Raw genomic sequence first — 72,089 nt, 5'->3', positions numbered from 1 at the left:
GTAAAGATATGTGGATGAGATGTCTTCCTCTTTAACTGATTTATATAGTTTGTTGATTTTTTTAAAAAGATTTTATTTATTTATTTGAGAGAGAGATAGAGCATGAGCAGGGAGAGGAGCACTAGGAGAGAGAGAAGCAGGCTCCCCACTGAGCAGAGAGCCCCATTCAGGGCTCCATCCCAGGACTCTGGGATCATGACCTGAGCCAAGGCAGATGCTTAACTGACTGAGCCGCCCAGGTGCCCCTATAGTTTGCTGATTTCTAACTAGTTTGAAATATTGTATGTGTATTGTGGATTTGATCATTTTCATTTTAAGAGTTATATATTGTTCATTTTCCCTGTAATGCTTTTTCCTATGATGGTTTATATAATACCCTATTACCATGCATTCTAGCATCAATATGGTACCAGAAAGCATATTCCTTACAAAGAATACAAGTTGAATATATTCATTTTTTTATTGTTAGGCTGATACATTTTTCTGTTTTCTTAACCATTAAAATTGGCTCTTATTTAAAATGACAACAATGAATTCATTTGGCCAAAAAACCTAATAAACATAAATAAGAGTTATAGTCAACAATACTGATTTCAATTTTGCATTTGAAACATCAATTTTATATTAGTGATAGGAGCCCATTATTTGAGAGCTGTTCTTTACACATAACATTTTTTCATCCTTAAATCTATTTACCCTATCTGACAGTTAGTTGCTTCTAATTATGTAAAAGCCAGATAGATAGATAGATGATAGATAGATAGATAGATGATGGATATACACATACATATGTAATGATGTTTACATTAAAACAATTTGTATTAATTAGAATTGAAAGTGAGTAAGAATAGAGCTTGAATGACTTAAAAATATTTTCTTCTTCTTTGAGATGCTCTAAAAGTAAAACAGAACCCGAAATGGCATAACGTGACAGGTCTTCGATGCTGTAAACTTACATTGTTAACCTTAAAAAGAGTATTTTTTCATTTTTTTTTTGTGTGTGTGTGTGTGTGTGGCTGTAAGTGAGAATATTTGTTGTATGGTAGATTTTCTCTGTGTCTACCCACAACATAATCCCAGTCTCTTTATTTTCTGACCCAATTATTTAGGACCTAAGGCATGATCATACATTTTAGTAGTTTTTAATGACAGGATGTTTTTCAAGTAAATTAATAAAATATTAATACATAATTTAGAAAGAATAGAATTATTCCAATACTTGTCTGCTTCTAATCAGTATCATTTTGCTAGTGTGTAAATAAAGATTTAAAGGCAAAGAAGACATAGGAAAATATACTTTGACCTTAATTAAACATAAGAAATGGACTGCTATCCTTGAGAAAATCTATTCGTGAATAATTATAATTATGTCCACATTTTGTGTGCATTTCTATAAATGGCATAAGTTTTGAGTGTGTTGTTGAAAGGCTGAGAGTGTCTCTTTAGGGTTGATACACACTCGAAGAAAGTAGAAGGAATACTGGTAGAGATCCTTTAAGACTAATATGGACATTACTAGAGATTATAGTCTTACATACAACATTGAATGAAGCCTCTTTCCACCCAGCCCACTCTCAGCAAAATTAAAGCAATAGGCATTTGTCCACATGTGTTTTAAGGTGGAAAAGAGTTTAAGGACATGGTCTTATCAGTATAAGAACTCAAAGAAGATAAAAACAAAATTAAATGTAAAGACTAACATAAATGATAAATCAGTAGAAATCAGAAAGAAATAGTATCTGCCTTCAGCTCAGGTCATGATCCTGGGGTCCTGGGATTGTTAGGTTGTTCTTTTAATGTTTATGATTGTTAATTCTGAGCAGATGATTGTTAATTCTGAGTAAAACGATTTATTTTTCTTTTCTTTGTGGTTTTATGCATTGCTTAACTTATTTATAGTAAACGTGTTTTATGCACAAACTATACAATATTTTATATCTCAAGTATAGATATAAATAATGACAACTTGAACTAACTGATAATAAGACAATACAAATAACGGTCACATGAGAAGCATTTTATGGTGTATCAAACAAAAAATAGATGACCATAAGTCAATTAGCAAAGACCGACCAGACGGTGATATTTTAAGAATGTGAAAGATGGTTAAGAATTTTACAAATAGGAATGTGAGGGAGAACAGTTGAGTGAAGAGACTCATAATATTTGTGAATTCTTTAACAAAATAAAAATAGGTTTTGGGCACATACCATGCTCAAAACTCTGTGATGAGCAAACAAATATAAAATGATTTCTGCCCTGAAACTACTTATAATATAGTTAATAAAGACTTGGATATTTGGCCTAGAGATGAGAAGAACTAAGGGAAGTTATTGAATTCCTTTTAAAACTTTAAAAAGTACCTCCATGTGCAAAAGGGAGCATAGTGGTGGGCTGCCCAGACACCCCTTTATTTTCTCAGCTGCTTGGAGTGTGAGCTGCTGACAGCTTGCAGGTGAATTGCTCTTGCAGGCAGCCTGTATCCAGCGATTAGAGCCCAGCCCTCTTGCTTCAATCACAATAACCCTCAACCATGTAGTTTCGGGGAATGTCACCCAATAAACCCCTGCCTGCAAATATCTTCCCTGCAGTATGTGTTCTGAGGACCCTGAGTTATGACAGTAGATACCATGAGTCATCTGAGATGCCACCTCTAAAATGTAATCTTACAGCTGTATAATTGATTAGAATTCTGCTTGTCTGTGTGGGCCTTATAATGGCCATTGGTGTACTTAACAGCATCTGGAATGCTGTCCTGGTTCAACTGTTAAAACTTTTACAAGAAAAATAATGAAAGTCTAAGGATGACTAATCACAAACCGAAAGTGATAGGGAAAGCCAGAGAGCCTCCATGACAATATAGTAATTTTCTGAAACCAGAGGGCAAAAACATTGAGAATCAGTCAGGACTTAATAAGGTTAGGTGAACTCCAAAAAAGGTTGTTTTTGTTTTTGTTTTTTTTTAACTCCAGCAAGTCTGCAACACCAGGGTAAGTGGCATGATTGAGAAAGAGTGGAACCCTGAGATTTGGGATGAGGCATTTAGAAAATGTAACTCCTGATGCTTCCTCTGGATTTGCAGCAATGTCTACTCCTTTGTATCAGAATTTAGAAACCACCCTTCCCTTTATGCTTGAAAACAATGTAGAGGTCTTTACTTTCCAAGGCAGTACTCAACCTCAGCCTCCCCTGGAACTGCTTTATCATTCCTGCTGGATAATAGATTATATCACAACATAATCCTGTTTTGGAAGTACTTGGCCTGGTAAAAGAAGTAACTACATTCGATGGTGCGGCATGACTGAGGAAACACATGAACTTGCAGAGAGCCAATATATAATGGGGCTGGATGTTAAGGATTTAGAATCAAGGAGAACAGATGATAAAATTGACTAAGACAGTTTGTCCATATGGGAGTGCTCTCCTTTGATACAATATTTAAAAGCTGGCAGGATCCTGAGAGGTAGGGCTGAAACTGAGTGGCTTTTGGAAGATTGGAAAAGGTCACAAACTGAAGTATAAAAACTAGAATTTCCATGGAAAAGATGGAAGGAAGTGATTGATCATAAGGCTTAGAGAAATGGACATGCTAGAGTGATATACTACATTAATAAAATCCATCTGCTGACTATATTCTGCGGGAAGATACATTTACCAAAACAATATGGGATGTGCCAATGAAAGAATTACCAGCATCTCTGAGAAGTTCAGAGATGGCTGTCTTTTGTAGGTTAAGGACCGATGCAAGAGATGCTGTGGTAGTACTGGGTACTCTTATAGTATTGCGGCTAATAGAATTACAAAACATAGAAGCTAGGTAGCATTTAAAAATTAGAATTAAGGCTGTCTGCAATTATCCTAATGTGCAGCAAGTTTGCCCTAGCATGTAGGAGGAGTCTGAACTATCAAAACACAAAAATTCCTCAATTTATACAATCAAAACAAAATCAACACTCATTGAGGAGGAGACTGAGGGAAGCCACTACAAGAAAAATTGGCAATTTATTGTCAAATTTTTAGATGAGGCCTAGTTCTTAGACCTGGATTCCATATACTGAAGGAGTCCTGGTTTTTCAAGAAGGTATTAATAATAAAAATCGTTACTCTCAAAAAGCATTAAAAATGCTGAATAAACTGTATCTTAGTTCATTTAGATGGCTATAAAAAAACACCACAGGCTGAGTAGCTTATTATCAACAGAAATTTATTTCTCACAGTTCTAGAGGCTGCCATCCTTGCCATCCTGGTTAGATGAGGACCTTCTGCAGGGTGTCCTACTTCCTGTAGTATACCTGAGCTGACAAGGGAGCTCTCTTTAACCTCTTTTGTAAGGGCATTGGTCCATTTCTTGAAGGTTCTGCTCTCATGACTTAATCACCTCCCAAAAGAGCCCTACTTCCTAATACCATCATGTTGGGCACTAGGATTTCAACATAAGAAATTTGGAGGGAAATAAACATTCAGTCCATAGCAATGTGACTTTGTAGGTTTTGCTCTAGGTGAACAGGAGATCTATGTTTGCTTTACTGATGAAAGTAATAAAATATTACAGAGAATCTTGTTAGAAATTGCTAAAGAGATGGTACAAAGGAAATACCACAGGGAACTGAACATGGCATGTTATTATACTGGGAACAAGGAAACTAAGAGGCAAGTTGAGGTTCTGTCATGGTCTGAGAAGAGCAGCCGTGGCACAAACCTTTTCATAGTAAGAATTCTAAGTTTCTGTTTAAGATACAGTGTTTTCAGATAACTGCAGATATTTGGAGACACTGAATTCTAGGGATAAGCCAGAGACAAAAAGAAATTACAAAGAATAAAACTTCAACATTAGTCCTCCGATAGATGTAAGATTTCATTAACCCTTCTATGGGGAAAGACTGGTGATTAGAAAATACTATGCATTCATATGAAGAGAAAGTTTTAGTGTGAACAGACTGGGTTTGAAAACTGAGTCCCAGTAATTAAGGAAAAGACCTTAAACAAGATAGTAAGACTCATTTGTAAAATGCCATAATAACAAAACATCCCTACAGAGGGTAGTTTTAAATGATAACACTGCATCCAGTGACTCTTACCACTTTTCTAACCAAATTTCAGTTTGGGTGCTCAGTACCATGGCTAGTCAGGGGAATGTGCTCACTCCCATCCCAGAGGGGATAGACAATTGGTTTGGTTTAAGGAGAGAATCTCATCTCCCTCACTGACAGAGTTTGGACCAACTTGTCCTGATGAGATTGCTGGATGTTCCACAGTAAGAAAGTCCCTCCTGGTACTTGGAAAGCTCTCCAAGAAAATTTCTCTGTCCTCCTTTTGATTTTGTCAAGAGGTTGATGCTCTGGTCAACTGCACGTATTTTCATCTCAAGCTAACAAATAGAAAAAAAGGACAAAATACATTTACCTGTAAATAGAGCTGAGAACCTGGATTAAGCCAATTCTGAAATCTCTGGGTTTTCATGTTTGTGAGGAAATAATTTTTCTTGTTTAAGCCAGTTTGAAGGTTGTTTTATACTTCCTTTTTCCTGTTGCCAACAGCTAAAAATATTGTAAGGTAGCTTATGAGTACCAAATGTAATAATGAAGGTAAAACAATTATAATAGTGCCAGACACATAATTAGCATTCACTAATGGAGAAAATGTAACTCGAATTAAATGGGCTACATTTTTATTAAACATTCAGGATTATTTCAATTCATGTTGACTGTACTTTTTAAAAATTTTCCTATTGGTTAGTTTTGTATTGATGTGTAGATTAATGTAATTACAATGTAGCTCACAGGGTTATGAAGATCAAATGGAGATTAAATATAGTAATGAATTTGAAAGACTTTAACAGTACTTGGCACTTAATAAGCCCACAAAAATTGAACATTATGTATATATATATATAACATATATATATTGATTTCCTCTTTTAACAAAATTTATTTATAACTTTATTTTTTATTTTAAAACTATTATTTTCATGGGCATTTTCATGGTTTTGACTTCAAATTAGTTTATTTATAATTAGGAAAAAAACATGTTTAGTAATAGAATTATTTTTGTTGTTTTTGGAAATATGGGAATTGCCTGTGGCTGGGTAAAAGGTCTCTTTTCATAACTGTTCCATTGGTTTTTGAAAAGAACGTTTGCTAACCTTGACCAAAAGGTATTACACACACTCATTAAATGAATGTAGGACAATGTATTAATTATTTTTTCACAATTTATTCATTACTGAGAATGGTGTAGTTCTAATATGGGTATGAGTTTGTCAATATCTCTCTTTAGTTCTGTTGTGTTTTTCCTTTAATTTCTGGACAAAAACAATATAACATAACAACAAATGTGTTGTTATGTTATACAAGTTTGTAATAGTTCTAGCCTACTAGGGAGTAACTCATTTTGTCTGTGTGGTAATTAACATTGTCCCTAATACTCCTTTTTAAAAAGATCTATTTGCTTAATGTTAATTTGACTACATCTATTTTTTAATGAAATTTTGCTTAATACAGGTTTTTCTCTCTTTTAAACTTTTATCATTTCTATTCCTTATTTTTTGGTATACTACTAGAAATAGTTTGTAGGTAGTTTTTGCTGTTGTTTGATCTACTCTGCAGCCTTTATAATTAGAAATTTTACTGTATTTATACATACAGGGACTATTAATATAGTTGGATTTATTTCTGCAGTAATATTTTATACTTTTAATATAACTATTATTATTCCTTCATCTCACTTCTGAGTTGTATATATTTTTATATTTCTGATGTTTAACCTTTTTTAATATGGATATTTGAAAAACTAAAAAATTGATTAACTTAAAGTAGAAAGTTGTTAAAACTTTACAGTTGGATAATACTTACCTGTCTGAAATGTTACTTATTTGTACTTACTTGCACCTTGATTTCTGTCTACAAAATTAGATAGTGTATAGTTCAGTAGTTTGTATTATATTAGCATAGCTGGGTAGTCGTCACCAATGTTAAATTTTAGAACATTTTCATCATTCCAAAAGGAAGCCTGTACCCATTAGCAGCAATTCTCAATTCCTCTCTATCTGAAGACCTTGGCCATCATTAATGTGCTCTCTGTCTCTATGAATTTGCTTAATCTGGAAATTTCATATAAATAGAATCATACAGTATGTATTTTGGTGACTGGATTCTTTAACTTACCGTAACATTTTCAAGGATCCTACAAATTCTAAAATTCGTTAGCTCGTCATATTTCTTTAAATTGCTGAATAATATCTCATTGTGTGGATTTACCACATTTTGTTTATTCATTCACCAGTTGATGGACATTTGGTTTTTGCTACTTTGGGGCAAATGATAAATAATGCCGCTATGAATATTTATGTACAAGCTTTTGTGTGGATATATGTTTTTGATTATCTTGGGTATATATTTTATAGTAGAATTTTTGGGTCATATGGTAACATCGCATTTAACCTGTTAGTGAATTGCTGAACTGTTTTCTAAAGCACTGCATTATTTTACATTTCCACCCATAGTGTACAAGTGCATCCTTTGACCATTTATTTATTTTTTTTCTTTTTGTTGTTGAAATTTAGGAGTTCTTTATATATTCTGGATACAATTCCCTTATCAGGCATAGGGCTTGTAAATATTTTCTCCCATTCTGTAATTTGTCCTTTTAATTTTTTGAGATGTCCTTTAAATACAAAATATTTTAATTTTGATGAAGTTCAATTGATCTATTTTATATATTTTCTCACTTATGCTTTTGGAGTTATGTTTTTAAAAAATCACGTAACCTAAGATCACAAAGATTCATTTCTATGTTTTCTAAGAGTTTTAAAGTTTTAGTTCTTACATTAAGGTCTGTGTTCCACTTTACAATAATTTTAGTGTATGTCATAAGGCAGGAATCAAATTTCATTCTTTTGCATGTAGATATCAGATTGTTCAAACATATTTGTTTACAGCACTATACAGTCACCTTCAAACAAAGCAGGAATAAAGGGTGTTGATCCCTATCGATACCCCAGCAGTTGAAAATCTGGCTATAACTTTTGACTCCTCCCAAATTTAACTACTAGTAGCCTTTGCATATAAGTGGACCCACATGGTTCAAACCTAGGTTGTTCAAGTGTCAACTGTACTGTCCTCAATGAGTTATGGTGTCATCTGCAGGGAATGGTCAGCAATCCCTGTACCAATGGATGAAAGATGACTCCAAACTTTGCTGTGAAAGAGAGGAGAAGGCAAGGGGGTCAACTCTCAGAGATGAAGACCCTTTGCTCTTCTTTGCTCCCACCTTTTTTTTTTTTTTTTTTAAAGATTTTATTTATGTATTTGACAGAGAGAGAGATAGCGAGAGCAGGAACACAGCAGGGAGAGTGGGAGAGGGAGAAGCAGGCTTCCTGCCAAGCAGGGAGCCCGATGTGGGGCTCCATCCCAGGACCCTGGGATCATGACCTGAACCAAAGGCAGATGCTTAATGACTGAGCCACCCAGGCGCCCTTTGTTCCAGCTTTTATTAATCTTTCAGGATAATCACAAATCCATATCACTGTTTCTCAAGCACATGATGTGTGATAGGACGTCTTACTGAAACTAGGAGGATCTGTTTACTGGAGAAATACAATATGCTAATCTGCATGTTCTACGAGTTCTGCTAAACATAGCCTAAGGGACAATGCATACCTCTCTTAGGTCACAGGGCGGCTGTTTGGGCTAAGAAAGCTACGGGGAGGGGCGCCTGGGTGGCTCAGTCGTTAAACGTCTGCTTTCAGCACAGGTCATGATCCCAGGGTCCTGGGATCGCCCCGTGTCACGCTCCCTGCTCCGGGGGATGTCCACTTCTTCCTCTCCCACTACCCCTGCTTGTGTTCCTGCTCTCGCTATCTCTCTCTCTGTCAAATAAATAAAATCTTAAAAAAAAAAAGAAAAGAAAAGAAAAGAAAGCTGCACGGAAGGCAACTCCCCATGGCATTCCTATGGCAGAGTGGTCACGCAGGCCTCAGCATTCCAAAGGCCCAGGCCCTTCTCCAAAACCCTCCCTGCCCTCAGCGGCCTTGTGTTACATCTTGGCAAGCCAGGTATTATGGCTGATTTCATGCTCTACATTAACCCCAACAGTCATCCTTGATAAAATCAATTTACTATAAATGTAATAGTTTTCGGATTCTCCATTCTACTCCATTGATCTATATGTTGATTGGTAAGCTAGTACTATACTCCTTCTAATTACTGTAGCTTTGTAATATGTTTTAAAATGACAAAGTGTGGGACCTCCATCTTTGTTTTGTTTTGTTTTGTTTTAAGATTGTCTATTTTAGGTCTCTTACATTTACATACAGGTTTTAGAATCAGCTTGACAATTTCTGCAAAATAGGCTGCTGGGTTTTTAATAGTTATATCGGTTCTGTAAATTCATTTAAGAAATATTGCAATCTGAATAATACTAAGTCTTTGTGAACATGACTCTTAATTTATTTAGGTCTATAGTTTCTTACAACAATGATTTGGAGTTTGCAGAAATCATATACATCTTTTGTTAAATTTATTCTTTTGTTATATTTATTCTTAATATTTTAATATGTTTGCTGCTATTATAAGAGGAAATGTTTTCTTGATTTTATTTTCAAAATGTTCATTGCCAATATATAGGAAAAGAATTGATATTTATATTTTGATATTGTGACTAATGTTGGCAAACTTTTTTAGTAATTCTAAAAGTTTTTCTATGGATTCTTTAGAATATTCTATATACATGATTGTATCACTTTAAAACAGATAGATTTGCTTCCTCCTTTCCAATTTAGATGGGCTTTATTCCTTTATTTTGCCTAATTGCTCTGACAAGTACATTCAGTTACAATGTTAAATGGAAGGGGCAAGAGTAGACATTTTTGGCTTATTCTTAATACTAGGGGGAAAGCCTTCAGTATATCACCATTAAGTATGTTAACTGTGAATTTTGAGTAGCTATCTTTTATCAGGTTGATGGAAGTCCCTTACATTTCTAGTTTCTTAACTTTTTTTCATAAAAGTTTGTTTGATTTTGTTGGATATTTTTCTTGTATACATTGAGATGATCATATGGTTACTTTTAATTTATTTATATGGCATATTACATTGATTGATTTTCATGTGTTAAACCAATCTTAAAATCCTGGTATAGATACAAATTGGTCATGGTATGTAAACATGTTGCTGGATTTGCTTGCTGGTAATTTATTAAAGAATTTTTTTTTTCCATCTAGTTATAAGTGGTATTTTTTTTCTGTAGTTTTCTTGTAATGTCTTTGTCTGGCTTTAGTATCAGAGTAATGATAGCCTCATGGGATACATTAGGAAATATATTCTTCTGTTCTATTTTTTGGAAAAAATTTATGATGCATTGACAGTATTTCTTTTTAAAACATCTTGTCAAATTTACCAACAAAGCAATATAGCCCTAGGCTTTTCTTTTGGAAATTTAAAAATTATTAATTTAATATCTTTATTACTTATAAGTCTGTCCAAATATTATATTTCTTCTTGAGACAGATTCAGTGGTGTTTGTCTTTGTAGGGGTGTGTTTATTAAATCTAGATGATCTCATTTAGTGTCATAAAATTATTCTTCTCCATTTTAAAATTGAATTAGACCACTTTGGAAATCAGATTCCCCACAAGGCTTGTTGTTGTTTGTTATTGTTTCTGTTGTTATGGTTGTTCCTGCTGCTACTGCTCTTTGCTTTTTAGTGACTTTCCAAGATTAATTCAGTAAAGTTCATATTCTTTTTCATGTGTAGCTGGAAAAATCTCTCTTCAACTGGCTAGTCTGAGATTTCCCTTGAATGCTTTGAATCAATAAGTCTCCCACCTTTGCCAAGAGGCTCTGGGTGTTGAGGTACACTTCAGTGTTCTGGCAGTTTCCGTGTCCACGTTATGCCTTTTTTTTCTGCCTGTACACCTCAAGGACTGTCAGAAATGAGAGAGTAGTGCCTCTTCAAGTCTTTCTGAATATGCACACAACCCAGCACATGCATGTGACCTTCTATATTCCCAGAAATCTGTCAGAGGTTTTCAAAGCTCCATGTGGACATACCATTATCCAGATTTTCTTTTCTTTTCTTTTTTCTTTCCTTTCCTTTCACTTTCTTTCTTTCTTTCCTTCTTTCCTTTTTTTCTTTCCTTATTTCTTTCGTTCTTTCCTTCTTTTTCTTTCTTTCTTTCTTTCTTCTTTCTTCTTTTCTTCTATCTTCTTTTGAGTACCACAATTGATAATACTGCCTCAGTCACCTGTAGTGTTTATTGATAGCCGCTGATTATTTTATAAAAATGTTCTCAGATGTGGTTTTTACCACTGAACAGATTCTAAGTCAGATTTAGTAAAGAACTAGCTCTGTTAGCTAGATTAGTCCGGGAATTTTTAGGCAATTAGAGAAAACATTATTTGGACAATTCAGATAACTTCCAAACCCTTTTTGGCTTCTCCAGAGATCTAGGTTGCTGATTGTTAAGGATATCATGGAGCTCATGGTGAAAGTAAGATGGAAAGAGAACAGGTTAAAATATTACAAATCTTGTTGTAATTACTGAAGATTACTAAGATTGCTCTTATTATTCAAATTCAACCATTTTATTTTTTTAATTATTTTTTATTGTTAATTAATTAATTTTATTATTAACATATAATTTATTATTTGTTTCAGGGGTACAGGTCTGTGATTCATTAGTCTTACATAATACACAGCAGTCACCACAACACATACCCTCCCCAATGTCCATCACCCAGCCGCCCCATCCCTCCCACCCCCCACCACTCCAGCAACCCTGTTTGTTTCCTGAGATTAAGAGTCTCTTATGGTTTGTCTTCCTCTCTGTTTTCTTCTTGTTTCATTTTTCCCTCCCTTCCCCTATGATGCTCTGCCTTGTTTCTCAAATTCCACATATCAGTGAGATCATATGATAATTGTCTTTCTCAGATTGACTTATTTTGCTTAGCATAATACCCTCTAGTTCCATCCATGTCATTGCAACTGACAAGATTTCATTTTTTTGATGGCGCATAATATTCCATTGTCTATATATACCACATCTTCTTTATCCAGTCATCTGTCAAAGGACATCTGGGCTCTTTCCATAGTTTGGCTATTGTGGACATTGCTGCTATAAACATTGGGATGCATGTGCCCCTTTAGATCACTGCATTTGTATCTTTGGGGTAAATACCCAGTAGTGCAAATTCTGGGTCTTAAGGTAGCTCTATTTTTAATTTTTGAGGAACCTCCATACTGTTTTCCAGAGTGGCTGCACCAGCTTGCATTCCCACCAACAGCGTAGGAGGGTTCCCCTTTCTCGGCATCCTTGCCAACATCTGTCGTTTCCTAACTTGTTAATTTTAGCCATTCTGACTGGTGTGAGGTGGTATCTTATTGTGGTTTTGATTTGTATTTCCCTGATGCCAAGCGATGTTGGGCACTTTTTCATGTGTCTGTTGGCCATTTGGATGTCTTCTTTGGAGAAAGTCTGTTCATGTCTTCTGCCCATTTCTTGATTGGATCATTTGTTCTTTGGGTGTTGAGTTTGATAATTTCTTTATAGATTTTGGATACTAGCCCTTTATCTGATACGTCATTTGCAAATATCTTCTCCCATTCTGTCAGTTGTCTTTGGTTTTGTTGACTGTTTCCTTTGCTGTGCAAAAGCTTTTTATCTTGATGAAGTCCCAATAGTTCATTTTTGCCCTTGCTTCCCTTGCCTTTGGCGATGTGTCTAGGAAGAAGTTGCTGTGGCTGAGGTCAAAAAGGTTGCTGCCTGTGTTCTCCTCTAGGATTTTGATGGATTCCTGTCTCACATAGGTTTTTCATTCATTTTCAGTCTATTTTTGTGTACGGTGTAAGGAAATGGCCCAGTTTCATTCTTCTGAATGTGGCTGTCCAGTTTTCCCAACACCATTTGTTGAACAGACTGTCTTTTTTCCATTGGACATTCTTTCCTGCTTTGTCAAAGATTGTTGACTATAGAACTGAGAGTCCATTTCTGAGTTCTCTGTTTTGTTCCATTGGTCTATGTGTCTGTTTTTGTCCCAGTACCATACTGTCTTGATGATTACAGTTTTGTAATAGGTCTGGAATTATGATGCCACCAGCTTTGGTTTTCTTTTTCGACATTCCTCTGGCTATTCGGTGTCTTTTCTGGTTCCATACAAATTTTAGGATTATTTGTTCCATTTCTTTGAAAAAAGTGGATGGTATTTTGATAGGGATTACATTGAATGTGTAGATTGCTCTAGGTAACATAGACATTTTCACAATATTTGTTCTTCCAATCCATGAGCATGGAACATTTTTCCATTTCTTTGTGTCTTCCTCAGTTTCTTTCATGAGTGTTCTATAGTTTTGTGAGTACAGATTCTTTGCCTCTTTGGTTAGATTTATTCCTAGGTATCTTAGGGTTTTGGGTGCAATTGTAAATGGGATTGACTCTTTAATTTCTCTTTCTTCTGCCTTGTTGTTGGTGTATAGAAATGCCACTGATTTCTGTGCATTGATTTTATATCCTGCCACTTTACTGAATTCCTATATGAGTTCTAGCAGTTTTGGGGTGGAGTCTTTTGGGCTTTCCACATAAAGTATCATATCATCTGCAAAGAGTGAGAGTTCAGCCATTACTTGAATTAATGTTCTTCAGATTATTGTAAGCATTTGGTGATTCCTAGAATTCTGGAAGAATTGGTTTTGACAATATTTGCCAGTGTTCTTATTGCTTTTATGAAGGGCATAACTTTTGTAGGTCCTTCCTCTGACAATCCAGAAATACTCCCCTTTCTTGAATCTTCTGAATTTATAACAACAAATATATTATCTGCGACTTCCTAATTATCAATAGATAATTAAATTGTAATTGTGCTGGTTAAGCAAGAAATCATTTCACATGACTATTTAAGCATTTTATAGGTGCTATTAGGCTATACACTCACATTTATATCACTGCAATGACGATTATCCAAATTAATATTTATAAATTGAAATTACATGGCATAAGTGAAAATGAAGATCTAACAAACTTGTTGTTGTCTACTTGTCATTGGAATGTATCAATTTCCGGGTTTGGCCAACGGAGATTTAATTGTAAGTGAAAGAAACAAACTTGAAAATTATTTTCATATACTGCATTTGGTACATATTTTTCCCCAGTGACATTCAGAGTTTGAATGATCGGTAATCTAATTAAGCACATATTTAAGTCATCATAATGAAATATAAAGCAATACATTATTAATCATAATGAGAACTGATAGTTTTTTTGATATTTCATGCACCTGCTTTATTATTTTTTATTATTTTCTACTGCAGGTAGGGAGTTGGTGGAGTAATAACTTTTTCATTGTATAGGGCTTTGAATATCCTCTAGGCCTACTCAGATATTGATCATAGCTTAGGAGATATTTATAATTTAGAGCTTATTCCTAAAATAATGAGAAAGCCTTGATCCTGAATTCATGAGCAGTTTTCTATAAACTTAAACTCCCTATCAATGTCACCTGAAATAGTCTCTTTTCAGATTCATATAAAACTAATTTTGATCAGAGCATTTTTTAATTTTAAAAATATAAAATATATAAAATGTACATGTAAAAAAGAATTATGTATCTTTTTTCTCATAAAACTAGAGTTACTGTTGATTATGAAAGAAAGAAAGAAGGAGGGAAAGAAAGAACCAAAAGGAAAGAAAAAAAAGGACAATATATTTCAGAAAACAACCCATAACATAATTCTATCTTCAAAAGAAAGTTGCATTTATGTTTAAAATAGAAAATGCCTATAGTTAGTAGTTGCTCTGGAAATATAGGTCATAATAAATGTTTCCTGTTATATGAATAAAGGCTTGGAAGCAATATTAAATTTTCTAAAAAAATAAAATAAAAAAATAAAAACTAAAAAAGAAGCTATTTTGTTCTATAGCTCTACCAGATTCCCTAAAGCATGCACATACACAAAAATGTGTTTACAAACATAGGTTTCTTTTAAAACAATGAATGCTCAGGGTGCCTGGCTGGCTCAGTCAGTAGAGCATGTAACTGTTGACTTCAGGGTCTTGAGTTCAAGCCCCATATTGGGGATGGAGCCTATTTTAAAAAGAAAAAAAAGAAAATGAATGCTCATGAATTTTTTTTTTTTTTTTTAGAGAGAGAGAAGGGAAAGGTAGAGGGAGAAGTAGAGAAAATCTTAAGCCGTCTCTACGCCCAGCACAGAGCTGGATGCTGGTCTCGATCTTATAACCCTGAGATCATGACCTGAGCCGAAATCAAGAGTAGGACACTTAATGGACTGAGCCATTTAGGCACCCGCTCATGAAACATTTTAAACAGTTTAACAATTACCTTAGTAGGTCTTATCTTAATAGCAATGAAGAATTAGCAGTTTGTTATTCCATTAATAGTTTGTCACCTTCTTGATGTTTTAAAATAATTGTTCGCATACTGCATTTCAAAAATAAAAACATGCTAAGAAAGCAAATATAGGGGTGCCTAGGTAGCTCATTCAGTTGTTAAGCCTCCAACTCTTGGTTTCTGCTCAGGTCATGATCTCAGGGTTGTGGGATCAAGCCCTGCGTAGAGCCCCTCCTGGATCTCTGTGATGAGTGGAGTCTGCTTGAGATTCTCTCTCTCCTTCTGTCCTTCCACCACCCCTGCACTCTCTCTCACTCTCTCTCTCTCTGTCTCTCTAAAAAAAAAAAAAAGAAAGAAAGAAAAAGAAAAAAAAAGTAAGCAAATACATGAATTTGTTTTGAAAATTAGTTGAAAGTAATACTTACTTATGAGTGAGAAGCTATCTCCCTCTCTTGTCCATATTAAAATATTTTCTGATTTATCTTAGATTTATTTTTTCTTTCTATCAGTATATATCTGCATATATAATTTGTATTCTATGAATTGATGACACTGTTACTGAAAACAAAATTTCAAATCCTGTGATACACATAGGAAAATTGAATAAATCAGGGTAAAATCAAATTTGCATAAATTCAAGCATATAACTACTATTTCAACAACCCTAAATCAGTTAGTTGAAAACAAAATTTTAGTAAAAACTGCACAGTTTTTATCTGTCTTTATATGAGAGAAACCATCTGGGATATTGCCATAGTATGGATAATGGTTCACATTTTCAGTTTTCACCCAGATGTTGGCAATGGTAAATGCATAGCCTTTGGGTGTTTAGCAAATCATAGTTATTAAAATAGTGTTAGCCTTGTTATACTTTGCTGAACAAATTTACTCACCTTTTGTTCACTTACCTAGTATTTTAGAATTTGTAAAATTATATAAAAATTATTTTAAGGAAAACTATACACCAGACAAACTTAAGTTCATATCCTGCATAGCACATTAGATTTTTTACAGTTTTCAGTTCCTACCAATAGAGACCAACACTCTGAAGCTGTAGTTTTATTATGAACTCCTCATTCTCAATTAATTTTCAGCGTGACAAACTGAGACATAGCTAGTCAGATCCCACTGGGCTCATTATTCATTTTGTTCAGCAGCCCTGCAGGGCTGATCTGAACATAAAGATCACACTGGCTTTAAATAGAATTCCACAGAAGGCTAAATAAAGTGAAAGAATATAAAGAAAAGATCCTTGCACATTCTATGTACGGTGCTCAAAGGAGAAGAATTCCTTTTATTCTACTAAATTATTGTTTTTATTCCAATATCTTAAATAAAAATATCTTTTCCCAGGCTTAAATTTGATAGGTGAATTTCCAAAGTTGCAACTGCCCCAATTGTATGTAGTTTAACATCTCATTTGGTGTGTCTGGGGGGGGTGGGATTTGCACAAATAGATTAAAAAAATTTTTTAATTGATTGTTCTTAAAAGATTAACTATTATGGCATAATTTTAGAATATTAGAAAAGGCTTTAAAAATGAACCTATCCAATCCCTACATTTAGAAGAGAACTGTGATACCCATATTTTAAATAACTTACTTTTTTAATGGGAAATTTTTCACTAGACTTTTCTTCTCTCCAGACAATTAATTATCGAAATCAATGCAATAATGCAACATTTTTAGGGGGGAGGGGCAGAGGGAGAGGGAGAAAGAATCTTAAGCAGGCTCCATGCCCCACGCAGAGCTATAAGTGGCTAATCTCAGGACCCTGAGGTCATGATGACCTGAGCCAAAATCAAGAGGTAGACGCTTAACCCACTTAGCCACCCAGGTGCCCCAGCGCAATTTTTATCAAAACTACTACTGACACTTCCATTTTATTCTATGCTCACCACAAGTGTCGCTACCATCAGATTTCATACAACATTATTACAGTAACATTAACTGTATTCCCTTTGCTGTATCTTTTGTCCCTGTGACTTACTCATTCTATAACTGTACCTCCCACTCCCCTTCACCTATCATGCCCATACCCCCCCCACTCCCCTCTGGCAACCATCAGTTTGTTTTAAGCATTTATGTCAGACTCTGCTAAAAATCTAGCCTATTTAGAGTAAGTGACTTAGGGTATGGCTGAAGGCTTATTTGTTAAGCCAAAATGTATGCTAATTTATGAACTCTCGGAATAATCACCTTCCCACCCCAAAATATATTCCTTTTACTGAAAACATCACCTTACCCAAAACAAACAAACAAGCAAAAACCTGCCTTTTAATGTAGACAGATTTTTAAGAGTTCCACCAAAACATCAAATGGCCTATACAGCTATTGAGACATGAAAAGAAATCACTGATTCCACAATTAAAAGAAAACTGCAAAAGTGAAAATAATGATTGCAATTGAAAAAAAAAATTGGCATGCCCTCTAAATTATAACACTAAATATAGATTTAGTATCAGTAAAAATTATATGGATAATGTAGTATGGAGCAGTCCCCTTAAATAGCTGATGGGAAAAATATTAACCTTTATCAGCTATTCACAAATCAATGTGAATTAGTCTATCAATATCTATTAATGCTAAATAAAAGAGTTTGTAACTAAGAAAGAAATGGATCTGCATTAAGGATACTAATACCTCAGATGAAGAAAGGGTCAAATAATGACAAAACTACTGAAAAGGAAGCAGGGATGAGAAAAAAAAATCACAACTTTGCTGAAGTCTAGAGCCAAATGTTATGACCATGCATCCTTTCAAATATTAATTATATTAAATCTATGAAAGATGTGTCTTTTCTAAAAAGTTAACAAGGAAGGGGTAGTTAATTGTACTTTTCAAATGTTCTAAAATAAAATTTGGAGATGAGAAATGCCTTGATAACATAGAAATATTTTGTTATTATATATCTTGCCATTAGCCAGCTGACTTAGATCCTAGGCTTAGATAATGTTAACAGAACAAATAATATCTTACAAAATGGAAGTGATGAAAAGATTATGAAAAATTTCAAAATAATCCAAGTAATGTCATAAGAAACAAAATGCTATTTGGAATAAATGTATACTTTCTTGTATACTAAACACTGGTGTTCTTCAAGAAGGATAAACGGGGTCCTATTATCAGAACAAATAGCTCTATGGTGTTAGAAGTCTTTCCTATTGAACTATTTGAAGAACTCCAAAGTAAACTATTTAAAGAATTCCACAAACATGATATACACTTGAAATGACTTGCTATTAAATTACTTAATGAAGAGGTTATTTTAGTAGTTTATTTTGTAATCAGATGTGTGAGAAAAATAAATTATTGTAATGGTTATTTGAAGTCACTACTTTGTGTGATGGTTGTTGTGCACCAATGTGTAACCAAAAGAATGAGACCATTATTTTTTTTCCTATTTCTCTCCTATTTATCTTTGACCAAAATGATTATGAAGAAGTTAATTTAGTGAATCATGAAATATTATATATACTGATGCCCCAAATATTTAAAAAATATGATATTTACCATGGAAAAAACGTTGAAATGACTTAAATAATACCCACGATTTTTTTTATTTGCCTTATTTGTGTCTGCATTTACTTATAATCTTCTACTACCATGGGCCTACTTCTCAGTCTTAAATCTTTTATTTTAATGGGTTAGAATTAAAAAAAAATACAGAGATATAGAAAGGAGAAGGTATTGGAGGACTTCTTTGAACAGGTGGTCCTTGGAAGACCCAGTGTGAATAAGAAGTGGAAGCAGATTTTATGGGGAAAAAAATGTTTAAAATAAAGTGATTGCAAATAGAAAAAAAAAAAAAATGTCTTTTCTCAAAGTGACTCTCTCTGCCTATGTTCCTTGGATGGTTTCCCAGAAAGGAGGAGCTGAAAATATCCCATACTGCTCCAACAGTGTTGCATTTACTAATAAGTAGAAGGGCTAACTGTAATTTACTAGCCATGAAATAGAACGTTTTCCTAAATATTTATAAAGACCTAGTGAAGACAATGAAGTAAAAAAAAAAAAAGTTTCATAGTAAAATATCATTGAGGAATAAGGAAAATAAAATATCAGTGATTCCAAATGTGGTGAATTTGTTTTGCATATTGAAAAAATTAAGACTCTACAAGCGGAAGAACCTTTTTATATATGATTTGGATAATAAAATTATTATATAGAGGGGTTGAGTACATTGTCCAAGATTATACAAATAAGAGATTGCTAAAACAGGATTTGAACCCAGGAAGTTCATGTTCACAGTACAAACTCAATAATTTTTTATTGCTTCAATAATCAGACCCATTATTATAATTACTACACTTCAAAAAATGTGGAAAAATAAAATTATCAGACCATGGAACAGATGCACTGACTGCAGAGATTAGATAAGAAAGAAATATTGAATATTTTTTCTTTTATGAAGTATTAAGATAGAATTATCTCTATTCTTCAACTCTAAATTGAGCAAAAACATGCTGTAATGCTAGGTCATATCATCTTAGGAACATTACTAGAATTCCATCTCTCTCTTCCTCTAAGTTCTCCATTCTTTCATTTAAAAATGCACATGATAATAAAATATAGACCACCCAAAAGAAAACTCAATGATAGTTTTACAGTGATATCTAATAAGTTCCTTCTTTGCCAAATGTAACTAGGTCAAGTTTGGATATGTGATCTACCTTAGCATTAGAAATGAAGATTATCAACTACTAAAACCAGGTCAGTGTGCATTCCTAAGCAAGATTGACAGAAGCTAAAATAGTTGCAAAGATCAAGAGATTACAGATTTAGAATTTAGCTTTTCTATGGAAATGGAGGCATACATTGCAACTATAACTTCTCCGTATTGTTAGACATAATTTTCACATCATAAATCAGTTTGGCAACATTTTTCTTTTAATATTAATTGAGGGAGTCTCAGATCTTCAGCTGCATGTGCTAAATGAGATTAAATAATAAACACAGTAAATGCCTTGCTTACATACTAGCTGTCAATAAGAAAGTAACTCATTGGATCAGGAAAGAAATCATTTATTTAAAAAAGTAAAAATATTTGTAAAGAAATATTATTTAGTGTATTTACAATAACTGAAGGATATATTTTACTATAGGAAGCTTTAATATGTCATTTTTGAACTACCAAAACACTATTCTAAAGAAACCAAATTTATTCAGATGTTGTAAGTGTTAATCCTTATCCTTGCCTAATACCTTAAGCAAGGAAAGCTAATCTGGATTTATGTCATCTGAATAATGCCCTATATCCAAACATGATGTAATCTTTCATTTCTTCTACTTAAAATCTCTATTTCCTTTTCCCTTTGCTCCCAGCTGTCTTCTCTTGCCTTTCCATAAATTCCATTCACTGCAATTAAATAAGCAGAAAATCAGGAAAAGAGAGTAAATAACTAACACACAACAAATTAAATCACAGCGGTTTCATCACTGAACATTTATCGGAAAGGCCCTCCTTTGGATTTTTAAATACTGATTTCTGAATTTTGTTTAAGAAACTTCTGAAGCATAATGCAGTAAATACTTTTTCTTTTAAGCAGGACATATAAAAATTCAAAAACATAATTGTCTTGAATAATATTAAGCAATACTAAGTTCTTTAGTCACTATTTTGCATAAATTCTGAATTACACATATTCACCAGGTTTAGCTATTTAACCAGGGATGGGGAGTTACGTACTTTTTGAGAACTTGTTATTAACATTATTAATTTGGCTTAAACTGAATAGAACCATAAAGAGACATCACAGTATGATCCTTTAAGACTGCTTCTTTATTAAGCTTTCCCATATTTTCAGATCCTTATTTAATGCCAGAGAAGGGAGCACTTTCTACTTTCTCATAAACAGTATGCAATTCTTTCATCAAATTTCTGACATTTGAAAATTTATCAGCTTAACACTCTAAGTCACTCTTCTTTCTCACCTTCCTATAAACTCTAGTATAGAATAAAACAAATTTAGAACATTTAAAAAATGTGTATGAGGGGGCGCCTGGGTGGCTCAGTCGTTAAGCATCTGCCTTCGGCTCAGGTCATGATCCCGGGGTCCTGGGACTGAGCCCCGCATTGGGCTCCCTGCTCCGCGGGAAGCCTGTTTCTCCCTCTCCTGCTCCCTCTGCTTGTGTTCCCTCTCTCGCTGTGTCTCTCTCTCTCTCTGTCAAATAAATAAATAAAATCTTAAAAAAAACCCACACAAAAATGTGTATGAGGCATTCTTAAATACACATGATGGAAGTAATAATGTTACATAAGTGTTCAAATGTGATACTGGTATCTTAAGAATATTTTTCTTTCAATGCCATTTTATTAATTAAAATGTGTATATTTGCTTATTTTCTGAAAATAAACATTGATATATACATTATAAGATATAGTAAATCCAGAATTTTATAAAATTATGGCATCTAAATTTGGTGGATACAATAAAGGTTTTGTTGATATCATGAGACCAATAATACTACTTTATGATCAACGCTCCTATGCTATTTTCTCAAAAGATTCCATAGAAGGGTTGGTGTCTGGGTCACAGACTTTATTGGCCTATTACAAAATGTGCTATCAATTTAGATAAAGTCAAAGAGGTCTATGTTCTATGTGGTTAGTATGAATTATAATTCCTTTCTTTTGAATAAATATGTCTTATTTTGAATATTTTATTTATCCTAATTTTCTGGGTATGGAAAGAGTATATCACATTTGAAAATTATATAAACTCAAAAAATTTTCCTATAAGAATTGTCATCTAGTACTCATGCAATGGAAAAAGATCTCCATGATTTCATCACATAATTATTGTAATCTATATTTTTTTATGGAGGGGAAGTGTTAAAAGTCATGGTCTAGGAGTTTCCATTATGTGTGAGAGCTGATCATAATAGGACGTTAAGTATTAGACGCTACCAGTGAAGTGAAGGGAAACAATTAAATTAAAATAAAGCAGAACAAAATAAAGTTTCTGGCAAATTGCTTCAACCAACATATATTAAACACATCGAGTAGTAACTCATCAAGATGTATACATTAAATATATGTAATTATTTGTATATCAGTTATACCTCAAGATAAAAAATTGGTTTTCTGTAATGGAAATTAGATTATCTAAATAGGAACACATTATTATAGATGATTATGTAATTTTCCAGAATTCAATGGTTAAAAGCTATTCAGTACCAAAAACACGTTAGCTGAAAAACAAATGATGGAAAATCTAATACAATATTATCACACTTAAGGATCTTAAATTAATAATAATTCTGTCTATTATTATTTGGTAAAAAAGAGAGAGAGTAGTATTAAATGTTTCATTTTGAGTAAATAGTTTTGGTTTGAATGGTTAAGCTCATATCTAAAATGAAACAATGATAAGAAAGGACATTTATTTTACTAAACTTGATACTCCATCACTTAAATAATTTAAACATCATGACATATCGTATGAATAAATGATGTACACTGAAATTCCAATAACTAAGTTTTAAAAATTAATATATTGAATTTTAAAGCAATTATAATTATAATATAAATTAATATTGCAAAATGAGAATAGTTTATTATGTACAATAGTTACTTTACATAACCTTTAAAGCAATTATTTCTTTCAAATATTTCTGTTCTTACGACATTTGATCATGAACTGGGCAATGATTTTACGAAATAGTTTAGGACTTGAGGACACCATCTGGATTGTATTTATAATTATGTGATTGTGGGTCTTGCATAGATTGTTTAGACAGTAGAATAGCTGAAATCATAAACCAATATGGCATGTAGAGTATATCATTCAGGAAAAGCCAATTGTTATTCCTTGATATGCTTATTAACTCCTCCGGGCCACTTAATTTTGTTAAATATATTTTATTATATACATATATAAAGTGTTGCAGTTAAATAGAATTGTATTATGAAGTAAAGACAAATCAAAGATCTGGAGAAATGATGGGTCAATTTACATAGTGAGCCTGGGGATCCTTTTGGAGTGAGGGTACTTGTAGCATTTCTCTAAGTGGCTATGACCAAGATCCAAAAGCAAGAGAAAATAATAAAAATAGCCAAGGGGAAGCCACAGAAAAGGACTGAGTCAGAGGCAGTGACAGAAGCTGTAGAAAAAGACCGTGAGGAATCAGAAAGAGGTCTTATCTCTGCCGTATGTGGTGCAACATCTGAGTCCTCATTTTAGGCAACTTGGAGGAAATGAATCCATCTGGTCTGACTGGTCTCCCCTCTCCAGGAGTTTACACATCAGTGCAGGAGAACAGTGTGCCCATTATTCCTAGACCAGGTAGAATGACATATCCTAAGCAACATGTAGGTAGGAAGAGGCAGCACTGAAGGATGAGTAAGGTTTAAACTTGTCTAGATGCCGTATAAAATCATAATACTCAAGTTTCTGACAGAAAACAAGTTGTGAAGATAAAAGATAGAAAAATTCTAGATCTAATAAGATCTGATTACTTTTCAAGCATCCCTTTAAATCTGTTAGGACCCTCCTTCCCTATACCTATTTTCCCATCTAATCTTTTATTATATGCATTTTTTAATTTCCTTCTAACATCTGCTTTTAGAGCCACATTATAAATTTTTTCCTAGAATGTTTTCATCTCTCTAGGATTACTCTTTTGGATGTTTTTGTCCAGAAATTATGAATAGAATTTTCTTTATTGAGGTTTACTTTAATATAACTTTCTTATTATCTGACCAATAGAGTAAGATCAATGATGAAGAGTTATTTATCGGCCCCCCAGCCTGTCCCAAACACTTTATTAGATTCTTCACAATATCTAGAATTAAATTCCACAAAAAAGGAGAAGACAGGTCTGAATTTTTAACATCATGCAACAGATGAGATCAATGAGCTTCAAAAAGTTTAAGTACTCTCCAAAATGTTTGAGCCAAACAGGTCTCCCTAATACCAAAGTCCATGCATGCCTTCAGCAGATCCAGAGAAACTACACTTAGAGACTATTTCCTGGCCCTTACAAAGTATGTCTATTTGACGGCATTTTAATGCTGAAGGTACTTACAGTATAAATTGAATAAGTGGAGGAAGAAATGAATCTATTTTTTTTTTAGAAATGAATCTATTTTTACATATTACTCTATGAACATCAGAAGATCAATCTGCCAGAATATTGCTTCTAAAGATAAACAATGAGCTAAATTATTTGAATAAACACTTTGCTCTGGAGAGGTCAAAATACTGAAATTGATTACCCAGCAGGCAATCATTCTTTCTCTTTTTTTTCTTTTCCAAAGCATTTTGTCTTGTGATATATGTCCTTCAAGAAATGATGTGTTTAATATTTAGTCTATTTAATATTTTAACTCTGAGCTATTGTTCACTGAGGCAGAAATTTGGATATTGAAGTCGTGCAGCTAAATCCTATTAGAAGGCTAAAGAATCTACTTAAAATTTCAGAATGTTGATCTGGGCAGTGAATTTGCAGTGAATTGCAATGAAGCAGAAAATGCATTTTAGAGTTTGCTGTATTAGATATAATGGAACTACTTTGCTCAAGAATAAAGAGATAATTTAAATATAATTTTTTGTTTTATATACAATCTCATTATATGTTTTAAAGTGACTTGTATTATACAATGCTTATCTCTGAAGTTCTAATGTGACTATGACATTTCATTAGTTTCAAATGCCTTTTACCCAGATTTATTATCACACGGTACCCACTCCCCAACCCCCATTTCTGTAGCACTGCATTTCCCTCTTGTTGTTTTTCTGACTTGTGCCTGGAAGACAGTTCTTGACCTCTCACTGATCTGTCAGTGCAATGCTGTGACAGCTGTCATATAATTACAGCTCTCTTTTGAGTGCTTTGTACAGTATCTTTTTACTTCACTGTTTTCTATATATTTGTTGCCACTATATCAGATTACTCTATTGGTCATGTGAATTAGATTAGTTCTTCTACACATATGTAAAAAAGGAGAAGTGAAGGGAAAAGACAAGACAACCAAACCATGAGAGAGATTTGGGGAATTATTTGTTGTGGATTTTCAAGATAAAAATTAGGGATTTTCTCACAGCTGGGTTGATGGGATTTTTGCACACTAATTGTAGCTTCATTTAGCTCTGCCACACATCCAATGTTAAGGCATAAAAGTTTACATATGCTTTTGAAGAATTTATAAGCAATAATAAAAACATAATACCATATGGTAAAGGATTTGTTTTTATTTTATACATGATAAACCTGAGAAGAGTCCAAAATGTATTTTAAGACATTGTCTGAAAAGGCCATTTGAAGTTTGTCTCGCAGTTTTTATGTCATCTAGTCAATCGATAAGTTTTTATGGAGCTCCCCTTATGATAAATGGACAAGCCACAGTTAACCTCTGCATCTGCAGCTTATCTATCACCTCCATCCCCATGAGGTAAACTAAGCTTCATTTATTTAAATGTATTTATAATATATGTTTCTCTCTTTTTATCATGTGGACTGAAAGTAGGTACTCCACTAAGCCTATATCTACATTAACATGATTTACTCTAGCAGTCTTTACAAATACCATTCTACTGTCTTCATCAACATGACTTATGAGTCTGCTATTCTGGGAAACTCTCGTCCAGGTAGATAAAAGTTGCTCATTTTATTGCTCATCCCAGGAGCCTCCCCAAACTCTGTTTAAGTAAACATCAAAAGGCTCAGTTTTTCCATAAATGGTATTCACATGATTAACTTTGAGATTGTTCAAATCTTATCAAGTTGCGTAAGTATTATTTTTGGAAAGCCAGGATTTAACATCTTGCAGGCCCACAGAGCACCGGTCAAGCTCTCTTTGTCACTATGGCCCAAGATCTTTAATACAAAAACAATACTTTCCTTTGTAAGCCCATGGGCATCTGGCTTGAGCACCTGTCAGAACATTATGAGTATAGTTAATTTTGTTGGGTCCATGTTTTTATGTGTGTATGTATGTATGTATTGAAGTTCCTCAAATACTAAGTTAATTTTGTGTTCTTGAGTTTAAAAAGAAAAAGAAAAAATCCTTTATATAAAAGGATTGAGTTAAAAAAAAAAAAAAACCTCTATAAAAAAATCTTTTGATTATCAGATCAGATGTGAAAACTACTTTGTGTTAAAGACACTATTGGGGCGCCTGGGTGGCTCAGTTGTTGAGCGTCTGTCTTCGGCTCAGGTCATGACCCCAGGGTCCTGGGATCGAGCCCCGTATCGGGCTCCCCGCTCCGCGGGAAGCCTGCTTCTCCCTCTCCCACTCCCCCTGCTTGTGTTCCCTCTCTCGCTGTGTCTCTCTCTGTCAAATAAATAAATAAAATCTTTAAAAAAAAAAAAAAAAAAGACACTATTATTTGTTTCTCTCTGTCCTTGTCTTTTTTATTATAAGTCTATACAGAGAAAGCACATTGGGGAGAAGTAAGAAATAGACTCCAACAAGCCCACTCTTCAAACCTGGTAACTGAAAAATTTGAAGGTTTCTTATACCAGCATTCCTCAGTCAAACTTTACCTAAGTTCACTTAGCAAAATTTATAAAGACTTTGCTTGTTTTGTTCTGTTTGTGAATATCAGAATCTGAGACAGATCTCTTTAGTAATACTTTCTTTCTGAAAGAAAGCAAAAATTGGGTGAACAGTTGAAACTGGCCCAGCCATTAGGCCAAGTGTCCCGAGACATGAAGTCATAAGCAACTCTTTGAGCAACTCTTTGTTTAAATGTGTCTGTTTCAGTCTAAATTTAATCTGTGCCCCTTCCAGAACCAAGTACTAGTTCAATTACTAGTTCATAAATGTATTTATACTATAACCCATATTTGTATACTTACCTTTTAAATGTTTTAATTTCACCATTGGTAATTTAGTTAATTTGGGAAATACAATAGTCAGTTTGGGAAACTTCATAGATACAAACTTTATTGCTCGAGAGGTGACTTAGAATTTAGGGAGCAAAATTTTCAAATATTAAATACATGTGTTTATTTCATTTGATGGTCTGCATTATTTGAAGTAAAACTGTAAAATATAATATTTTTATTAGATTCAGAGAGTTATAAAATGGTCATCGCAAAATAAGTCTAGAATATTTTTATTACCACCCAAAATAACCCCACATATAGTAGCTGGCACTGCTCCTTCCCCCCAAAAACCCTGACTCCTAACCCTTAGGAAAGCACTAATTTAGTTGCCTATTTTGGATACTTCATAAAAGTGAATTCATACAATGTGCAGTCTCTCATTACTATTTGCTTTTGTGTAGCATATTTTCAAGATTCATCTGTGTTGTAGCATGCATCAGTACTTCATTTCTTTTTGCTGAATAATATTTCAGTGTATGGGTAACCATTCATCAGTTCACAGACATTTGTGTTGTTTCCATTTTGAGGCTATTAGTACAACCTTGCTATGAACATTTGTGTACAATTTTTTCTACAAATATGTGTTACATATGTTTTAATTTCTCTGGGGCTTATACTTAGGAGTGGATTTGCTGGTTCATATGGTAACTCTACCATTTTGAGGAACTGAAAACCTATTTCCCAAAGTGTTTGAGCCTTTTATATTCTCAAAGTAGTGCATGAGCATTCCCATTTCTCTACACCCTCAATAACATGTATTATGGTCTGCCTTTTTTATTATATCCATCCAATTATGTGTAAAATGTTATTTGATTGTGGTACAATTTGCATTCCCCTAATGTTTAATGATAATGAGCATCTTTTCATGTCTTTGCCCTTTGTATATAACTTTTTGGTAAAAATTTCTATTCTCATCATTGGCCCATTTTTCTAATAAGGTTATATGTCTTAAATTATGGAATAGGAAGAGTTCTTTATAAGGGACCACTTAAGAAAGCCATTTTATTTTATTTTAAGATTTATTTATTTATTTTTAGAGAGAGAGAGAGAGTGTGTGTACAAGGGAGGCAAGGGGCACAGGGAGATAGAATCTCAAGCAGACTCCTTGCTGAGCACGGAGCCTGACTGGGGGCTCTATCTCATGACCCTGAGACCATGACCTGAGCTGAAATCAAGAGTCAGATGCTTAACTGACTGAGCCAGCCAGGTGCCCCGTATTTTATTTTGTTTAAGTAAACTCTACCCCAACATGGGGCTTGAACTCAGGACCACAAGATCTAGAGTCACATGCTCTACCGACTGATCCAGCCGGGCAACTCACAAGAAAACAGTTTTAAGAATCTATACTTCTTCCTTATAGTTTTGTACTCAAACCTATGACTACATATTTTACAATTGCAGATTTGTTCTCCATAGTGTCTCTTCGGATCAAAATAACCATATTCATTTACTCTTTCCTGGAGAAATAATGAATTTATGTAGACTTTTATGGCCCGGGTAGTTTATTGAGATTCCCACTTATTTTCACAAGTTTTCAACTGTAGCTTCAAGACCTTAAGTTTCAATATGATTCTCCTCTTATCCAGAAGATAGATGATCTTTGTTATATTCTAATAATGAGGTGAGGTCTAAGACTGATTCCATCTATCTACTTAATGTTTTATCTATGTAGTTTCCAAAAGAAAACTGTTTTTTTGTCTAAGTAAAAGTGGGTTACCTACGATGACATTTATCCTAGGAAGTTAAACACTTACTCTGAAAGACCATAAGCTGTTTAAAACTTCCTGAGCCTGTAAATAAGAGACAATTAAGAGGATTCATGTATCTTTATGACTGTTGCTGGCAATTAATCCTAAATAATCTTAAATTACCACACCACTGTATGAATAAACCATGTTCTCAGCAGCTCCACCTCTTTTGAGAGAACACCAATAGAAATAGCCCTTTAAGGGTTAAAATCAGCTTTCTGTTTACTTTCCTCTTTCCTGACCATGATCATTATGTAATAACATCAGAAATACATCCACTTGACCCCAGATTTCACCTTATCCATTTTGCCTATCAAATTTATGTACAACAGTTATTTTTGTCACTCTCAATACCCTGACCTCACTTGCTCTTCTTTTCATTGTCTTCTATGATAAAAATTCAAACATGGGTGAAAAAATTCTGTTTTTCCCTGCTTGCATTTAAACAGCTGGATTCCGTTGGAGTAAATGATGATGTTTGACAAACAGGTACTACCATTACTTTATCATCACCAACACCAAATGGCAAAAGGGAAATCTATACTAAATGGTCTTCATGAATTTTTACTTTCATGCTCCACAGTAGAATCATGAATAACCATAAAATCCCTCATACATCTTTAAGTTGATGACTAAAATTTTCCAACATTTATAAATTATAAAGATGTAATGTCTGGCATATTGTATTTTAAATGATGCATTAAATAAAATTTTCTTAAAACTTTAGTGCAGCAGATTTATCTTGTTCAATGTTCAGAAAATGCCTACCATAAGAACTAATTGGCAAGACCAGTTTTCATAATCAAACCAATTAGCAAAATCAGACTTCCTTTCTGTCAGAAAACATCTTAGTTCATTTTTCAGTTCAAATAGAAACGTTAATATGTGCTTGCATGACAGACACATTAACTTCTGAATTCTGATTATAATATAGCTGTCTACTAGCTAAAGCATGGAGTCTTGCCATGATTTTGTCATTTTTATGAAATCAATTACTATCCCTTTCCATATTTCTCCCTTAGCTCTAATGGGAATCTTATTTAGAAGCAAATTGCTTCTTTGTGTCCTAGAAGGGTCCAGAAATGCATCATGTTAAGTTTGAAAATGGGTATGTGGTATTTCCTGTTTATTTTTGTTTTATGTTGTTTTTTGTATAAAGAGAAAGGTCATTGTGAATGAGGAATTGGGAATGCAGAACTGAAAAAGGCAACACTTCAGGTAGATCTCCTTTAGGAGAGAGTATTGAGATTCTGGAAATTGATTCACTTAAAATGATCTCTGCTAAACTATTGCCTTAAAAATCTTGGATTTACCTTGACATCTAGGCTTTAAGATCACAGTGTTCCTACTACATTCCTTTGTTAGTAGATTTTTTGATGCATCAACAATGATTGTTTTTGAACCTCTACAATCCTCAAACCTCTACCAGCAATGGTGACTCTTTTCTATGTAGATTTCATGTTATTTTATTTTTAATTTACATTTAAATATATAACTTAATAAATTTAATGGAATATTTTTGTATAGGAATTGTTGTCTTTTTAAATTATCTTTAAATATCTCTTCTCTTGTCAAACATTATTACATAATTCAGTATCCAAAATAAATATTTACTTCTATACTTTTAACTTTTGAGGAGTTACATATCTTCCTTCTTCCATTGTTTTATAAAGAAAAAAGATTGAGATAACCAGATATTAAGTGAGATATTAGACCATATTTTGAATGAAGGTGAAACTAAATCCACATAGGTCAGGCTGCTTCTCTACCTAGTACAGCACATCTGAGACTTTCATTATATATCAAAAGAGGAATTTTCATAGTATATCTTCTAAAGTTAATTAATACCACTAGAGAATGGGTGGAGTTTATTGGCCAGAACTGAAATTTTATAACCTACTGAATTGAATTGATGGATTAGAAAACCCCAAGACTATTAAAACATAAAATATTTAGAACACATAAAGAAAAAAAAATTCTGAGCAAATTTTATATCAGCAAAAGAACAAATTTAATACTCTAGTGATCAATCATAGGTTTACCAAAAACTAAGAAAATAAAGATTTTAGTAAAGCCAAGTTAGTAATGATCTTAATTACTTCAAGGGAAATATTTAATAAAATGTATATGTGCATTTTTATTGCTAACTTGCAAAATTCTTAATGGGGAGTGGGTTAAGATATGATCAACTGAGTATGATAGTGACCTAAGATAAGAGTGGCTTGATAAATAGAAGATAATTCATCTGCCACATAAAATTTTGAGCCAGTAAGGCAGTCAGCTTCATGAAGTCATCTGGCATCCAGCTCCCTCTCTATTTTAACTTCACAATCTCTACGGAATGTCTGTCATTCACATAGTAGAAGATGGCAGACCACCTGGTGCTTATAACAGCCGGTGGGAAGCAAAAGGGGAAATAAAAGGCAGAATTCTACCTACAAGGAAACAACCAGGAAATTACACACATCAATCCCACTTATATCTCTTGCCAGAATATAGTCACACCTTGCTGCAAAACAAACAAAAAACCTGAGGCATATGGTCTGTTTTCTGGATAGGATATGTGCCCAGTATAAATTCAGTACTATGGACAAGGAGGGGATCGGATTTTTAGGTACAGCTAGCAGATTCTACTATTTGAAGTGTCTGATATTACCATTTGTTGACAAATCTACCAAATTAGAGAAATCATTGTGTGTTGAATATTTTAAGTATTATCTCAAATGTTTATTTATGTATATATAGGTAAAGAGAGAGAGAAAAATCTCAAGCAGACTCCATGCTGAGTGCACAGCCAGATGCAAGATTCAATACAGGTCTCCACGGGGCTCCATCTCTTGGACCTGAGATCATGACCTGAGCATAAATCAAGAGTCAGACATTCAACCGACTGAGCCAACCAGGCACCCCAATGTACTTTTATATTTCTAAAGGATCAGTGTCCTTTACTAAAAGTTTTCTGAACATATATTCCAAATATTCAGAAGCAGGGATGTTTTAAATTTATTGAAAAAATTTACGGATCTCTTTTTCATTCTCTTTAACTATAGGTAAAATTCTAATTAATAATATAAGGCCTCTAATGTATGCCAGAAGAGAAATAACAAGGACATTTTAATAGAATTTCTTTATTGATATCAAAGGATTATATAAATGATCATAAACCCTTGAGAAAAAATTTAGATAGAGTTTGAACTTGCAACATTAACATAAGAAATCTGAAAAATGAAATCAGTGTATTTTCTTTTTATTGACTAAATTGTCATAGTATATTTGTACTCAAATATTTTCTATTAATAAATTGTGGTATATGGTGTCAAAATATGCAATGTTTTTTCACTATTATATACCTATTGAGTGCCTACAATGTGCCAAGTATATTGAGATATATGAATAGGCAAATAATTGTTACTTTCATAAAGACCGCATTCTGTTGAGAGGCCCTTCAATGTAATTATACATAATCATGTTAATAAACACATAACTGCAATTTAGATTTACACTATTAAGATAAGGAAATTATTCATATAAATGCATAAAAATATACCTTAATTAGAATGAGGATCAGAGCATTTCTTGAAAGGCTAGTTTTTGGAAATGATTTTTAATTTTTTATTTATTTTTTAAGATTTTATTTATTTATTTGACAGAGGGAGACACACAGCGAGAGAGGGAACACAAGCAGGGGGAGTGGGAGAGGGTTAAGCAGGCTTCCCGCAGAGCAGGGAGCCTGATGCGGGGCTGGATCCCAGGACCCTGGGATCATGACCTGAGCTGAAGGCAAGAGGCTTAACGACTGAGCCACCCAGGTGCCCCTGGAAGTGATTTTTTAATCCTAGATTGGAAAGACAGATGAATAGAAATAATTAAATTAAAAGGGCTTTGATAAGTCAGAGAAAGACAATTATCTTATGATTTCACTCATATGTGGAATTTAAGAAACTAAAAGAAGAGCATGGAGGAAGGGAGGGAAAAATAAAACAGTGTAATCAGAGAGGGGGACAAACCATAAGAGACTCTTAACCATAGGAAACAAACTGAGGGTTGCTGGAGGGAAGGAGGGTAGAGGATGGGATAACAGGTTAATGGGCATTAAGGAGACCATGTGTTGTAATGAGTGCTAGGTGTTATAGACAAATGATGAATCACTGAACTCTACCTCTGAAAATAATAATACACTCTATGCTAATTAACTGAATGTAAATTTTAAAAAGGGGGGGCTTTGAGAAGAATGCAATGGAAAGAAGGAAGAGCATATTCACTTCCTCGAGTTGGGAGGGAATATGAGAGATTATTATTATTATTATAAAGACCCACCAAATTGAGAATTAATGGAAGGTGCCATGTGAGATGAAGATAAGGTGGTTGGTTGACAGAAACAAGATCACTCTGGGCTGTGAAGCCATGTCATTTTGTTTTGTTTTTATTTTAAGAAAAATATGATTTAATCTGCAAGGCAGCACATATAGGGGTTAACATCATAGATTCTAGAATCCCAGCTCTGCTTATTTCATGTGACCTTCATAACTTTCTTATGATATAGCTTTATTTTCAGTAAAATGAGAATAAAATATTACCTACTTCAGAGATTTTTGCAGGAATAATGTAATATTCTTAAAATATTTAAACTCTTCCCAGACCATAATAAATACTATACTAGCATTTGATAAATGTATGTTTTGAAGAAGTAAAAGGAGAGAACAAAATGGAGAACTATTACTTAAATAAGTTAAATTTGCAGTCCAGGCAAGAGTAAGTGATAGCTCAGAACAGCTTTTTTTTTTTTTTTTTTTTAATTTTATTATGTTATGTTATTCACCATACAATACATCATTGGTTTTTGATGTGGTGATCCACGATCCATTGTTTTCGTGTAACAGCTTTTTACCTGACTGTAGAGACTCCTCTTTTCCAAGTGGTGGGGTCGCCTAAGAGGAATGATTCCCCTTTGCAGAGGGGATGACTCCCATTCACTTTGTGTCTATGCTCCACCCATAACTATGTGCTTGAGGTCATCTTTGGCTCAGCTTTACAACTGAATTGCACACAGTGTTGCCACCCTACACAACCACAGAGAATGTTTTCTTTAATGGTCTGGTTGTGGTTTTCAATTGTCTGCAAACGTATGTTTGTAAAGCAGAGTAAGAGCTGTATGCAGGAGTATATTTAATTAGGTAGTAATTGTGTGATTATCACTTTTAAACAGTAATAGTTTGGTTGTTAAAAAATTGTATGGCAGTATTTTTCTGTACAGGTAATAAAATCCTCCATATGATCCAAAATGCTGAAGTACTCAGAAGATGTTTAATTTTGTTAAAATGTATTCTATTTTTACACTCTTAATTTTGCTAGTCTGATGTCAATTTATATTTTCTTATATACATAAAATACAGATAAAATAGTATTTTTTTTCACCAGCTCAGCCTACTGAAAGATCAGGGGAAATCATACTGAATATGTTTTTGATGTTTTTTGAAAGTTAGGACAGTACAGATGATTAAAGATTCAGTTAACATTATAAATATTTTTATGCTATCTGTTCAGGGAAAATTATCCCAAGTTGATTAATCTGATTCAATCTAATATTATCCCACACTTGATTCTCATGTTGTGCAGGGAACATTTTTAGCTTAAATAAGCACCGCTACCTATTCAGATATTGGTCATGGCAGCGTAACTTGTGCTGGAATTTTTAAAAGTTATCCTAAAGAATAGCTTCTAAGATGTTATGGAAAAGGGCGAGGTGTGGCTTTTTTGTTTGTTTGTTTTGTCCATTACCATGAGATATATTTTATCTTTCACAAACTTGATTTTCTTAAAACAACCATAGGGAAATGGTGGTTGATTTTATCAAGAATTGAAAGTCATTACAGCTTCTGAAGTAAATGCATTAAAAGGTCATAAAGAATTTTCAAACAATAATTTAAAGAGACTTCATTATAAAGAAGACACTTTTTTTTTCTTTCCTCACAATTAACAACAATTTCTTACAAAATTGGAAATAGATTATAAATCGGTAAAACAGCGGGATGTTACTTTCTGCATTGGTGCATGACTGGCACTGGATTGTTAAAAATGAATAATTACTTTGAAGCCAAGATGTAGCATGTCTTGGCATCCTCTCAAGTCCCAGATGCCCTACTAGGATAAAAGTCAAATATTTTAGATCCTCTCCAAAACAGTCATGACTACTTTTGTGCTCAAACATTGTTAATTTGTGTAATATAGAGATGTATAATATTCAAGATACTTTAAAATCATGGGAAAAGTGTTATCTCATTTAAGAAAAAAATAAATTCAATAATTCTAGTAACATGTAAATCAAAACTGTTTGTTTTTCTAGAAATACACATTTTATTCATACCTGTGTTTATCCATGAAATTATCAGGCTAATTTTTATTTCACACACAAAGACACTAAAACAGTGGTTTTATTTTGGTTTTCAATGCAAATTAGTCAGCAGTTTACCATCTACTTAATTTTTTTTTCAATGTCTATGCCATGAGAACAAAATAAAATATATTAGCTGAGTTCTAGATGATTTAGGACACATTGCCTATTTTTGATAAGAAATAAATTATTGAGTATATACTTAGCCTTTTGGAATCTTGTCTGACCATTTTTTATTTTTTAAGATTTTATTTATTTATTTGAGAGAGCGCATGAGAGTGGAGTGAGGGGGAGAGGAAGAAGCAGACTCCCCACTGAGCAGGGAGCCCGATGTGGGGCTCGATCCTGGCACTTCGGGATCATGACCTGAGCTGAAGGCAAACAGTTACCTGACTGAGCAACCCAGGTGCCCTTGTCTGATCATTTTTACTTGGAACTGCTGACTTTAGAGTATTTGAAAATCATTCTTTTTTTTTTAGTATTTATTTATAATATAAAAAAAATTTCCATTTTGAGTGTATGAGTTGATTTTTTTTCCTGAGAAAATAGGGGAAAAAAGATTTTAGAACTAGCTTCATTGAAACATTATATTTTAACAAATAAAAAATTAAACTAATTGTATCTGGGTTAATTAGTGAGGATGAGCAACAGCTAGAACTTAAATTTGTCAGATTTGACTATAGTTATCTCTGGTGAAAATATTCATGAATGAAAGAAATCTCAAAAGGAATTTTACTTGACTAAAATTTAGAAAGTATCTCAGGAACAACTATTATATTGATAAATCAAAAGTAGGTTGATATTCACTAATTTTTCCAAGATGGGGCAGGTCATATTTCCAGTACCAATCCCAGCATTCTTCTAGTGGTGCCTTATCAGCACAGATGTTCATTTCTCTGTCAGTTCTCAAACTGTCCTCACTGGTCTAGTTATGAGTGGCTCTCTTTGTACTACCCGTGGCTGATCAACATCTTTTTATCAAGAGTGAAGTTGCTTAGTTTTTCCAACTTCTGCCAAAACAGTGTCTGCAAAATTCAGAACAGTTTGGAAAATGCACAAATGTGGGCAAAAAGGCAATTTAAAAATGGAAAAGGAAATTTAAAATAACCCATAGCAAAAGGAAATAGTATCTTATAGAATGATATATTTTTAAAAACTACCTTAATACACAACACATTGGAAATCTAAGTTAGCATTATTCTGCAGCTTGTTGGGAAATAAACTAATAATTATGGTTAATATAATCATAAATATATACATAATAGAAAAAATTATTTTTAAAATAACACATTCTGCACAAGGGTATATATAGAACTGATGCATTTCAGGAGAATAATACATAAACATAATTCAAAATAAATGTTAACATGTCCATAATATAATGTAATGATATGATTCCTATTAAAATAATAAGGTATCAGTACCTATTGACCCTGAAACCTTGACAGAAATGTCTGATTTCATAGCAGTGTATGTAAAAGGATCCCATGAATGAGAATGTGTATCATGAGAAACACAAATTATACTAGTGCTTAGGTTTAAGTATGGAATTTAGAATGATTGTTACTTTGTATGTTCAAAATATCTAAAGCAACCATGAATTACTTATTCAACTTTTACAAGTACTAAGATATACCAGAGGGGCATATAGAAACATAAGAAATCTCTCACTCAAACTCATGTCCCCTTCAAATATAATTTGATTTCTCTCATTTCCTTTTCAAACTTTAAGCATTGGCTCCTCAAATAAGAATTTATTTCTACATCCATCATTCGTAGTAAAATTATTCTTACTAATGTTGAACATTATATTCCTGGGACTGTCTGCACTAAATGATATTTCATAAACTGTTTTTTTTTAAACTATCCAATTTTCACTATCCCACAGTTCTCTTCTTCCCAATTTTGTTTGTGTGAAATCATTTTCCCTGTCTTTGCTTCCCTTCTAGTGTCTTCCAACTTTCTCCCTTTAACCATCCTTCTGATTCCTCCCTGTAGCCCCTTTTTAACTTTTTGATTTGTATATTCTCTTTGGGTAATTTTACATAAGTGAATGACATGGAGTACCAACTCCATTTAATTATTGGTTGATTTTCTCTCTCTGTGTCTCTCTCAAGTTTAAGGAAATATATCCAGTGGCCTCCTACAACTACTCCCCTCCTTGAAGCCCACAGGTACACCAGCTGGTAAGAAAGCCTAGCCAGGTCCTGCATCCTTTGGCACTGGTGGAAGATTCAAAACAGAAAACCCCCTGCCCTTGTCACGAAACTCTCACCCTCAGCCTTCCACCTCATCATAATAAAAAAAATCCTGAGGCCATCTCCTTTATGCGCTCTCTGAGAACATTTTTAGATCTGCTCGAGAGACCTGCCCTGCTCTCCCCCGAGACTTCAGTTACATATATTTTTCATACTCTCTTGGTGTATATGTAATGTCAACAGTCCGACATCTGAATGACATTTTTGGTGTGTGGGAGATCCATCCTACTGGCCAGAGTGCTTACATCAATATAATAACAGAATGACGTGCATTATTAGATAAGTTAAAATATGTGAAGCACTTAGGACAGTTTCTGGCCCCTGGTAAATATTCACTATGTTCGGTTTTAGTAAATATCATGCGTCACTTCTCCCAGTGTTGACATCTGAAATATTATGTTAAGGTACACATGGTTATTACCCAAAGATATAAGCATTTTAAAAATTATTTCTTGAACATAGAGGCAGTAAATAACTCCTGAGACGATATCAAGATATATGGTGGTAACTGTCGTAGCAGCGGTAAAATATATCTTTCATGTAGTGTCCTAGCACCCTTTGAGATGCGTTAACATGGATCATGCATATATGCAGACTTGTGCCTCATTCTGAAGAGTCACACCTCCTGCTTCCAGTTTGCCATATTTGTGACACCAGGTCTGATAACCAGATATAGTCTAGGAACAGGGTAATTATCTGTTTAGGACTAAGAAACTTAAAATATAGAACTCCTGCTTCTACCTACGGTGAGCATTTCCCTTCCCCCACATTCTTTTTTTTTTTTTTTAATTTTTTTATTGTTATGTTAATCCCCATACATTACATCATTAGTTTTAGATTTAGTGTTCCATGATTCATTGTTTGTGCATAACACCCAGTGCTCCATGCAGAACGTGCCCTCCTCAATACCCATCACCAGGCTAACCCATCCTCCCAACCCCCTCCCCTCTAGAACCCTCAGTTTGTTTTTCAGAGTCCATCGTCTCTCATGGTTCTTCTCCCCTCCCTTCCCCCACATTCTTAATTGCCAGTGCTGAGCAGGGCTACAATAGCAGAGACACTCACTTTAACATGGTGCTGACAAATCAGGCTGAACCATTTGGAAATCAGACTCAATTTGCTGTTTTCTTTTTGTTGTTGTTGTTCTTTTCTATTTTCTTTTTCCTTTATTAACTAGATGAAGCTGATCGTTTAGATTGGTTTGCTCAAAATTCCTTCAGACTTACATCCAACATGCTAGGAGTCTGTCTATGATTTGCATTCTACAAAGGAGTTTCACTAGTGTGTGATGTGAGTTTGTAGCTGAGTCATAGAGGGAGTGAGGGAAGGCTAAAGTCGTCAGTTCCACTAATGTGAATCAGATCGCAGAGAACATGATTCTGGGTCGAGCAGCTCTAGTGGCATCTTCTAATCTCAACAGATGGATTTATATTCTGCAGCTTCTTACTCGAAGCAGGTTCCTCTGACTCTTAGACCCATTCTGCTTGTGACAATGGAAGAATTTTCTGAATATTCAATTTAGGGTCTGTCCCCTCACCTAGATCTCTCAGTATTAGATTAATTATTTAAAACATAATAAAACTTACTCGCTCTTTACAATTAGCTAGAATGGGTTCGCTAATCAGTACCAAACCAGACCTGATTGAGTAATCGTACAGAGCTATTAAAAGTAACAGATGCTCTGGGCGCCTGGGTGGCTCAGTCGTTAAGCGTCTGCCTTCGGCTCAGGTCATGATCCCAGGGTCCTGGGATCGAGCCCCGCATAGGGCTCCCTGCTCCGCGGGAAGCCTCCTTCTCCCTCTCCCACTCCCCCTGCTTGTGTTCCCTCCCTCACTGTCTCTCTCTGTGTCAAATAAATAAAATCTTTAAAAAAAAAAAGAAAGTAGTAAGAGAGAGGCAAAAAGCTATAAGACATATAGAAAACAATTAATAAAATAGAATTAAATAAGTCTTTTCAAAACAATAATTATTTTCAATAACACTAGAATAGACTCTCCAATATAAAGATGTGGATTGGCTGGATATATAAAAGCAAACAAAACAACAACAGACCAGAATCCAATTAAGTCTTATCTACAAGAGACTGACTTATTTATTATTACAGAAAGATGCTTTTATGACAATTTTTGAGACTTCAGATTTAAGGGTACACATAGGCTGAAAGGGATAAGATGCAAAAAGATATTTCATTCAAAAAGTAACAAAAACAGAGTAGAGGTAGCTATATTGACATTAGTTGTAGTAGACCTTAAGTCAAAAACTGGTTAAGAGACAAGAAGGACATTATATAATGATTAAAGTGTCAATTAAGCAAGAAGATATAACAATTATAAAAATTCATGCACCAATTTTCAGCAGTCCTACATATATAACGCAACATTTTCCAGAATTGAAGAGAAATAGGCAGCAATAGAATAATAGTAGGAAACTGTAATACTTTGCTTTTAATAGTGGAAAGAAAATTGAACAAAAGATCAAGAAGAAAATAAGGGGCTTGAACAACACTATAGACAAGTTGTACCTGACAGACATATACAGAACATTCAGCCCCCAAACAGCAGAATATGCATTCTTCTCAAGTGCCCATAGACCATTCTTCATGATAGATCATGATAGACCACAAAAGAAGTCTTAAAAAATTCCAGATGATTGAAATTATACAATGTACTTTTTGTGATCACAATGGAATTAAATCAATCATGAGGAAAACTAAAAAATCCATAAATAAATTAAACATATATTTTAATTAAACATATATTTTAAAATAACTACAGGGTGAAAAAGAAGTCACAAGGGTAATTAAAAAATACTTTGAGAACAATGAAACCATATACCAAAATTTATTAGATGAAGTGAAATAGTGCTAAAAGGAAAGTTTATAGTTGCAAATAAATATAATAATAATAAAAAAATCTGAAACCAACAGCCTAACTTCACATCTTCAGAACTAGAAAAGGCAGAATAAACTAAACTCAAAGTTAGCAGGAAAGAAATAATAACAGTAAGAGCAGAGTTAAATAAAATTGAGAATAAAAAAGAATCAATAAAATTAAGAGTTAGATTTTAGAAAAGTTCAACAAGGAAAGAACAGTCTTGTCAACAAACGGTGTTGGGAAAACTGAATATACCCATGCAGAAGACTGAAGATAGATCTTTATCATGTCCCATACATAAAAATTAACACAAGATGGATTAAGGACGTAAACATATTGCCTGTGCTTTTGGTGTCATATACAACAAACAATTCCCCTGTCCCATGTCATGAAGCTTTTCCCTATGTTTTCTTCTAAAGCCAAAAATAAACAAATACGATTATATCAAATTTAAACACTTATGTACATCAAAGGACAAATCAACAGAGTGAAACTACAACTTACAGAATTGGAGAAAATATTATCAATCATATATCTTCTAAGAGGTTTACATCTAGAATATTTATTTAAAAAAAAACTACATCTCAACAACAAAAAATCCTATAACCCAATTAAAAAATGAGCAAAGGACTTAGACATTTTTCCAAAGATTATATACAAGTAGTCAGCAAGTATATGAAAAGATGCTTCACATAACTAATCATCAAAGAAATGCAAATCAAAACCACAGTAGGATAGTACCTTACACCCATGAGGATGGGTACAATGAAAAAAAAAACAAAAACAAAACAGAAAATAACAAATGTTGCCATGACTGTGGAGAAATTGGATCTTTTGCTCACTGTTGATGGGATTGTAAAATGTTGCAAACACTATGTAAAACAGTGTGGAATTTTCCCTTAAAAGTAAAAATAAAACTGTCATATGATACAATAATGCCACTTCTGGGTTTTATCCAAAAGAACTGAAAACAGAGTTTAGGGATATTTGCACACTAATTTTCATAGCAGCATTATTCATGGTAGCCAAAAGGTAGAAGCAATCCAAATGCCCATCGATGGATGGTTGGAATAAAAAAAAAAAAGTGGTATATTCCACTTTATAAAAGTGGAATATACCACTTTATATATATATATATATATATATATATATATATATATATATATATATATATACTTTATATATATATATATACTTTATATATATATACTTTATTTATATACTTTATATATATATATATATATATAAAGTGGAATATTATTCAGCCTTAAAAAGAAAGGAAATTTTGTCACATGCTACAGCATAGATGAACCTTGTGGACATTATGCTAAGTAAAATAAGCGAGTCACAAAAAGACAGATACTGCATAATTTTTCCACTTATCTGAGGTATCTAAAGTGTCAAATTCATAGAAACAAAGTAGAATGTGGTTGTCAACAACTAGGAAAAAAGGAAAAGGGGGTTGTTCATTTTGATTTGTAGTGGCCATGTTTAGAATAGTTTTTACTATGTTTTAATGTAGCTGGAAAATTAGTTATAAATAGAAAAAATAAGTCATTTTTCTAGTCAACACAAACGAAGATTTTTAAAAATATTTTTTGGTAGCATTTTTATAGAGTACCAAAAAAGAAAAAAAAATGAGAACTGAAGTAGACACCCTGAGCAACCAATATATGATGCACCACAATTTTCTGGGCCTTGACCAAATAAGACCAGAACACAATATGTCTATCCTTTTATGAACTCAGTGGAGAAATTTTTTTTTTTTCTTTTTAGTCACATTAGGACCAGCCCATATGCTAACTCCATAAACATCAACAGATATTAAGATTGGTAATGTTTGCCTATTTCCTTTTAAAATATTCCATCTACAGATTTTTGTTGTGGTTGTTATTGTCAGTAGGGCTTTTAAAAATAAATATATTTAGGGGTATATCCAAAAGTAGAGCAAAGTGATGGCAAGTTGAGAATTGTGTAAGAGAGAAAGAGAGACACTGAAAGGGAGAGAGAGAGAGAGAATCCTGATGGGCACTAAAGGCAGGAATTTAGAGTCATTATTTTCAGTTTGTTAGGGATTTGCCACAAAAATATAGCTGATACTAAATTCAACTGATTGTGAGACATCTCATATATTAGCTGCATAAAGGCTATTTTGAGACTCAATTCTCTTATGTTTTTTTCCCTTTCACAACTTTCTTGAGCTTATTTTAACAAGATGGATGGCATATTGTGATCTCTTTCCAATCCTTAAGCTTCAGCAGGAAGCTGGCTTGCAGCTGGAATTTCTAATGTGGTGATGCATCCCAGGACTTTCTTCAGCTACATGTGGCACTTCAAAGACTGTTCAAAGGGACCAATAGAGAGAATCCTGGGACAGCCTCAGAGTGGCAAAGAGATCAACATGTGAGGTGCTGTCTTTGAAGAACCACATGCAGCAGTGAACCTCAGAGATTTGGTACATGTGGTATATTTTACTTGAAGAGCCAACTCAATGTACAAAGAGGAACCTGGGAAGAATTAAAGCTGCAATGAGCCTGCTTCACTTAGATGGAAAATAACATTCTTTGTTATTTAAAAATATACAGAAGAAGTCATTATGACATTTAAATTTGGGAAATACAGTAAAGGAAAAAAAGAAACAAAAGGGAAATAAATTCCGAAAAATAGCTTTGAGCATATAATGCTTACTTACTGATTTTTTTTTTCGGTTACAATAAAATAGTGCCTATAATTTCAAGAGAAATTTATTATTATTATTTACATAAACATAAAATATCATAGTGTTTATTCTCTGCAGGGCCTACATTATTTCCTGGTAATTAATGGGGAAAAATGCATTCACCCTTTCAGGTCACTAATCAGCATCGCATCCCTGAAGTCTAAATATTCACACATTCACACCTCATTGCCTGATACATGGTATTATTCTATAACACCATTACAACCGGTAACAACAGAACACCATAATAACCAATCCGCTCTAGAAGAGATGCTATCAAACCAGTGGCTTGGCTTTGAGACAGTAAAAAAACCACTGAATGAGTGAATATGTTAATTTCTACCAGTAGCTTCATTTAGATTAAATATAGCTTAAAGCCTTATGAGGAATATTAGCTCAATCAGCATGTGAGTTCTTAAACTGTAAAGTTTATTTAAGGATGTATTTTATAGCAAACATTTGCAATCTATGCAGGAAATTCAATTAAAAAATCTTCATTTGTGTTGACTAGAAAAATGGCATTTTTTTCTATTTATAACTAGTTTTTCAGCTATATTAAAACATAGTCTAAACTGGGCGCCTGGGTGGCTCAGTTGGTTAAGCAACTGCCTTCGGCTCAGGTCATGATTCTGGAGTCCCGGGATCGAGTCCCACATCGGGCTCCCTGCTCAGCAGGGAGTCTGCTTCTCCCTCTGACCCTCCCCCTCTCATGCTCTCTGTCTCCCATTCTCTCTCTCAGATAAATAAATAAAATCTTTAAAAAAAAAAAAAAAAAAAAAAACATAGTCTAAACTGTTCTAAACGTAGCCATTACAAATCAAAATGAAATCACGTTGAGAAAATAAGCCATATTATTCAGCGATCCATGGACTAAATGTTAAATTGTGGCAAGTGCAATGAGCACTAGTTGAAGTGCCAAAATTTAATTTCTGTCATTGGTCTTTGGAAACATATTTAAAATTGTCAGAAAACCTATTCATCTAGATAAAAATAAAATACTTACAAAAATATGATTGTAAAGCTGCATAATAACTTGACAATAATCATAATGTCACAGATGAAATGCCAACAAAAAAGGGAAAGCCTCAAGACCAAAGATGTTCCTGGGCTCTCAGAGCCTTAAAAGCTTTGGGTATCATTGAAGAAAGGCCTGTGGCAGCAATTAACATTTGGTACACTGCTTAGTTCAGGCTCCACTCTTTGTAATTGCTGACCTCATCCCAAACCTTAATTTATTTTTTTTAAGTTTTTAAAGATATGAAATATATGACATAGGCATATTACTAACTTAATATATATTGTGTTTGAGCCCTTATACCTCTCCAAATTGAATGTATTCTCTGTTCTTCAAATCTGATTATTTTATTTTTTACATCCTCCATTTCTTTTTTCTATATTTTAATTAATAAAATTGTATATATTTAGGTTACATTATTCTATATATAAATATATGTTATATGTAGTAAATATGCAATAATATGTAGTGAATACAAATATATGTATAGAGTGATATGATTACTACAATCAAGCTAATTAGCATAACCATCTCTTCACATAGTTACCTTTTTTTTTTAACCAACTGAGCCACCCAGGTGTTTACCTTTTTTTTTTTTATAGTGAGAGTACCTGAAATCTACTTTCTCAGCAAATTTCCCAGTATTCAATACAATATTATTAATTATAGCCATCATGCTGTACATTAGACCTCCAGATTTTTTCATGCTATATGAATTCAACTTTGTACCCTTTAAATAACATCTGTCCATTTTCCCTACCTCCTCACCTCTAGTAACCACTGTTCTACTCTGTTTCCACATTTTTAGATTCCACATATAAGTGAAACCATGTAGTTTTTTTTTTCTTTCTTTCTGAGTTATTTCATTTAGCATAATGTCCTCCAGGTTAATCCAGGTTGTTGCAAATGGCAAGATAATAATAACAATCTCCTACTTAAGCCTTCAGAGTGTGTTTACACGTGTGTGTATGTACAGGTATACACACACACACACACACACACACACACTTGATTAAATTAATTTTAGAAGATATGTGTAAATACGAAATAGCACTAAATCTGGTATTTTTCAGGGAAAAAAAAAGTCTAATTTAACTGAACTGTAATGTCCATTCAGATGGAATAATGGGAGTATTTACACCAAAGGAAATGAAGAACAGTCTCTTCCACTTACTCTACATTCCAGAGAGAAAGACATCAATATAATCAATATATTACAGAGATCTATAAATTCTCAGTTTTCTCCACAATGCTTTCTTTTGTAATTTTTTGGAAGTATAATTGACATACAATGTCTTACTAGTTTCAGGTGTATCTCGGAGCAATTTGATATTTTAATACATTATGAATGATCCCCATGATAAATGCAGTTACAATTCATCACCATACAAAGTTATTAGAATATTATTGACTATATTCCCTATGCTGTACATTACATCACTATCACATATTTTTAACTAGAAGATTGTACCTCTTATTTCCCGTCACCTATTTCACCCTCACTCCTCCTCACCTGGAACCAATAGTTGGGTTTCTGTGAGTCTGTTTCTGTTTCATTTTGTTTGTTCCTTTGTTGTTTTTTTTAAGTGAAATAAGAAAAAGACAAATACTATATAATTTCACTTGAATCTACATGTAAGTGAAATCGAATGGTATTTTTCCTTTTCTGACTTATTTCACTTAGCATGATACCCTCGAGGTCCATCTGTGTTGTCACAAATGGTAAGATTTCATTCTTTTTTATGGCTGAGTAATACTCCATTGTATATATACACCATATCTTCTTTATCCATTCATCTATTGATGGACACATAGGTTGTTTTCATATCTTGGCTATTGTAGATGATGCTGCAATAAACATATGGGTGCATATATTTCTTCAGATTGGTGTTTTCACATAAATGCTTTTTAACCTTGATTTCCATGGTAGACTTGGGCTAAAGGATAATCCAAAGATAAAATAACCTAAAAGGAAAAAAAATTGGAGGGCATGTAAAAATTATTTGATAAAATAATAAAAATATAAACTAACAATGATTAAGAGGTAATATACTAGGATCTTGAAATTAGAGATAATAGAGATACCCTCAAAATATACATTACTTTTGGAGGACTACATTATCCAAGAGTTTTTAATAAAAATGCATATTCATTCACAGTATGAATGACCCTGCCTTTGGCTCAGGTCATGATCCCAGGGTCCTGGGATTGAGCCCCAAGTCCAGCTCCCTGCTCGGCAGGAAGCCTGCTTCTCCCTCTCCCTCTGCTTGCTGCTCCCCCTGCTTGTGCTCGCTCTGTCAAATAAATAAATAAAATCTTAAAAAAATAATAAAGTAAAATAAAATAAAATAGAGTATATGTCTTCTGTATTAACTGTATGGAAATATATAGAATCCTTATATAAAATACTATTTCAAAAAAATAAAGTTACATAATAAATAGCAAAAAGTAACTAGGAAATAAGCTCTTTTTAAAAGTTTTACTTTTTAATTAGGAAAGGAGCTATTTTTTAGATGTATTTATAGTTCTTATCTGCATTGAATCCCTAAATGAAATTATTAAATCAGTGAAATTAAAAGTGAAATTCTACATGTATATGTGGTGTGTGTGTGTGTTTGTGTGTGTGATCTACTTTCCATTTCTAGCCTTTCTGTGTGTGTGAGTGTGTGAAGAAAAGTACTGTGGTTACATTCATGCTGCAAACAATCAACTGACAAGCCACAATTCCCTGGGGCAACAGTCTGAAATATTTAAACTCAATTTTTGTATATAAACCAAGCACTCTAGATAGACCTGTATCTAAAAAATGGCCAATTTTACTTACTACATTGTTTACAAGATGCTTTCTTATTTTAACATTCCTCTATGGAGTTCCCCAAACATTTTCCATGGATGTATCCCAAACAGTAAGGGGGAGAGAAAAGTTAAGAACAATTCCATATGGTCTAACTCATCTTCCTCCAGTGCAAAGTTAAAACATGCCTAAATCTTCATAATTTATTCTTTAAATTTATGCAAATTGCACACTCTATACCATATCTTTATTTATTTGAGAGAGAGAGAGAGAGAAAACAAAAGAGTAGGGTGAGGGAGAGAGGAAGAAGCAGACTCCCCACTCAGCAGGGCTCGATTCCGGAACTCCTGGGATCATGACCTGAGCCAAAGGCAGACACTTAACAGACTGAGTGACTCCGGTGCCCCATATCTTTCTTTAATATTCAATATCTCTTCTCAAAATCGTTGAGTAAACTTGATATTCTGAAAAGCTATGTCACAGTAAGTTTAATATAACCCCAGTATGATATAATTTACCTTCAGCAACATTTACAAGTGGCTCTGTAAGCAAATCTAATGAAAGATATTTTAATGAAAATCTGAAATGCTAATAGATTTTGTAATCATTGTTTAAAAGAGATGATTACTTACCCTAGATAGTAAAGTAAAACATATTGCACATTAGTGTTAGCAATTCCTTGTTCTCTGTCAAATAAAATAAAGCACATACCTTTGCATACCGTGGTCCTAATATTTGTGCTTCCCCGGAAATCATGTTGAAATCCTAATCTCTGAAGTGATAGAATCAAGAGATAGGGCCTTTTGAAAGTGATAAGCTTGTGAAGGCAGGGCCCACGTGATTGGAATTAATGCCCTAATAAAACAGGCCCCACAGAGCTCCCTAACCCTTTCCACCATGTGGGGACACAGCAAAAATAAACAATCTGCAACCCAGAAAGGGGTCTTCACTGGTGCCTGATCTTGAACTCCCAGCTTCCAGAATTGTGAGATATAAATTTCTATTGTTTATAAGCCACCCCAACATGTAATATTTTGTTATAGCAGCCCAAAGGGACTAGGACAAACAGGTAGCTGCTTCTGTGTTATAATTAATTTTGTCATTAGTTAAATTACAAATGTTTTGAGGTAGCTTAAAATAGTACACATATTTAATGTACACACGCTTTTGTTAATCATCAGTATTGATATAGACCATTTACGTGCATTCCAGTACCAAATGGTGCAAATTGTATAGATAGAGAAATGATGTGGGGACAAAGGAACACTGGTCACAATGAGTGCTAAAATGGACAGAGAACATCACTCTCTGTATAGCTATTACATGAACTCATCCTTCAACAGATTGGATTTTCACCCTGCCAAATTTGCTTGGCATTGAAAATACCCATTTTTTAAAAGCACTATATGAATCATTGAGAATTTCCTCCAATTAAACAAAAACAAACAAAATGAAAAAAGCCAAAGAACCTGAAATACCTTTTTTTTTTTTAATCTTCATTTTCATTCAGCCACAATTACTTAGGATGTAAATTGCTTCCCAATGTACTTTGTCTTTGCAAGGACACACTAACATGCCTTCCGGCAGTAATATATAAAATGCCACTATTATGATCTGAAAATGTTGAGAACCATGTAAATTAACACATTCCGACATACCCAAGCTTAAAGAAACCATCTGCAGAGAAGCAGAAAACAATACATGGATAGAGATTTTGGTATTCATTGCATCCCTACTCATTCACACACAGACACAACCAAACACAGATACACATACTTACACATACTCACACACATACCCACTTTTTAGCACTGATTCTTACTGATAGTAAGGTGATAAATATATATTTAATGAGAAATAAATAAACCCATACTGTTATACATTCATGTACTCTGACCCTATTGATAACAAAAGTAAGCACAATGCGGTTGAGGAGGAATCAAAGAAAAGCACGCTAACATACATGATCGTATCTGTAGATTTAAAAGATGATTCTGGCTTTAGAAGGTAAAATTGATTGTAAGAGCTTACAAATAAAGTAATTGGGCATTAAGATGCTTATGTAGTAGTTAACAAAAACAAGAGGAGGGGCAGTGAGAATGAGAAAATAAACTTATTGGAGACCAGTTTTGAAACAGTAACAGGTGACTTTTCTCTCCATTTGTTGTGGGCTTCTGACATAGACGAAATCTCGGGTAATAGAGCAGAGGCATTTGGTAGAATGCACAATTGAATGTGGCGGACACAGATAATAAATACATAGATTTATAAGCTATAGTCCATGAGATCTCATGAAATCTGTGGATTTTAGATATTAAATAAAGCATCTTTATTTTCACCTACTTCTAACTGAAATTCAGCATTTCACTCGTTACGTATGTAGGAAACTAACACATTAGTTTTTGGGCTGTACCTGTGAATTGATGAGCAGTAAAAATTACATATATTTTTATATAACACTGCAGTTGTTATAGCTTTATTTAATATTGTTTAAACTCTTCAAGTACTTCTACAACCTCAAAATTATAGTATTTATTAGATGTGCCATTAGATCTTGGTTTTTCTGTGTGTAAGAAAGAACATATATGGCTATATCATAAATTTGTTTAATATTCAATGACTGCATTATAATAATATAATGGGTTATTTGTAATCTTAGGTATTTTATTTTATGTATTAGAAAAAAATGTCCATAATTTTCCACTGGGCAATGAAATGTGAAATGCTGTTTACAATAGTATAACTATGTATATTAGCCTTGTCAGCAGAAGCTAACCGTGACAATAGGAAAGACCTGCTTGTATATTAAATAGTTAACCAAATGCTGTGGATGATGATTATTTTTTTTTCTTCTATCTTAACAATTTTACCTCATGGTATAGAATACCTAGCAGCAAAAAATAGCTAAATTGCATTGTCAGAATCTGAGGTATGACCCTGAATTGAAGGAAGGCCCAACAAAAGAAGTTAGGTAGACAAAAGAACTATAGGGGATAGGTAGAATATCTACAGAGTGTTTTCTTACTGAAGGAAAAGGAAAACTTGTGTGGAACAGTTCAAGAATCCAGATCCAAAGCTCTGATAAAACAGCAGGAGCTGAAAGGGAATGTTGCCAAGAATAAAATTAAAACTCTAATTGCCAGAATACCCTTGATAATAATAGATCTCAATGTATTACTGAAACCTAAAATGAAACTCTCTTTATATATTTTTCTAGATTTCTTGTTTGAGCACACACTATGTATCCAAGACAAGAATTCCTCTTCTGTTACCTTTCTAGTGGAAAAAGTTGTGGACTTTGACACACTGCCTGTGTGTGCTTGAATGACAGAATTGAGTCAAGAAATGTTCCGTACCATGGCATCAAAACTGTTGCCAGAATTGTTCCTAGTTCCAGTAGAGGATGTCTGTAGGTCGAATCTCCATCATTTTAACCCTAAGCCTCTGAATTTGTGTAATGTTTAGGAAAGGATATTTCACAGTTCGTTGGGGATATCATATCAGTGAAAAATGATCAAGCATATTTATAGCAGGGAAGGAGATTTAAAATGTATCCGATTCCAAAAAAAAAGAAAGAAAAGAAGTCATGAGTGAGGCATGAGAATATCACCACTTTTTTTCTTTTAGAACTCTTGACATCCCTTAGGCCGTAGGCAAAGGCTAACTATAAAAATAGATTACATTCTGTTCAGGCAATTAGAAATTGTATTTAGGGGACTTCAGTAGACACACTTATAGTGATGGTTACCTGGAGTTAGTTGCCTTAAGCCTACGTTGAGTTAACAGGAAGGCCGCAAGCAAGCTGCTGAAACAGAGAAATCACATGCACTGCTTATTCTTTCTAGTGTCAGCTTCCATTTAACCCTGTGAGAGAGAAGTCTAAAACCTGTTTAAGGTTAAAAAAAATGCCTTCTAATGATAAAGAGATATTCTCTTTATCTTTGCCCATCAAGAAATAAAAATATAGGGGGAGATGCCAATATCCATGGGTTTGTCTTTTTCCTTTTGGCTTTTCATTTGATGAAATGTGTTTCTTTCTTATTGCACTTAAAGGACTTCCCTGAAAAATGACTCTGTCATCCACTAGAAAGAAGAGAGATAATGTCTATAATGAATTCTAGTGGAATTATTAGCAAATGGCACAGCAAGATTAATTGAGACAGCTGCATTAACAAAAGGATGGAGGGACTTCTGTGGAACCCAGTTAGGCTTCACCACCTTCACTGCTAGCAGTTTGACCGGTGGCCACCATGACTTGCCCTGAAAGTTTGTCCTAGAATAAACTGGTCAAATTACTCTAGTCCTAGATTTTATCACAGTTCATCAGAGCATTACGTAGCTGGAAGGGGCTACACAGATGTTGAGATAAATCATCAAACTTGGAAAGAGAAAGATAAGACAAAATGCAGACTGGAGTTCTCAAATAGAAAGCTTTCATTTAGGATTTTATTTACTGTTGTTGGAAGACAGTTGGCTTCTTGCCATAAAGACCCTGACAGTAATATTTTGATGGAGATGTCAAGAAGGGCTACTACAATGTTTGTTTATAAAAGGAAATAAACAGTTGACTTTAAAAAAAATAATGATGGCTCACTACCCCAGAGTTTCTATATAACTATAATCTGTTTTACACACACAGGAAATAATTGCTAAATAGCAAAACATGGACAAATCCTAATAGAGCAAAGCTTTCAAAAGTGATTGTGTGCTTAAGAGAGAAAAATAACATTATTATATTGGAGATAAGAAGATGATAAATTATTAGAACATAAAGCAGTGAAACATGGGAGTTGTGTTTTCTTAATTGGCAATTGGAATAATTATTGATTACCGGATATTTTTCCTTTCCCTTTGCTCTTTTCTTACCCCCATAACTAAAGATACAACATATAATATATATAAATTCTTTATCATATTACAAACAGTTTTAAATTCTATTAAAATCTGCAAAAGGTAATTATTATTATTGGTATTTTAAAAATGAAGGAACTGAAGGTATTACTCTTTCTAGGTATCACAATTAGTTAATGGAACCTAACTTTGAATCCAGGTCAGTATATTTGAGAATTCAGTTATTTTCCCTTGAGAAGGAAAAAAAAAGTGCCAGTTTAATCATCCACTCACTCATTTATTCATCTAACAAATATTTACTGAGCCCCTAGTATAAGCCAGACATAGTTCTAGTCACTTGGGTGATATATTAATAAACAAAATGATTGAAGATTGCTGCTTTGTAGTTTATATTCTAATATGAGAGATATAAAATAAATAATGACCATAATACCTAAGTGACATGTTTAGCAAAATAGAGTGTCAAGAGTGGAGAAGGGGTGAAAAAAGGAAAGAATACAGGATGCACAGAGCCTTATGGAGATAGCAGAGCAGAAACTGTGGGTGTTGGGGGTTTCATGGCACCTTATATCACCTGAGAAACAACATAAATGAGTTCCAGTGATTTCCACTGTGATAGTAGCAAGGCTTTGTGTGTTAGGAAGTAGAAGGTGTTGTTTTCTGGGACTCTTTCTTCTCATTTGGTGATGAAGGCAGAAGATCTAGTAAAGTCTTTTTTTTTTTTTTTTTTTTAAAGATTTTATTTATTTATTTGACAGAGAGATAGAGAGCACAACTAGGCAGAGAGGCAGGCAGAGGGAGAGGAAGAAGCAGGCTCTCCGCTGAGCAAGGAGCCGGATGTGGGACTCGATCCCAGGACCCTGTGATCCTGACCTGAGCCGAAGGCAGCCGCTTAACTGACGGAGCCACCCAGGTGCCCCAATCTAGTAAAGTCTTATCTCAGTGCAGAAGTCCTCTCTTAAATCTGTGATGGTATAAGTCCTAGATATGGCGTGTTCTATGCTCAGAGCAATGCTCAGAGTCATTTTTGTCTCTATTTGGGAAAAAAAAAAAAGTGCCTTAAAGTGAGTGTTTGTGCTCTATTTTAGCCGCTATTAGATTAGAGGAATTTTGTTGAAGCAATATGTGATTCCAAGAGTAAAGGTCCCACATTCACCTAAGGTCTACTTATTCTTTCTATGAAAGAAGTGAAAAGTGCCTAGCACTGCTGAGTCATGTAAGTCATTGATAAAACTTCAGAGTGTCCTGAATATGTTTCCTTATCGATCATGACGTTTGGGAGTAGATAGAATACCTTAATTAAACTATAATCTTGATAACCTAAGCTTGACCTAATCATTTGTCTCTATTACAAAACCTGGCAGATTATGGCTCTTTTTGTTTCCTGGAAAACATTCTTGGCCCCTAAAGTCATGTGGTATTGTATTAGTTTCCTATGGGTGCTATAACAAGTTACCATGAAGTTTGTAGTTTAAACAATAGAATTTCATTTTCTCACATATCTGGAGGGCAGATATCTAAAAGCCATGCTTTTACTGGGGGCTCTAGGGAAGAATTAGTTTCTTGCTTCGGTTAGCTTCTGGTGGCTTTGGCTATTCGGATCTTTTGTGGTTCCATACAAATTTTAAAATTATTTGTTCTAGTTCTGTGAAAAATGCTGTCAGTATTTTGATAAGGATTGCATTAAATCTGTAGATTGGTTTGTGTAGTGTGAACATTTTAACAATATTTTTTTTCCAGTCCTGAGCATTTCCATTTTTTGTGTCATCCTCGATTTCTTTCACCAATGTTTTGATTACAGGTTTTTCACTCCTTGGTGAGTTTATTCCTCAGTATTTTATAATTTTTGGTATAATTGTAAATGGGATTTTTTTCTTGATTTCTATTTCTGCTACTTCAATATTAGTGTATAGAAATGTAATAGATTTCTTATATTGATTTTGTATCCTGTGACCTTATTGAATTTATTTATCAGTTCTAGTAGTTTTTTGGTGGAGTCTTTAGGGTTTTCTATCTAGAATATTATGTCATCTCTAAATAGTGAAAGTTTTACTTTTTCCTTACCAATTTGGATGCCTTATATTTCTTTTTCTTGTGTGATTGCTGTGACTAGGTCTTCCAGTACTATGTTGACTAAAAGTGATGAGAGTGAACATCCTGGTCTTGTTCCTGATCTTAGAAGGAAAGCTCTCAGTTTTTTACCATCAAGTAGGATGTTAACTGTGGGTTTTTCTATATGAACTTTATTATGTTGAGGTATGTTCCCTCTAAACCTACTTTGTTGAGGTTGGATTGGATTTTGTACTTTGTCAATTGTTTTTTCTGCATCTATTGAAATGATCATATTTTTTAAAAGATTTATTTATTTGATCGAGGTGGTAGAGGGGCAGAGGGAGAAGGAGAAAGAATCTCAAGCCGACTCCACATGAGCCTGGAGCCTGATGCGGGGCTTGATATCATGACTCTGAGATCACGACCTGGGCCAAAACCAAGAGTTGGATGGTCAAGCGACTGCACCACCCAGGTGCCCCATGAAATGATCATATGGCTTTTATCCTTTCTCTTGTTGATGTGATGTATCACATTGGTTGATTTGTGAATATTGAACCACCCTTGCATCCCAGGAATAAATCCCATTTGATCATGGTGAATGATCTTTTTAATGTATTGTTGGATTCAATTTGTTAATGTTTTGTTGATATTTTTTGCATCTATGTTCACTAGAGATATTGGCCTGTAGTTCACTCTCTCTTCTCTCTCTCTCTTTTTTTTTTTTTTTTTTGTGGTTTCTTTATCTGGTGTAAATAACAGATTCTTAACACTTAGTGCCAAACTGTACAACTAATAAATGTTTTAAGCATTTATTGTTATATTTATTATCATATTATTTATTACTATAGAATAAAATTAATCTTTTTTTACCTTTTTAAGGCTGACATAAATATCTGTGAATTCAATAAAATTAAGCCTGATATAATTATGTCCCATTATAATATTTTAGCAAAAATATTCTTTCTTTTAAGATTTTTATTTATTTATTTGGGGGAGAGAGAGAGAGAGCACAAGCAGGGGGAGAGATAGTGGGAGAGGGAGAAGCAAACTCCCCGCTGAGCAGGGAGCCCAACGTGGGGCTTGATCCTGGGACTCCGGGATCATGACCTGAGCCAAAGGCAGACACTTAACCAACTGAGCCACCCAGGCACCCATAGCAAAAATATTCTAATATATTTTGAGACATCTTATGTGCTAGACAGTGTTCTTAGAAGTTTTGTATGTTACCTCACTAAATACTCAAAAATTCTGTATGAGATATAAAGATACTGGAGGGTGGGGAAGGCAGCAGTACCTTCAGTTCAGTTTGCCCAAATTTCTATAGGATTTGAGCTCAAGCCCTTTGGCTCCTGAGTCTGCCTCTAGAGGCCAGTAAGATGAGATATGTTTATTTAAGAGAAATATTTTAAGTTATTTATATGGAAAGAGATGGATGCAACAAGAGCATTATGTTTATTAGTCACTCAAGACTTCTTGCTTCCTTAATCACAAACAGTGAATAAATCTTTTAGTTTTTCTGTTTCCTTAAATATTTCTGTTGGGTCTATTTCAAATTAAATTATATTATTAATTATTATAATTTTACACTTACTATTTATTAAATTTTTACATTAGTACTTTGCAGAACCCATCAACATCACATAAATACTTTTAAAATTTAGAATGCAATGTATTAACTTTGAAAACTGATTTGAGTTTTAATATTACAGAACATTAATATTTCTATAATATACAATATGTATTCACATGCAAATTTGTGTTTGAGGAGTAATCATATGATATTTGTAATTCTATGAGAAAGGGAAGAAAATTAATCTTTATTGGGTTCCTATTATATGCCAGGCACTTCTCATAGCAAGGCTTTATTATTTATCTATTTGATCTTTAACACAGTACTCCCCCAACTTGCAGAGGGAAAGTAAGAGATTATTTTTTTAAATATTATATATTTACATATCATTAAAGATAATAGAAATAGATAAGATGTGTTTAAGACACAGTAAAATGGATTAATTAAATTATATATAGTGGACATATAAACACACATTCTGATTGAGAATAAGTAACAGTTAAGTGATTTACCTACTTTACTTGCACTATGAATACTAAAACTAATAAATGATCTAGTCAGGCTCTCATTTAAATTTCAATATGTAATAAATATCTCTTTTTATTAAATACATGAATGCAAACCACTCTTAGGATTATAAGTCAAGCTGTATTGATAGAAATTCTTTTTCTTAAATTCTGTTTTCTACTAGAGATCGTTTTTTATTTCCCTGGAATTTATATTTAATAGTTCCTTAAATTCCATGTATTTAAGTTTGAATTAACTCACAGAAGATTTAAATGAGCCTTATCTAAGAAATGGTATGTGTATGATTTATACAGCAAGCTTGGCAATTGTGTTAGCCAGCGTTCTCCAGAGAAGCAGAAGAGAATCAGTAGAATAAATATGTAAGTATATATTTATTATTATATATACATGCATACATGTATAAATGTGTGTATTTGTGTGTGTGTACGTAGGGAGGGAGAGAGAGAGACAGAGAGAGAGACAGACGGAGAGACGCAGAGATAGAGAGAGACAAAAAGAGAGAGAGAATCCTGTCAGGGCTGGCAGATCCAAAATCTGTAGTAGTCTGGCAGGCTGGACACTCTTGGTCAGGAGCCAATGTTGCAGAATTTCTTCTTCTTCAAGAAAACCTCAGTTTTGTTCTTAAGGCCATTTAACTGATTGGATCCATACAGCACACATTATCCAAGCAATCTGTTTCGCTTGAAGTCAACTGATTATAGATGAGAACCATACCTAAAAATACCTCATAGCAACATCTAGGTTAATGTTTGATTGAATAAATACAGCCTCACGAGTTGACACATACAAGTAACCATGACATCCATTTGTCTTAAATGAAAGAAGTAAATATAGTCACTAAATATTAGAAATTTTGTGCTTTCTTCTAGGATGGTGTCTCCCATCACACTTTTCCTACACACTGAAAAAAAATAGTATAATATTTGTGTCAATTAATATCAGTCTTCTTTTTGTATTTCATGCTATACTTTCTGACTTTTTAATGTTATTTTCTTTTCTTCCCTATTTGAAGAGCAATGTCTTGCAAATCAAAGCATGCTTGATACTGTTAAAAGAACTAAGCAGCAGTAATCTTTTTGTAATTCTATGGGAAAAAAAAAATGACAAGGATTTGACAATTTTCAAAGCAGGGTATTCTACCTTGTTCTTGCATCTTTATTTTTCTCTCCTTAGATTAAACATAATTGGAATTTTGTTGCTTTAAAACATGCTTTTCTTTGTCTAATAAAATCCAGGACTTGCCTGCTGTCTTTGTTCAGCAAGCTTCAAACATGCAAAGATATGAGATGCGATCAGGTACCATAGTGACTAATTTTAACAATGAACAGTAGGAGGGTTAAATATAGCGTCAGCATGCCATTATATATAATCAGTAACAGTGGGTACAGTAAGAGCATGGAAAATAGCTGGAGGATAGGTTTATTATAAGCATCATGTCCCGAACAAAGTGGAAGAAAGAATGTAATGTTTTGACTAATGGAGTCTCTTTTTAAAATGCATTTGGAGAGAAAAAAACTAAATTAGTTTCAATCTTGTCTGCATCTTTAGTTATGCATGCACATAGCTTTAGGGCTTGCCACAATAGAAAACAAAAGAAGAGACAATTTTCTAAATGTTATGAATGAACTTGTTTATTTGTAAGACAGATAAATAAGCTATTAATGTTTGAACATTATGTCTTTGAAGTAGCCGCGATTGAATAATATTCACAACCAAGTAACAATCATTCCCAGATTGTGTTCATCTAAATTACTTTGAGTTGTCTTTTCATTTGCTTCATAAGGATTGGATTATCATTAAATCCTCCTTGCAAAAAAATAATTGACCAGCATTTCTGAAATCTTTAAGCATTGCTACTAAGTTTTACTTTTTTTCTTTCAAATAAAGAAATGACAAAACTTAGATAACCCCCAAAGTTAGGGTAATAGGACTGAAGAAAAACTCTTATTTCTGCCACCACCACCACCATTCCCACAGACAGTCTGACACCCAACACACATGCCCTTTCCTCTCCTTATCCCTTCAAAACTCAATTAAGGCAATGGAGAAAGCAGGTTCATTTTCAGGTCACCTCCCAGGTCTAAAGAACAGGGTTTTTCTCTTTGAATGGAATTTTGTAGCTAAAATTATGCTTTGGGGAATTTAGACTTTGTGACTTAGCCTTGCTTCAAAATCTTTTAACCATGTGACCTTGGGAAGATTATTTTTTTTTTTTTTTTTTTTAAAGATTTATTTATTCGAGAGAGAGAGAGCATGAGAGGGGAGAGGGTCAGAGGGAGAAGCAGACTCCCCGCTGAGCAGAGAGCCCGATGCGGGACTCGATCCTGGGAGTCCAGGATCATGACCTGAGCTGAAGGCAGTCGCTTAACCGACTGAGCCACCCAGGCGCCCCCCTTGGGAAGATTATTTAAACATCCTCTCCCTCAATGTCATCATCTATAAACTGGGGGAATTTAAAAACACATCCACATAGAGTTTTTCTGAGGATTATGTTCTTGCCTTAAAATTGTCCCATTCTAAATTCCATTAGATTATGAAAATGTTTCTTCTTTTAAGCAATTCTAAATTCCTAGGAAAGTTGGTAAACCTTAAATCATTTGGTAGGTCCAGTGGAATAAATGACCTATTTAAGGTTAGTTCTTCACAAATAGTGGATTCGGCCATTTTTAATTAGAGTCCTATCAGATGCTTTTTCCTTAAGTGATGATGGCTCTCCTTACCATATCCTGGAGATAATATCAGATATTTTCTGACACTTATTATGTGGTAAGCTCTATTCTAAGAACTTAGTTGACTCTCATAATAACCATGTGAAGTGTCATTATTATCCTTATTTTATGATGAACAAACTAATGCTGATATGCTACTTGCCTGAAGTCATAAAGCTATAAAATGAAAGTAACAATATTTATCAAAACCAATCAGGCTCCACAACATACTATCTTCACATCTATGCTAAGAAGATCGTGTGGCAGAATCCTTTGGTTGTTTACCTCAGTACACATTTCCCCTTCTTCAATAATAAAACCTTTGATTTTTTTTTTTTTTTTTTTAATTTGGGCTAATTGTCACCTAAAATAAGAAAGACTCTCCCATTTCTACCTTACACATTGTATGGGCATGTGACTAGTTCTGCCCAGTTAGAAAAAAGCCAATGTGTCATTTCATAATTCACAAATGTCTTTACAGAGAAGTATTAAAATCTGAACTTCCCCTGATTTTCTATCTGGAACATGAATGCAATGGCTGGAGCTTCAGTACTCATCTTGGCCCATGAGGAGAGAGCCACTTCTTAGGAATGTCAAAATAGAAAAGATGAAAAGAATCAATTATATGGAATTGAGTGTCATTCTTCGATGGTTTATGTGAAGATTTTCTTGTTATGAAATAATTAAAATATTATAAATTAATTTATTAATAATTTTACTTATCCATTATATCAATCTAATGAAATCCTAATTGACAGAACATCTTACATTGTTCTGAGTGAAATTAAATCTGATTAATCACATTGAATTATGTGCTTTGCTTTGCTTGGCCATACACTGTTTTTAAAATCAGAACATTTCACATAATGTTTCAGATTTTAGGCTTTTCTTAGAAAATTATATCTGGTAACACTGAGCTAGGCATGCATTCCATTGCTCATCCCTGTGCCCAGCTCCCAGTGTATTTCACTCACTTGCCTTATTCTTATGCACTGACTGTGTCCACTGAACATAGTTGAGTAGGGATACTTCCCTTGGTGTAATTCGCTTTAATTCAATATTTTGGATTAGTACCTAAAAATAGCACTATCTGAAAAACAATCTCTCAGCTTTATTATTGATTTTAAAATGTTGGAATGAGGTGGGTTCATTTTAAAACAGATAAAATATCATTTGAGAGTAGAAAGCCATGAATAAAAATTACAGATATAAGATGTTTCCATTTTGACAAAAGTAAATAATCAGTTCTAGGTACTGTGCCTATATTTTGCTAATTAACAGACTGAGTAGGAGTTTTGACTAACAAAGGTTTTCTTCATGCATAAAATACATAAAAAAAAAAACCCTGTGGCATAAGACATGTCCTACTACCTTATTATCAAGCTGTAGAAGACAATTTTTTAATCAAGAAAATAGAAACAAAATGCTTTTATAAATTATGCTTATAAGCAATGTGATACCCTAGTTATGGAAAGGGCAATGTATAGCAGTGACTCCTAAAATAATATTAAATATAATGAACTGCTTCAGGACACATGCATAGTTGTGTCAGTTCTCATGTGTTCCCAGATATTCTTTAAGAAACATCTCAATTACTTCTAACTTGTCATTTAACTGTTCTTTATGGTAGTTGTTACTTATTTGACATTGGAGCTCCAAGTCTGTGGAAAATATTTCCATACATTATTTCAACTAATAGGTAAAAGATTTCTGTAGAGTTTTTAAGATATGCAAAGTGCTTTCACAACCATTATTGTCTTTAGTTATTGTAAAAATAACACATGATTGGAAGGGTGTTTATTTCATATGGTAAAGAAAGATCCCCTTAAACATATTTCATTTGCAGCTGGCCTTGATTTCCTCATCTACATGCTAGACCAAAACTTATTTTAAATGCCATTATCATATAGTTTCCTACTTAAAGTACTTCAACATAATTGCCTCTCAAGAATGAAGGGCTTTTAGTAACTTCTGTTTTTGAGTTAACTCTGAGGAAAGTTTTCTTATTTAAATACATATTAAGGCTAGAAAACATCCCCTCCCTTTGTAGTCTGGCAGACTTTCTTGCAACCAATTAATAAGGCACTTAAAAAAAATAAGGCACTTTTTCATAAAGACTACATCAGTCTTTACTACAATTAATCTCGATCTTAGAGGTTAAGATAAAAAGAAATAAAGGACTTCATCCAACTTCTTTATTATAGTTCTAAGTTAAAAAAATTATCCTGTCATAAATGAGAACAAGGGAAATAACATCATATTAACAAAAGATGTTGAATCCCCATGAAATAAGAACTCAGGATTGAGATGTTAATAACCTATATAAGTAGAGATATATTATTCACAATTGAGGTATGAAGTTTCTGTATAGTACAAGCTTTATCTCTGAATGAGACAGAAATATCCTAACACCAACTGTTTTGGAGAATAAACAAAGCCATTATCATCACTTGTCGTGAGCAATAAGCATTCAATTGTGGTAAATCCTGCTCATCTGGGAGAAAAAAAAAATAAGAAAATAAATTGAAAGAAACTGAAAATTTAAAGAATAGTACTTACAAAAAAGAAGGTAATACAAGAAAAATACTGAAAATATATAGAGTTGCTTTAGAGCAAGGGTCAGCAAACTCATTGAAATAGAGTCACTAAGGATCAGACTATGTTGTTAGCTTTAAAAAATTAAAACATTTGAATTTTTTTATTATTATGTTCAAATAGCCAGCATAGTACATCATTAGCTTTTGATGTAGTGTTCAATGATTCATTACTTACATAGAAAACCCAGTGTTCATCACCACATGTGCCCTCCTTAAAACCCATCACCGGGTTACCCCATCCCCCCAACCCCCCTCCCTTCTGTAACCCTCAGTTTGTTTCCCGGAGTCCAGTCTCTCATGGTTTGTCTCCTTTCTCTGATTTCTTCCCATTCAGTTTTCCCTCCTTTCCCATGTGGTCCTCCACGCTATTCCTTATGTTCCACATATGAGTGGAACCATATGATAATTGTCTTTCTCTGCTTCACTTATTTCACTTAGCATAATCCCCTCTAGTTCCATCCATGTCATGGCAAATGGTGGGTATTTGTCCTTTCTGATGGCTGAGTAATATTCCATTGGGTATATGAACCACATCTTCTTTATCCATTCATAAACTGTGGAAGGAGCTGAGATGTCCTTCAACATTTGAAATTTTTTAAACCACCAAATGTGGAAGATATATGTGTCCAAACAGTGTGAAATGTAAATAAAATAAATATATACAAATTATATTTAAAAACACTGATTAAGTAGAATAAAAAAAGAAACGTAATTTTTCTAAAACTCTAGAAACATTTTTTAAATGTTACTTGTGTTTTTAAAATTTCATGGTGAATATAATGTGGTGATAGTATTCAACAAAGCAGTCTTGAGGTTTATAGAATTATGGATTTTTTTGTTGTTACTGAGATAGTAAACACTGTATTAGTTTTTTTTTCTTTTTTCTTTTTTTTATTATGTTATGTTAATCACCATACATTACATCATTAGTTTTTGATGTAGTGTTCCATGATTCATTGTTTGCGTATAACACCCAGTGCTCCCTTCAATACGTGCCCTCTTTAATACCCATCACCAGGCTAACCCATCCCCCCACCCTCTCCCCTCTAGAACCCTCAGTTTGTTTCTCAGAGTGCATAGTCTCTCATGGTTCGTCTCCCCCTCTGATTTCCCCCCCTTCATTTTTCCCTTCCTACTATCTTCTTTTTTTTTAACATATAATGTATTATTTGTTTCAGAAGTACAGGTCTGTGATTCAACAGTCTTACACAATTCACAGCACTCACAATAGCATATACCCTCGCCAATGTCTATCACCCAGCCACCCCATGCCTCCCACCCCCCACCATATTAGTTTTAGGTATACAAAATAATTATTTGATATATGTACATTGAGAAACAATTACTGCAATAAGTTTAGTTAACATCCGTTACCATGCATAGTTAGAATTTTTTGTGTGATAGTATCTTTTAAGATCTACTGTCATATCTACTTTCAAATATACAATACAATATTGTAACTACAGTTACAATGTAATGCTGTCCATTACATCACTAGAACTCATTTATCTTATACCTGGGACTTTGTACCTTTTGACCACCTTCACCCATTTGCCTGCCTCCCATCTCCCACTTCTAGCCACCATCAATCTGTTTTCTCTATCACAGAGTTCAGTTTTTTTTTTTATTTCAAGTTTTTATTTAAATTCTAGTTAGTTAACATATATGGCTTCAGGTGTAGAATTTAATGATTAACTAATTGGTTTCAGGAATAGAATTTAGTGATTTATCATTTACATATAACACCCAGCACTCATTAACAACAAGTGTTCTCCTTAATACCCATCACCCATTTAGCCCATCCCCTGTTCACCTCCCCACCAGCAAACCTCAGATTGTCCTCTGTGGTTAAGAGTCTCTTGTGGTTTCCTTCCCTCTCTCTCTCTCTCTCTCTTTTTTTTTTTTCCGTTTCCCCTATATTCATCTGTTTAGTTTCTTAAATTCCACATACGAGTGAGATCATATGGTATTTGTCTTTCTCTGACTGACTTAGTTTGCTTAGCATAATACAGTCTAGCTCCACCCATGTCTTTGCAAATGGCAAGATTTCATTCTTTTTGATGGCTAATATTCCATTGTGTATATATATATATATACCGCTCCTTTATCCATTCATCAGTCAATGGACATTTGGCTTGTTGCATAATTTGGCTATTGTTGATAATGCTTTTATAAAAATCAGTGTGCATGTGCACCTTCAAATTAGTATTTTTGTGTGCCTTGGGTAAATACCTAGTAGTGCAGTTGCTTTGTCATAGGGTAGTTCTATTTTTAACTTTCTGAAGAACCTCCATACTGTTTTCCAGAGTGGCAAGTTCAGTGTTTTTTAGATTCCACATATAAGTGAGATCATACACTATTTGTCTTTCTCTGTCTGACTTTTTTCACTTAGAACAATGCCCTGAAAGCCTATTTATGTTGTTGCAAAAATCAGGATTTTCTTCTTTTTTAATGGCTGAGTAAATTTCTTTGTATGTAAATAGATCACATCTTACCTATCGTTTCACCCATGGATGAACACTTAGGTTGTTGCTATGTCTTGGCTACAGTAAATAATGCTGTAATAAACACGTTGTTGCAGATATCTTTCCAGGATAAGTGATTTCATTTCCTTCAGATAAATATGAGCATATTCTTTTAAGAAAACAAAAGTTATAACATTTCTGATATATAAACAAAAATAGATGTAAAGATAAATAGGTCTAAACTTATGAAAAGATAGATTGATAGAGAGGGAGAGATTCAAAAATTTGGAAATCTAGAGAGATGACTATTCTTTAAAAATGTGTTTTCCTATCTAGGGCACCAGTATGATGAAAAATGATTTTATATCCATACACAAACTTACAGTGAAATGAAAATGGTGAATTATTATGTATGCATTTATTATGTATGTATTCAATCAACTAATCTAAAGTTTAATATTTTCCTTATAATATAAGGATGTTCATTACAGTCCCAATGCAAAATAAGCAAATAATTGATACTCAAGCTAAGATTAAACCCTTAGAAGGCGCCTGGGTGGCTCAGATGGTTAGGCATCTGCCTTTGGCTCAGGTCATAGTCCCAGGGTCCTGGGATCGAGTCCCGCATTGGGCTCCCTGCTCCTTGGGGAACCTGCTTCTCCCTCGACCTCTGCCCCTCTCTCTCTCTCTCTCTTTCTCTCTGTCTCTCATGAATAAATAAGTAAAATCTTAAAAAAAAAACAAACCCTTAGAACTACTTTAAAATAGATTATTTCAAAAAATAGATTATTTCATTAGCAGGAATGAAGGATTTGCTCATGTAAAATTTCCATTAGCTTTAAGAGCAAACATTAAACGTATTCAATTACTCAGATATTTCTGCAAGTCCATACTGTGAATTACTCAGATATTTCTGCAAATTTTAATCAATGTATTTCATATTCAGATTAATTTAAGATTTTGGATTTAGCAGATAAATTATATCTATCTTGATATCAGGGTTTAGTATTTAATATTAAGTTCAAGAAATTTGAAATTACCAGACATGATTACCATAGTCTTAAGAAAATGTTACTTCTTTTTAACACATGGAATATTCAAATTTGATGAACAAAAAAATTAAATGCAATAATCACTATGCTTAATTCAATATATTTGTGTCTTGAAACATATTTTAAATTATTTCAAAAATAATATATTTCAAAATAGTAGGTCCCATATCTCTACATAATTTCTATTATGAGAACAAATTTCCTAAAATTTCACCTTTGAAATTATTTATAGTTTTTCTGACAGATTGTTTATAGTTTTTCTCTAGTCCAAATATTTATCTTTTCCTGTATGCAGAAGTGAATGGAATTTTATCAATTATATGATCATGTTCTCTCATTTTACAGATACGAAATGAAGTAGATGAGGATTATGTGATTTTTTTTCCTTTGAGAAAATAGTTGCATTGAGTTAATTTAGTATCCAATGATTTTTTGTTTACATATTTTTCCTTTTAAAATAGTCAGTGCCTTATGTATTAGATACATATTAGATAATATTACTATAAGATAAAATATAGGTAAAACACATATATATATATATTTTTTAAAGATTTTTATTTATTTATTTGTCAGAGAGAGAGAGAGCGAGCACAAGCAGGGGGAGCAGCAGAGAGAGGTGGAGAAGCAGACTCCCTGCTGAGCAGGGAGCCCGATGTGGGACTCGATCCCAGGACCCTGGGATCATGACCCGAGCCGAAGGCAGACGCTTAACGACTGAGCCACCCAGGCGTCCCAACACCTATATTTTTAAATAACTATATATTTTTCTGTAACCTACCACAGACCCGTAATAGTATTGCTTGGCTTTCTGATTGCAATGGATTCTTTTGAACAGGAACTCCTGTTAAATACTAACAGCGATAATTCTTTGAGGTAGATAGGATTAACTCAATTTCCAATTTAAAACTGAGACTCAGGGGTGCATGGTGGCTCAGTTGGTTAAGCATCTGCCTTCAGCTCAGGCTCAGGTTATGTTCTTGGGGTCCCAGGATGGAGCCCTGCATCTGGTTCCCTGTTCCATGGGGAGCCTGCTTCTCCCTCTCCCTCTGCCCCTCCCCAACTCATGATCTCCCTCTTGCTCTCTTTCTGAAATAAATAACATCTTTAAAACAACAGCAACAACAAAAAAAGACTAAAAGAGTGAAGTCATGTCTTAAGTCACAGAATACATCTAGTATCAGAAACAGATCTTAAAAAAAAAAGAAAAGAAAAGAAACAGAGATCTTCCATCTACATTTCTTTCCTACACCTTCCTTACACAGTGATACTTGTTGAACAGCATTTTCATGATCTCATGTCTTAAAGAACTTGCACTTAAGCAACAAAATATTTTTTACAAGAAACTGAGTGAACAAAATGAACATAATTTTTACACTGTCCAGTAAGTCAGTAGTTCTCAACTTTTTCAAATATGGGAACCCCATCATGGCATGGAAAAGATACATCTTTTGTTAGAGGAAATATAAACTTGCAAAAATATATCTGTATTCAGCTACATGAAAATTGATATATGTTTTATGAATTCACCAAAAGCATTTGTACTAAAGGAGACTAATAAAAATATTCAGTCTATCATTCAACATATATGAATATTTATACAGTGATACAAAATGAGATTATGGTAGTGAACGCATCCAAGTCACTACCCTTTATTGAAACACATACACATATACACAAATTCACAAAATTAAATTCACCTAGTATAGTGTGGTGTGAACTTCACCTGGGTAATGGTCATTACTATAATTACATATTTTTACATATGCATTTTTTTTTAGATTAAAGAAATGTTAGGTCAGATTAAAATAAAACATTGTTTTATACATTTGTATTCAGATTGGTATCCTGAAAATTTTGCTAATATACTTTCTCATCTTGCCATGCAGGAGAATGTTCAACCAAATATTGCCAATAATTTTGTATACTATTATGATGGACTATTTACTAAATATTTTTCTGTAGTATACAGCCTCTAAGATGGCCCCAGTGATTCCCTTTCTGGTATTGAGGCAGTTGGATAATCCCCTCTCCTTGGGTGTGTTCTGGACCTGGTAACCCACTTCCCCAGCTGACACCTTAATTCCAACCTTGTGAGTTACCCTGAGCAAGATGACCAAGCCAAGTACAGATTCCTCACTCAAAAAAGCTATGAAATAATAAATATTTATTTTAGGGTCTAAGTTTTTGAGGTAATTTATTATACAGCAGTAGATAAATAATACACTTGACAAAAACCCAGAAACTTTTTTTTCAAGTATAATTGATATATAACATACTACTTTCAGGTGTATAACCTTATGATTTGATATTTGTACATATTGCAAAATGACCACCACAATATGTCTAGTTAACATCCTTCATCATATATAATTATAATTATTTTTTTCTTGTGATGAGAACTTTTAAGTTCTATTGTCTTAGCAACTTTCAAATAATTCAGTACAGTATTCTTAATTATAGTTACCATGCTCTACATTACTTCCTCATGACTTAGTCATTCTATAACTGGAAGTTTGCACCTTTTGACACCCTTCACTCATAAATTTCACCCAGAAACTTATTTTTTAAAATTATTTTAGATATATTAAAAAGTTTAACTCATGCATATTTCTTTATATTTCTGCTTTATGAATTTTTTTAGTCTTGCTTTCTTGCATTAATTTATAGGAGGAAAAATTTGTACTATATCTCAATGATTTTTCTGATCTTTCTCTAGATGATGTTTTCTTTTAACAGCAACAGGAAAAATAAAACAAAACAAAAAACAAAACTAATGTTTATCATGACATTTTTATCATAATAAAATATATTAATAGATGTAATTTTATTTTTTAAATATATTAATAGATGTAATTTTAACAATGTGCGAATGCATAGATGTATTAAATAGAATATTAATCTAAAATTTAATATTATAATGAATTTAATATTCTATGTTTAATTCATTACCATTTATTTGAATTATTTAATATTTCTATTTTATAAATTTTAATGATATGTTAAACTCTTCATGGTGTATTGTTGAGAAAAAATATTTTAAAATATGTCTGTATGTATGCTTGTTTATATATACATATATATGTATTTATAGATACATGAGCAAATACATATCTGGAAAATATGAACAGGGTTTATATATGCCTGGAAGGTAGATTGTGAATGATAGTCACATTTTTTGTCTATTTTTTAAAGACTTTGATAGTATATGTGCATTGTGTCTATAACAAAAGATAAAAATGTGATAAAATTAAAATGGAAGTAAAGAATGCCACAATAATGCTTTAAACACTTTGAACTAACAAAGATATTACTTTTTCATATCATTTTCTTAGAATTCATTCTTAGAAAAATATTTCTAATAGCAGAGTTAGAAATACATCTAGAGGGGGAGATGAACCATGAGAGACTATGAACTCTGAGAAACAAACTGAGGGTTCTAGAGGGGAGGGGGAGGGGGGATGGGTTAGCCTGGTGATGGGTATTAAAGAGTGCACTTATTGAAGGGAGCACTGGGTGTTATATGCAAACAATGAATCATGGAACACTACATCAAAAACTAATGATGTAATGTATGGTGATTAACATAACATAATAAAATAAAACAAAAAAAGAAATACATCTAGAGCTCCTGTTTCATATCCCGAATTTGATTTCCAGAACTTTTTTTTTTAAGTGAACTTAACTGCAGTAAGCATCTCCTCATTAGAGCACAAAGTCAAAATTTCAGCTACTTTTAAAAATATTTTATTTATTTATTTTAGAGAGAGAGAGAGAAAGAGAGAGAGCATGTGTGAGAGCAGGGGGAGACACAGAGGGAGAGAGAGAATCTCAGGCCGACTCTAGGCTGAGCTCAGAGACCCCATGGGCTGGAGCCCACAACTGTGAGATCATGACCTGAGCTGAAGTCAGGAGTAGAATGCTCAACTGACTGAGCAAACCAGGTGCCCCCAAATTTCAGTTATTAAACATGTTTTTAAGATCTGAGAAACAAACTTAGGGTTCTAGAGGGAAGAGGGGTGGGGCGATGGGTTAGCCTTGTGATGGGTATTAAAGAGGGAACGTTCGGCATGGAGCACGGGGTGTTATACGCAAACAATGAATCATGGAACACTACATCAAAAACTAATGATGTAATGTATGGTGATTAACATAACATAAAAAAAAGAATCTGAGTTATTGCCTATATAGAAGAAAGGATGCTAACTGCTGTTCTAATTTGCATTTACGACCATTTATTATTCATTACGCATTTTTTTAGCAGTCATGTTCCTTGTATTTTTCTTGCCCAAATATATGTTAAGTATATACTGGGTTATTTATATATATATTCAGTTAGGAACTTTTTTTTAATTTTTAAATTCAGCATGTTTATCAATAAGTAACATTTTGTTGTATTTGTGTTAATTTTTCAATTTTTATTTATTTATTTATATATTTTTTAAAGATTTTATTTATTTATTTGAGAGAGAGAGATAAGTATAGTAGGAACACAAGCAGAGGGAGTGGGAGAGGGAGAAGCAGGCTTCCCGCTGAGCAGGGAACCCGATGTGGGACTCGATCCCAGCACCCTGGGATCATGACCTGAGCCGAAGGCAGACGCCCAACGACTGAACCACCTAGGCGCCCAGTTTTTCAACTTTTAAAATCATGTCATGGGGCGCCTGGGTGATTCAGTCGTTGGGCGTCTGCCTGCGGCTCAGGTCATGATCCCAGGGTCCTGGGATCGAGTCCCACATCAGGCTCCCTCCTCAAGGGGAAGCCTGCCTCTCCCTCTCCCATTCCTGCTGCTTGTGTTCCTGCTTTCGCTCTCTCTGTCTCTGTCAAATAAATAAATAAAATCTTTAAAAAAAAAAAAAAAAATAAATAAATAAATAAAATCATGTCATGGATATTTTTGTAAATGATGAAGCAGACATATCTTAATTTTTCTCTAGTATCTGGATTGATTTATCAAGAATTTAAATTATCTACTTTTCAGAATATACTTCCTGATATTTAAATGTATGTCAATTTTTATTGCTCTGTTTCAAAGTCTGTGTTGGTGAGCAATCTATTTTATTACCTTGAAATCATATGAAGATATAAAAGATATATTTTAATTTATTTTATTTACTGATGTATTTCAATTTACTGCTATTTTGTTAGTATTTAAATTTGTGTTTTTAAATATTTATTTATTTTTTTGCTCTTTTAGCTACTCTCACCCCCCTCTTTTCTATATGGAAAATGTGTTATTGCTTTCCTCTTTTGCTACAATTTGGAAAACTTATTTGGTGGTTTTCATTATTTTTAATGCTTCAGTTTTGATTTGTAGTTGTTCAGCAGAATTTAAAAGATGAGCTCTTTGCTAAAGGTTGTACATGTGACAAGTTTCAATAAAAATTTAAAAATTATTCTGTGCAATTATCATAAACTATGACTTGTCTCTCCTGATACATTTATCCAACTTTTTAATCTGAAGCATTTAGTATTTTCAAAGAGAAAGATGAGGCAAATATTTTATTCTTTTTAAAGTGGACTTTTTCACTTTGCTGCAGTGATTTTAGAAAGATTTAAAATGATTTACATGAAATTTCTATACAATTTCAATAATGCTGACTCAAATATGTGAGTGATTTTATAGAATCAGATCTATATTTAAGTGTTAACAGTAGAAAACTTCTACCTAGCATTTATGTCTCAGGTATTGTATTAAATGAGTGACACTGGTCTGTGAACTGTTTATTATGGTTAATGACGAAGTCAGTACCGAAACCACTAAAAACTTGTATATTTGACAGAAAAATAATTACAAATTGAACATTCAAACAATATTTAGACAACAAGAAAACAAAATAGATTAAGAAAACTAGTTTTCCAGCCTTCTGTATCAATCTCTTGTTATTCTTCTGATTTTTGTGTGCTGTTTGTATCCCACAATTTTGCTGAATTCAGTTGCTAGTTCTAAAAGTTTTTTGTCAACTACAAATTAAAATGAGAAACCATGGCACACCTATTAGAATGGCTAAAATACAGAAAAAAAAAAATATATATCAATTGCTGGTAAGGATGCAGGTCAATGGGACATCTCATTCATTGCTGGTAGGAATGCATAATATACAGCCAGCCTGTAAGATAGTTTCGTAATTTTTTATATAACTAATCATTACATTATATTATGATCCAGCAATTGTTTCTCTAAGTAAACTCAACTGATTTGAAAACTTCTGTATACACATACACACAATAAAAACTGCACATGAATTGTTTTAGAAGATTTTGTTTATTTTAACAGGGAGCCTGTTATTTGAGCAGGGAGCCTGACGTGGGGCTTGATCCCAGGACCCCAGGACCGTGACCTGAGTAGACACTTAACTGACTGAGTCACCCAGGTGCCCCTGCACATGAATTTTTATAGCAGCTTTACGTCTGCTATTCGATTATGAATGTTCGTAATTGCAAAATATGGAAGGAACTGAGATAAATGGATAAACTAAAGAAATATATCCATGCAATGGAATATTACTCAGCAAGTAGAAGTGAGCTATCAAATAATACAAAGATATGGATAAATGTTAAATAAGTATTGCTAAGTGAAAGAATCCATTGAGAAAAGCTACATAAGGAATCATCCCAAGTATACAATTTTGGGGAAAATACAAAGGAAAGAGACTATAAAACAATCAGAGATTGCCAGGAGTTAGGAGATTACAAAGTAAAGTGACACATAGGGTTATGTTAAAGGTAGTGAAACTATTCTGTATGATACTGTGACTATGGAAACATGACTCTATGCATTTGACAAAACAGAATTTTACAGCATAACGAATAAGCTTCAATGCATGTCATTTATTTACAAAGTTTAAAGAACTAGAGATCCAAGGATTGAATGCAAAAATATGATAAAACAATGAAATTGTATTATAAATGTATTAAATAACCTACTGAAAAGGGTGTGAGAAAATATGCTTACCTAAGTGACTTCTGAAATGAGTAAGATTTGTAACACTAACTGGAAAAGAAACTGTGAAAAGCACTCTACTCTAGTTGGTAAAGTTTTTTCCCCTAAAGGATGTTGGGTTAACAATTCTGGTAGTGCTATACATCAGTATTGGAACTGAACATTTAAGTAATGAATGGTGGATGATTGAAACCATGTTTCTCATTGAAAAAGTGGGAGAGACAAGAAAAAGGATAAAGCTAGAATGATCCATGTGATAATAGATTAGAACTGGAGATATCAATATGAACTAAAGTTTAATGTAATATAGATATAGATAGTAACATGTAGAAGTATATATTCCATCTATAATATTG

The sequence above is a fragment of the Halichoerus grypus genome, chromosome 4 (genome assembly GCF_964656455.1).
Source record: "Halichoerus grypus chromosome 4, mHalGry1.hap1.1, whole genome shotgun sequence".
NCBI lineage: Eukaryota > Metazoa > Chordata > Mammalia > Carnivora > Phocidae > Halichoerus > Halichoerus grypus.
Note: the sequence above shows the minus strand (reverse complement) of the source record.